Raw genomic sequence first — 64696 nt, forward strand, 5'->3', positions numbered from 1 at the left:
GTGCAGCCATGTGGGGAAAGAGCAGAGAGAAATGAAGGTCCCTGGCCAGGCAGAGGCTCCCAGGCTGTGCCTGCCTGCCCTGCTTGGTGCCAGCACTGGGGGCTGGCTCAGGGAGCACATCCCTGTCACGGGGAGCTGCAGGTGTGTTGGAGGGAAAGCTGCATTTGGGGTCAGGGAAATGCATCCCTGGGGACCTGTGCAGGCCTGGGGGCCATGGAGGCTGCACGGGAGAGAGGGGCAGGGTGTGATGCTGCCCATGGACCCAGCTGGGCCAGGAGTGCGACTCAGAGAATGGGTCAGGAGGAGCACTGAGCCTGAGAAAGTAGGAGAAGGAGGGCTTCCCCAGCACAGGTGTGCCCTAATGCATGCAGGTGATTTTTTTTCATATAAACATGGTCTTTTTTTAATGTTCTTCCAACACCCTGCTATATTCTTGTAGCGGCTCTGACATTTCTGAACGGTGCTTTTTGATTCAGAGCACAGCTTTTAAAATTAATTGTATTGAAATCAAAGCTTTGTCATAATGAAAAAGTTACTCTTAACAACAGATCTGAAGAGGGCCAGCATGACTAATTACTTTATTTGATTGTCTCCAGAATTGCCATTTCTTTTTTTGTGCTACTGCAAAGAAAGTAGGAAGACCACAAAGAGTTGATTTATTTATCCTAAATTTCCACTCAAGTACTAAGGTTTGGGGCTGTTATGGCAATGGAATATGTGGTATAGATAAGCAACTTAAAAACAAGTATTTTCATTCCTTGCATTAGTGTCTAGCTTGGCATTAATTAGTATCATCTGCTTACCATTCTGAACTGCTTCATTTAAGGGTCTTGTCTCTTAAATAGGAAATGAATGTGCAGCATTATAACAATGTTTTGTGAACCTGTAGAGCCCAGATGTATTTTTCAGATATATGTTTGGCTGCTTTCTACAGATTGTGGTCATTTTTTGGAGGCCCTTGATTTTAAGAGTCCATGCATTTCTGAGCATTTTTCATGCAGGATCACGTTTGTTATTGGCTCTTTGGCAATCCAGAACTGAGTATCAGAAAATTTTGTGGTTTTCAGTGACTGGGTATGTACAGAAAAAAAACACACTGGCATGGTTGCAGCTACAGTGGGGGACCTGAAATCAGAATCACAGAAAATCTGGCTGAAAGGGTCCTCTGGAGGTCATCTAGCCAAACTTCTCAGTCAGAGTGGGACTATCTCCACTGCTCCATCATCCATACCTTCATCTACCTGATCTCTGAGCACTTCTAAAGGTGGAGATCCCACAGCCCCTCCCAGAGTACAGAACAGGCAGCCTGATCCAGTGCTGCTCTATCCTCCACGTGAATGGATTTTGTTCTTCGGGTGCAACCAGAATTTCCCAAGCCTCAATCTACTGCCCCTTGTGTGTAACAGCACAATTTTATTTGTTGTAGGCAGTATTTGTAATGTAGCATTTGTAATAGAGGAGGCAATGGGCAAGGTATAGGGAAAAATAACCAAAACCACCTTGATCATTTAGTATTAAGGAAGTTTCTATTTTTAATGTCAACATAAAAGAGATTTTTTTTTTGAGGGAGCATGGGCTATTTCGTCTCTACAATACTTATCAAGGAAATAGTTAGAAAAATAACTTATGTTATAATTTTCTAATAAACTTCCAGTGCTTGTTAGTCTTCATCCAGTATCCATTTTACATTGATACAGATTTCTTGAAGGTGCAAAAATTGCAGTTATATCAAATTGAGTTCTTTATCACTAAGGTTCTTCTGATAGTCAAGGGTTTTTTCATCACTGTCTTTAGAAACACTTTTGACGTCTCCATCTGGAAAGATCAAGATGTTCTTCAGGAGTATATGAGTTATTGTTTTGTGTGCCTTGGTCTGTATACAACTGTACACTTCCAAGCTTTTGTATGTCATTACACAGGAAACAGAAGTTGAATGCAGCACACACATGAAAAGCAGCACAAATGGTGTGTAACATTATGCACATAATCCATAGAAAAGCCATGCATGTTTTCTAGTTACCACATAAACAGCAGATTTAGTTGCTATTGGCCATGAACCAGTAGATTAATGGTCAACCAGAAGACATTGTTTGATGACATCCATAGGGTTTTGCTCCTTTGCAAGGCACTATTGTTAAAAGTGAAATTTAAAAAAGAACCAGAAGCCCTTAGCGTACCCACACATTTTAAAATGATGTTTGTGTCTCTTCAGCTGGCTCAAAGCCCAGGTTTCTTTTTCCCTCTTCAGCATAAGGGTTCACCTCTTCATGATTTGATCCTGCTTCCCCTCTGCTTTCTCTTGCTCTCCTGTAACGAAAATTCATTTATATTAGAAGGTCCCTGTTCTGTTCCAAGTCCTTCTGGATCCCCAGAATCCCTGACTGCAAATAATACTGTGATTAACTGGAGATATGTATATAAAAGAAATCGAGCTAGGTTTAAGAAGAACTGTAGTAAATCTGCTATGTTCTTAGTAACCTTGTTAGTGGAGGGACATAGAAAACCAGCCAAGCTATACTTGTTTATGCAGTAATATTTAAGGAAAATGTCATTACTGAACAGCCTACAATCAGATTAAAGAAAACTACAGGTGCTGGTGAATGTGGGCGACTCTGCTGTTGCAGAAGGCACCATGATCCCATCAGGACATCCCCTCCTCCCTGGCAGCAGCCACTCTGCAGCTCCCTGTGGCCAAAGCAATGGTTACACTGATGGTGATGGGGAAATTGCCTTAAGCTGCCAAAGCTGTCCTGTACTCAGAGACAGGGAGATGAACCTTTAGCTACCACTGTTGATGGGAAAGGGATAACAGGCTTTCATTCCTTAACTTGCTTTAGGCTAACTGAAGCCTAAACTGTAAAAAAATCCTGATTATTCAATTATAGGGACATCTCCCAGTAGTCATGACCACAGTATCCAAAACTATTACTCACTTTTTACGATCTCTCAGCCCAGTGACGATCAAGGCAATAGCTCCAACGACAACCAGACCAATGACCACCCCAAATACAATTAACCAGATGGTTACTGGTGGTTCATAAGGGGCAGCCAGGGTTGGAAGGATTCCCACAAACTCCAGGGTACTGTCATCGAGTCTGAAAGCCTCGTTCATTCGTCCTCGAGACATCCTGCCAGCAAATGCAAGTTCGAAGGGTTTCACACATTTATTGAAAGGAACAGTTTTCAGTTTTTTATAAATCTTCAGCATGGCAAGCTTCCCCTGAACACCTCAGTTAAAAGGCAACAGAGGAGGTACTGCTAAACCCATTTTCCTTCTGGCATGTGAGTAACAACCATAGAAACTTAAACCCTTAACCTATTGTAGCTTAACTGATGTGTTCAGACACTGTATGGACTCTTAAACTCAGTCTTAACATTTATTAAAGGAACCTTCTGATCTCCTTCTCTCTTTGTATTTTGCCCTTCATTCTCTTTACCATTTCTTGTCTATTTAAAAGTTTCTTATTTATGCCACATAAAACCACAGCTTTGACATCTTACCTGTTTCCCTCCTACAATCTTAAACAATTTAGATGAGTGTGTTTCTCCCCGCCCTAAAACCCCTTTCCCTGGTGTATCATCTGTGCCTTGTTTTTCCTTAAACTTTCACATCTGCTACTGAGTGCTAACCCAAGAGTCACTTTCACAGCCATATTCATTGTCCCTTAGTTCACCAATGTATCTCACTGCTCCTTCAACCCCATCTCAGGCTGATGCTGCTTTTAGACTTGTGCCCTCTTCATTTCCCATTGCACTTTACCCATGATCTTCTGCAGAGTTGCAGTTTTACTTATCATTTTTATAGCAATGACTTAAAAATGATAAGTAAGCATGGTGCCACACCATGCTATAAAAGAGCTGTTTATTGACCTGTAAGTGGGAACTAGCTCCTGCCCTGACCTCTTCTATATAATCAAATGCATCTGGCTGTCTTTCTAGTACACCATTATTCTGGACTCCTTGTTAACAATAATTCTTGCACTGACTTTTCAAAAATGAGAGGAAGAACACACGTGTGCATGCACACATCATTACTGTATTCTGTATTTCATGATATAAAATAGTTCCTGTCAAAGTTTGAGCAATTAGGTTGGCTGGCAAGGTCTGATGCAAATGAGATGTGTTTTGGCAACACCCTGGAGCATTTTACTTTGGCTGTTATCCAAGACACCATCTGATAGATGGACTATTTTCTTTCTGCCATAACGGTTTTCATCCTAGTATCTCTCATCCCACTATTTTCATTTTAACTGCAGAATTTACTTTTTTGTCACTGCTTCTGCCTCAGCTAATTTAAGCACTGCTTTCCCTTCCAGCCTTCCATCTGGCTGGTTGGTTGGTTGGTCAGGTTTTTTTTTTCCCAGAAAGCAAAATCTCACCTGATGGCATCTTCCACATCAGCTTTGGGCACAATATCACTGATATTACCTGGCATGCTGACAGTAATGTAGAAGGAGATCCTTTTTGTCAATTCCCCAACATGAATGTCTGTAACGCTGAAGGAGAAAGAGAAGAAAAAGGTTATTTTCATTGTTGAGATGACATTAAGCTTTAAATTCAAGCCAGTGAACAGTTGTTTGATTGACAATGCCAGAGGTTTAGCTTACACTGGGGGCATAGTGAAATGAGCTGGGAAGTGAAATCTGTTTTCCTGCCAGAATCCCTTTTTCTATGTGCTAATTTGTAACTTGAGCTGAGAGAGTCTCCCTCAGACCTAAGACAAGTCTTGGTGTAATTTTCCATAGCACATAATCACTTGCAGAACAGGATGTGTCTGGGGTTATCTCATGAATGAGGTGATGTATGAAGTACAAAGTGGAAAAAAATAGTTTTCTTCCTTATTTTTCTAGAGTAGATTCTAGATATTACATGACTTTAGTTCTATAAAGTAATATCTAATAGCTTTAGTAGATAGCTTCAGGACATTATTGAAGATACTTAATCAAAAGAGTTGTTTTTCTTACCAAAATCACTTTCAGGTGAAAGATTTTATGCTTGTAACTGAACCTAGATAAGATTAGTAAGCCTGTATCAAATTCTAGTGCTTTATAGTCAACATGTTTATCTTTCCTTAGGCCAAAACCTCTTGGATATTCAGTATGATATACTGAATACATTGCTAGAAATGTTTATTCCTAATCAGTCTACTTTCCCTGATATTTCTATATGTGTGTTTGGCACAAACTGTAAAAGTTCATCTCCATCACTGATAAGCTGCAGGAGACAAAGCCTTCTTACCTCTCCTTAGCACATTATGCCTAAACTTCAGGCTCTTGAGGGAAAAGATCTCACATACCCAAGCTGTCATCTTGCCTTTTTGCAAACAGTGTTTGACATTATTTCTGTCACCTCACATTTGACAGGAAGCACAATTAATCCCACCAGTTCCTGCCATTAGCTGAGCAGGAGCAAGGCAGGCAGAGCTGGCACAATGAGGCAAGCCACTCACTCGAAGGCAACTTTCTGCTTCTTCTCCTCTGCAAAGTATTTCCTCATGGCATAGGCAACAGACGACTTGAACAAGAAGAGCTCGCTTTCATCCCATTCATACTGCAAAACAGCACAAGAGAAATTCCTCAGAGATGCCAAGAAATCAGGGACATTAAGAAATCCTTCTAAAAAGAAAGAGCAACTGTGATGCTTGGCATGCACTTCAGTATTATTTATTTGTGCCATGATAGCACATCAGAAACCAACCCAAACTCTTTAGGTCTGTTAATCTGGGCACTGTGCAGGAGAATAACCAAGGAGGCATCCCTGCTGCCAGACATCATGCTGTCCCTCTGCAATCTCTGGCACCTTTATATGGGGCTGCTGAAGATGCTGCAGTCCCAGCACACCTCCCTGCCTTACAGGGAGAAGAGGCATCAGCAAGGCTATTCCTACTAAACATTGTACATCCTCTTTGAGTTTTAAAGATTTCATGATTTAGGTCTTGTTTAATCATATAATTTTATTTGCAGAGCTGTTCTGTTAAGGAGGAGAACCTTTTTGGTAGAGCTTTTGTGTGAAAGTGACTAATATATTTGCTTGAGCTCAGGTTTTTGTTCGTGGTCTGTTTTGCATCAATACATCAAAAAACTCTTTGCATCAATACTTCTGCAGCAGCACACATTTGGGGTTTTTCCCCCTGGAGAATAGATAGGTGATATTAAAAAAAATGTATTGCCTGTGTGCAGGCTTCTCCTGGCCTGCCTTATGAGTCCAAAGTTATTTGCAGTGGAAGACAAAAACAGCTTCTCAAAAACAGGACCAAGAGCTGTACAGAGGGCAAAAACCACCACAGGAGGTGATAAAGCAGCCTGGTCTGTTGTGAGATAGCATGTGTGCACAAAGGGAAAATCCCCAGCTGAACTCTGTGGCAATATCTTTTTATTCCGCTCAGGCATAGATTTGATTGTGTTTATGGTACCTGGGCAGGAAGGTCCATAAATGCTGTCAGTGACAGAAAGTCAGCTCCTGACTTTCTTGAGCATTATTCAGGAAGGTGTGGTAGAAGGCAGCTCTGTTTTAACAGGCTTTATAAAACCTAGCTACATTTTCCAGATGTGTCCATCTCTTGACACTGATGTAAAATGAGAGAGATGTATAAATATCTATGAGGAAGACAGGGATAGACAGGGATAGACTGTTTAGCTGGGTCTCTTGCAATAGCACAAGGAGTAATAGTTTTAGACTAAAAGAGAGTTGATTTAGATTAGTTACTAGGAAGAAATTCTTTACTGTGGTGAGGCATTGGAGCAGGTTGCCCAGAGAGGTGGTGGATACTCAGTGGATACTTCTAGAAACATTCAAGGTTAGGCTGGGTGAGGCTTACAGCAACTTGTCCTAGCGGAAGATGTCCTTTCTCATTGCAGCTGGGTTGGGCTAGCTCATCTCTAAAGGTCCCTCACAACCTAAAGAGTTCTGATTCTATTAATAAAGGGCAGGAGGGGCAGAAAGAACGCACTGCTGCCAGCCCATTCAGGACCAGGTCCCAGGAAAGGCACAGCTACCCAAAGCCACGGCAATCAGAGCAGTGCCCAGGGCACTTGGAGGGCAGGGGCTGTGCCAGCCCTGGCTGTTCCCACCAGGAAAGGCTGAGGCTGAGTTCCCTGTGAAAGGCAGATGTTCCCAGCTTTCTCCTGCTGGCACAGCCCTGCACTGAAGCTCCTCTTGTTACTGCTGCTGCCTCCAGCAGCTGGCACTGTTCACTACCACAGCTCACAGGCTATGGTTGGGGTTTCTCAATTTTCTATTTATGCCCAACATCTTTAGGCTTGCAGTGCTGCTCTTTTATTATTATCATTTTTACCAGGATCTAATTGAGCCTGATTCCTCTACTGATGCTCTCTGTACTTAGCACGTTAACTTTTTAATCGTTTATTCATTTTTCCAACTTATGTCTTTTTCAGTCTAATGTATTCTAATTGCCACTGTGCCTCTCAATTGCCTTTATAAATACTATTACTGGCTGTGTGGAGGGGAAGTACCTGGCTGGTTTCTGATCTGTGTTTGAGTTGTTATTACCCACATGGCTTCCCCAGGCATCCCAGGCAGCCACCCCACACTGTGCCTTACAGAAGCTGCTTTGCTTTCAGGGAGAAATGAACTCTGCCAGGCACCTCTGCTCTGTTACAGTGTGTTCACTCTGAGATCCCGTATGTGATTTGAAAGACAGTGTAAGTGTGGCCTCTGATTCAAAAAGGATTTTTCATTGTCAAATACATCTAAATGCCTGCAGGCTGACAGCTCTCCATTCTCTAACACTGTCTCGTGTGACAGTCCTTTACGATGTGATCACACATATGGCATTGACCTGGTAGAGAATTTTGAATTAATCTTTGGAGAGGGGTCTGGTTTTCAAGTGGCAGTCAGGGGCTGGCACTCCTGGAACCATTTACTTTAAATGTGACACACCCCAAGGCATTCAGTGGGGATCTTGTGGCAGTTTCCCTTGTGCAGGCACTTCCATATAGCCCCAGCTGAAGGAAAGCTCTGGATGTTTCAGCCCCATCAGCTGCTCCGGTGATCCAGCAATGCTGCGGCTGCAGCTCTAATCTCATCAGCCTGAGAACAATTAGCAGGGTAATTGCGGCAGTGCACGCTCTGCTACAGCTGGCACTGAGCCCATCCAGAGTCTGGATGTTTAATTTGCCAGAACTGGGGGCTATTGAACCATCCCTGCTGGGGCTGAGACACAGCCTGTGTGAGCTGCAGCTCCCTGGCCCCCAGCACAGCTGCACCTGAGCCCAGACCAGGAATATTTCCCTGTCTGAGCCCAGAGCAGCAATCCTTCCCTACCTGAGCCCCAGAGCAGCAATCCTTCCCTGCCTGAACCCCAGAGCAGCAACCCTTCCCTGCCTGAGCCCCAGAGCAGGAGCCTTTCCCTGCCTGAGCCCCAGAGCAGCAATCTTTCCCTGCCTGCTCTCTCCAGAGCAGCAATCCTTCCCTACCTGAACCCCAGAGCAGCAATCCTTCCCTGCCTGAGCCCCAGAGCAGCAATCCTTCCCTGCCTGAACCCCAGAGCAGCAATCCTTCCCTGCCTGAGCCCCAGAGCAGCAATCCTTCCCTGCCTGAACCCCAGAGCAGCAACCCTTCCCTGCCTGAGCCCAGAGCAGCAATCCTTCCCTGCCTGCTCTCTCCAGAGCCAGCGAGCACAAATGCAAATCTGTTTGCTGATATATTGAGTGCTTCGTGCTGTTAGGTCAGGGCAAAGCAACTCAAAATACACCTTAAACAAACAATTGCCCAGAGCTTCTGTGCACTGTGAGCCGTGCAAAGCACCCAAAACACATCACTGTGTGTAGCTGGGCTGAGATTGTGCCTGAGATTCCCCCTGCCTTTTCTCTATGCCAACTCACACATGTACCACTGCCTGCTGCTGCCATACCAGCATTCAGCTCCGCAAAAGGCACATTTGTGGGGAGGCAGAAAGCAACCAAACAGAAAAGGTTTCTTGCAAATCAGTGAACTGGTGATGTGAACTGGTTTTGAGAGGAAAATGTATGGCTTGCTCTTCAGAGCTTAGGAACCTACTGTCCATGCAATAATTCAAATTAAGTAATCTGTATGAGATTGTTTTACAGCTGCTCAATTGCACAACAAAAGACTATGATGGCTAAAGGCAGGCATAAAAATGATATTAAGCTAAACATTAACCATAATGACTAATAAACGTGTTGTAATATGGAACCTTTTTATGCTGTTGGTATCAGTTTTGAATTGTATCTAACTCGACTAGGCAGTCTAGGAAGCAATAAAACTCCAGTGGGGCTTGCGTGTGAGAGAGTGATAGAAGCAAGAGCATCAATTCATGAAAAATGGGCCCGTGCTTTGTGTCCTTGCTAGTGCAATAGGCTCCAACACGCAGCTCTAAATGGCCTGCCTGATGACACACTCATTCTTGCAAAATTACTAATGTCCTGCAAGGTGAAAATGGCTATTACCAGGAATGAAGTGTCTGCACTTAAACCTTCTACACTGCCTCCATGAGATTAGCATAAAGAGGAAGAGTTAGAATAAGGAGTGAATTTGCAGCCTGGGTTAAGCAGATGGGCTAAGCCAACGCTCTGTTTAAAATCATAAAAGCCATCTTCAGCTTTGATGAGATTTTTTTCATTGCTGTAATACATTTTATTGGACCAGCTGGTATAATTGGGCAGAGCAGACAAGCTCTTGGGAATGAAAGCCCTTCGCCTCATCTGAAACAGAAGCAGCTGCACTGCACTGTCCCCTGCAATCTCAATAACAAAGCTGTCTCTGCATCAGGGTTGGAGGGCAGGGAGGCAGCTGAACACATCAGGGCCTAGAAATATTACTGTACACATCCGAACAAAAATCTATGGAGAAATGCTAACAGATGTGTTTTAGTTTGAAATCAAGAGCATTTAAGGACAGAGAGTGGGATCCACCACCCTGCTTTTAAATGTGAAGTCAGCTGCTCTTATAGCTTCTGAAGGCAGCTACCATAGCCACGATAATGGCAATTAGAAGAAATTAGGTAGAAGCTTTAAGTGGAGACATCGGCAAATCTGGGGAAAATATTCATGTACACAGGTTCCTCAATGTTAGCCCTGCAGGTCTATTCTGCAGGAGGAGGAAAATCATGATTGGTATCTCTACAGAATAACTCACCTAGCTGAGATGCCTTTTCTGAAATGGGTGGGCTCGCTCAGAAATTCCTCCACTAATTTTAGAGGCAGCCTTGACCACAAACTTAGACAAGACACCTTATATGTGATGACCATCCAGCTGAGCTGATGCCACCCTTCAGACACAAAGATCAGCCATGGCCTGACTCATTTTCTGAACCATCACACAACACCTCTGTTGCCCAAGCAGTAAGGAGGGTGCCACAGCACAGACACACTCACCGCCTCGTCCCCCAGAGCTGACTTCAGGCTGATGCGCACTTTGATGGCATTGCTGGAATCTGGTTTAGAAAGAAACAAGGGCCATGTTAGAGCTGCTGCAACAGAAAGTCTGCTCCTGGGAAATGCTGAGGTGGCTAAAGCTTCCTTACAGGTTCCTCTGCTCCCCTTGGAGAGCGTGGTGGGACTGATTTTGTTTCCCTTCCGTCACCTCTACAGCAAACACACTGATCTGAGCTGTCAGTTCCCAAGTCTGGTTTTGTTTCAGATTGAAGGAAAATTCCTCTCTCCCATCACTGGGAATGAGCAGCTTAGATGCAGATGCTGGTGCCTGGTTAGGTGAATCCCACTATCAGACTGGCACAGGGCTGTAAGAGTTACAATGCTCTCTAGTGCCAGCAATGATTACACAAATATAACCTGTCTGGTTCATCACTCACTGTCACAATCAGCTGAAAAATGCATTTTTCTACAGTCTCCTCCTTTTCCTCCCCTTGAGCTCCCCTCTTTGACTAACATGTCAGCAAACCCATAGCAGTAATATTTTTGTACTGGTTTGCCCCTACACCTAGCCCCCTGGACAGCTCTGGAATACAGGCACACTGCTCTCAGGAAAGTGCCACACAAGACCAAGCTTCTGAATCTTTCTCCTTCTGTAGAGCCATCCCACACTCTGGGGGCTGTCATCATGAAAAAAAAAGACACCTCAATTTCTGAGGACTGGGTGAGGCTCTGACAAACACACATGCTGACTTCTTCAGCTCTGGCCATGAGGAAGCCAGTCGGTTTTCCTGTCAGTAAAACTTACAGCTCAGTGTTTATTTCCCATAACCCTGCTTTTTTAGGGAGAATAGCCTCCAACAGCTACAAGAGAGAGGCACTTTGCTAACCCAGGGTTGTAAAGAATAACTCATGTCCTTGAATCACTCTCAAGCCATACATACATGGTGTCCAGTCTGTTTTCCAGCCAATGAATCTTCCAGAATTGTTTTTTTTCAGCCACTCATATAAAGGTTCAAAGTAGTGGAGCAAGGGGGCTGCATTCATGTATTTCTCTCCTGTTATACTTTCCAGTGCTTGAGTCCAGGGCTTGGATCTCCCTAATTCCAGCAATTCTCTGTATATGTGGAACAAGAAGTAATATGTTATTGCCATGCTCCATCTAGATGAGAAAAACACTCTGTGATCAGTACAAAGGTGTTCTTCTTTGCTTCTGAATTCACTCCTTGCTCCCACTACTCCTATTAATAAAATATTTTATTCCCCCAAACAAATAATTAAACCTTTGATGTTTAGAACCTTAATGTACATAAATTTAGTCAACTTGTCAAAATGAATTGAGCAGGTATGGGCTAAATTTCCAAGCTAGGCTTATTCTTGATACAAAATCATTTACTCCAGAAGCTTTGTTACACTCTGATTTATTACATGTGAGAAATTTGCTTTGTTACCTGAGCTTCTGCCCAGCTGCAGTGGAGTTGGTAATGTCACATTTGTGAAGAGGGCCAACATGGTTGGCTGCCTTGCAAAGTGCCTCCTGAAACTGGAACTGATAGATGGTGCGGGTGTAATACCTAAAGGAAGGGCAAGGAAAAGGGAGGCACAGGTTTCATTAGCTGTCTGTCAAGGAAACCTGCAAGCTTTTGGCCTTTGTAAAGCTCTGCTGCATCAGCTGTCACTCCTGCCTGGGAGACTGCACTGCAGGGACAGAGGCCAGCTGATACTTACAGGCTAGGCTAACGCAAATCTAGCAAAATGCCAAGATCAAGTGGACTAGAAGAGCCCCAAATCTGTTTATTGCCACATAAATCAGAAGAGAGTAAGGTTTTTAAGGTCCAGCTCTCTGCTCTGAGCCCTCTAAAATGAGGTGGCTGGGACACAGGGGACATCCAGGGCTGCATGACATGGCCCAAATGACATGGGGAACACTGATCCCTCAGGAGGCAAACACCTCATACGGAAGTGCTCCTGCAGGTTTGATGGCAGCATGAAACTTTCCTGTTCAGTAAAAAGGTCAGCAACCTTCTCACTGCTCAGAGATTATTGTGGAACAACCCCTGACGTGCAGAGAAACTCCCAGTGAAATCAGCAACCTTCAGTCTGGGCTTTAAACAAAATAAGATTGGATCCTATGACTATCCAGCAGATGTTTTAGGTAGCTGGGGCTTGTTCTGTAGACAAAACTTGAGTCATGATTAAACACTGCGTTACCTTATGAAGGAGTAGTCATTGGCCACGTGAAACAGCGCGGCAGGGTCGCAGTAGGTTTCATCGTGAGGGACTGGCTCCACAACACCAACTATGGCTCTCCTGGAGAAGAAGGAATAACACAGGGTTTCTGTTTATAGACAATAAGCAGAGGTAATCTGGCTCAGCTTTTCTTCTGTTTTGTCCGATACATATGGACACCCCTCCCTTGCAAACAGAAGAATTCCATACAGTTCCCAGTAACCCCAAGAGTTCTGCTCCACAGCTGGAGACCACAGAGAGGAAGCTGTTTGGAAACTCATAATGCAAGGAAGGGACTTGTATGACGGCAAGATGTGCAGGGATCAATTAATGGTGTGAAATAATCTCCAAGACATGAGATTCACATGCCACAACCACCTCATGCCCTGGGCCATCCCAAGTTTAGAGACCTGTATTTCATTCCTGGCAAGGGCATGCAGAGACTAGGCAACCCAAAAAGGTAGATGGTCTCCTGTGCCACTGTGCTGGAGATAAGATTTCTCTTTATTTTCCTCTCCTGATACTGTTTCCTGAGAAACAAACCCATGCCTTGAGTTCTGAAAATGGTAATAAGCTTCCACGGAAATATTTTTCATAAACCTGTATTTAAAGCAGAGAGTTTTGCAGTGCCACTGCAACAGATGTGATAAGCTTCCCTAAACAATTTGTCATTCTCTATTTCTCTGACATCTCTGCTACTTTTGAATACATTGAAGCTGATTGATTTTTACAGTGGGTCAGGAGGCTTGCATATATCAACTTTTATTATAGATTCTGTTTGCTGATGGAGGCTTGCTGTTCATGTTGGTGTTAGAGTTCAGGCTCCATTTTCAGCGTGGGGCTTGTTTGGTTTCTTTGCATTTTTTTTTTTCCCTCATATTAAAACCAACCTGGGAAATTACAAACTCCAGTCTGAATCACATTTATTTTTAATCTTGTGCTCCAAGGTGCTGAAAATAGACTGATTGATGGGCACAATCTGAAAAAGCACCTCTGGCTGTTACTTGCCAAGGGAACTGTATTTTCTGTACCAAGAAAGGTGATATCTTGGTACACAAGGAAGGAAAGATTCAGTCTGAAATCTTTCAGACAATTTGCCTCCAAAAGCACCACACAGTCTGAAGGAAAGTGGGCTCAGATACTTGGTGAATTGAGATCTGCACGTTTCTCTGGCAAGTACAATGTACCTCACTTTCCACTTGTCTTTGTGGGGAGCAAAGCAGAGCACAATGAGACCAGTGAGACTTAGAGAAGGGCTGTACTTTGGCTGTGAAGGTTTCTTGGGGAATGTGCCAGGCAGACAGCAATGTTGATCTGGAACAGGCCATGCAAAGGCCACGGGCTGTCTTTATCAGGAAGCTGACATGAGGCATTATGAGACATTGTCTGCACCACAGTTGGGTATTTCTATCTAGCACTCTGTTGGTATTTACAGAAAAACCCAGAGACACAGATCCCTATGGGGGAACAAACACCTCAGTATGTTAACTAGGGTTGAGTTTGCAGGTTCATATGAAAAAAAAAATCCCCTTTGTTTCTCAAACTTACTTCATCTCCCACCACCGTTTCGTCCATTCCTGCTTTGTAATCTCACCCCTAAACACCATCCACCTCCACTTCTCCAGCATGTAAGTAAAAGGCATTGTTCCAACAATGGTTAGTGCTTGTTTGAGCAGAAAGTTGATTTCAGTTTCTGAAGAGAGAAGCAGTTAAGGTAATGGTTATGGTAGCAATTAGTATCTGTTTGGATGGTTGTTTCCTTTAACAGCTCATGCTTACATCTTGTTTGAATTACAGATTTTCACTAAGGAAAAAGTGGAAGGAAGAATACTACTGAAAAAAACACAAGATCATTTAGGAATTGCAAATTTTTTGTTTCTTTCCCACAAATTCTTAAATAACCTAGTCCTTTGACATTTACATTTAGTTACTGAGAACCTCTCCAGTCTCTGAGGAATTCTGAGCTGAAGACATCTCAAAATGTATTAAAAGTGCATCTTCATCCATCTAAGGCAGTGCTCAGAAGCCAGGTGAACTGCATTATAATGAGAGCCTACCTATGTTGTCACTGAATATACGCTTAAGTGGGAGATGCAAATCTCAAGGTTTCAGTTTCATTTGAAGTACTAAATACATCTATTGATAGAGATATGTATGGATTCATGCAATAGAGATTGAAAAGAGTTTTGGAGACTCATCTAAATGAACTATGAAGATTTAAGGATGAGTTGTACAGTACTGAAGGTAGTGAAGTCCTAGCTACTTCTTTTTAAATTATATAACAGCACTGTAAAGCAGTGATCCTTGCTTCACAATGCAATTTGGGAAAAAATAGTATTTCTGGTAAATGAGAGGAGTAAGAAGCCTGTCAGTTGATTGCTGAGTTTGCAGGCACGATCTTGTGCTACAAAATAAGGCCAGAAAGTGCTTTCACATAAATGCATAATATTACTGCATTTATTTACCTTCATCATCTTGGAAAGTTGGCTCTAGCAGATCAAGGGATTTCAGGTGCTGGGGCGTGGCTGCAGAGAGTGACATAATTTCCCCCACAGCTTCGTGGAAGCCCTCGTTGGCCCCGCTCCTCAGCAGGTAGGGCTGGGCCGCGTAGGACATGTCGTACTCGATGTGCCCCATCTCGTGGTGTGCTGTCAGGAAGTCATCCATGGTCACTTTGGCGCACATCTTGATCCTACACAGCAGAATAAAGTGTCTGTGCTTAGACAGAGAGTGGCCCAGAGAAAGGCTGGCTGAGCCCTGTGTGCCACAGCCATGGGGCAAAGCCCCTCCACAGTTTGCAAATGCCCTTTGCAAAACCCGGGCAGCTACACCCTGGTATGGAGTGCAGATCCTCCTGCTACAGCAATACTTCTGGGGAACTCAGCAAAACACCTTCAGCCACCTTGAAATTGTCCAGGGAGTAAGAGAAAACTACTGTTTTGTGAGAACAGCTGTTCCCTAAAACCTGGCAATAAACTCACTGTATGTGTGGGAGTGAGTAACCACCAGTCTTAGTAACACAATAATGTATGAAACCCTGTGTGTTGGTGACTCCTGCTACTTCATCCTCGTGTAGGGTTTACTAAAGGAATGTCTTCCAAAGAGGGTTTCCTTTCATCTTCCTTAGACTGCTGAGGTAGAACACTGATGTGTTTCACTAAGGCTCTGCTGTGCACCAGCTTCTTTCCCTGGGTAACTGTGGGGGCTGCAAGAGGGGTCAGAATTTCTGTGAGAAGCATTCATTGTGTGGGAACTTGCTGTCCCACTTCTTTCCCAAGTATGGAAGAGACTGATGGATTTCCATGAAACTGGATAACTCTGCTGAAGACAGATATTGGACTGTCAGGAGATTTTTCCTTGCTACCCAGGGACCCGCTGCCATTGCTGCAAAATGCGCAATTGTCCATAAATATCACTGGTATCCATCTGCATTTCTGCCTATCCCTTAAGCCCCAGAACACAGCCATTATTTCTCCAATTCATAAAAATATTAGTCACTTTTCAGCTAAAATTTGAGAGTAGATCTATGAGTAAGTTTGAGTAGATCTTCACGGGAAAAGTTATACAGAAAGGTTTACAGTCCCACAGGATCCCTGCTCTCTTCTTTCCCCCTCTTTTCAGCCAGAAAAAAAAATAAAGGAGAAATTATAACTTAAGACAGCATGATGCACCTGTAGTGAAGATATGTTCGTTCTAGGAGGCAGTACAAGAAGGGGTCATGGCAATTCCAGTACCTGTAATCGTTTTTGCCCAGGTCCCATGCTGTAGGATGGCAAACAACCTTCCTGCCATCGGTCGGCTCTGTGAGCATGGAGTTATTCCAGAAGCCCTCAGTCATGCTATGAAGGCCAATGGAAACAAAGAAGGCCTCAGCAGATTTGAATATTTTAATTGCATCCCATTTCTGAAAGAGACAATGCCACCATTAACCTCTGCTTCTGCATGGAGCCTATTTCCCAATGCTCTGCTTGATGCAGGGCAGCTGACTTAAAATATTTCCCAGGAGCTTCCCACCTGCACCTGGCCTATCGAGAGCAAGTCAGTAGTGTCTGCCTTTGGCACTTCTGTGAATTCTGCTGGGAAGTGGAATTGTGTTTTCCCTGCAAACAAAATAGGTTTCTGCACCCAGAGGTTCAGCAGATAGCACCTGACCCAGGCTAGAGAAGTTCTCAATAAAACATAAAGTAAGATAAAAAATGCATTCCTGTACATCAGATCTGTGATCTGACCCTTCAGTCACTTCATTCAACCTGGGGGCAACACATTTGAGGAAGTGGAGCTACATTCCCAGCAGATGAGCATAAGAGACTTCAGCCAGAACCATAAAACCTGGCAAATGTATCTATGGGAGCTGCTTATCAGATTAGGAGTGCATGGTTGTGTTCAGGATAATTTTGCCATTCAGCAGTTTTATTGTTCTACCCAGCAGGAGCTCTGCATTTACTGAAATGAGCTCTCACAGAGACCTGGGTGGCAAACAGCTCATTTGGATGAAAATCCCAAATGGGACACACCCACCAACAAGAATGAGCCCTCCCACTGCTCAAAGGTTTTGTAAATAATGCTTCCCTTCTTGCAGTGGTACTTCAACAGACACAAATTTATCACTACAAGTGGGTCAGTAGTGTAAAACAGAGGTGAGACTAATGCAGACTTGCGCAAACTGCTAAGGAATCAAATCCAACTACTCCTTCTCTTACCAGCATAACATTTTCATGGAGTGCTGCCTATGAGAGGAGAGTAGATTTCAGTTGAATAATTGCATTTCAGAAATCAAATTCCATCTAGTTCCAACAAATTCCCTTTAGTTTAAAAAACGATAAGGCTTTTCCAAGACTACAGGGAATTATCTTCACCCATGTTCTTGGTCTGGTAACGGTGGTGTCACAGCTGTTATCTCTACAGATCCCAAACACAGACCTTATGCTGCTATGCAGTTATCAAAAGATAACAGCCAGCATTTCAGTTTCTCCAGCTGTATCCAAATAAACAAGGCTGACAAAAATAAAACAAACTGTGATATACAAACTATTTGATTATGGTAATGACTAGCAAAGGTCATATTTGATACCAGCCCACTCCAGGAGTCCTGAAATATTTATAAGTACAAAATATAACTCTTAATGGATAAGAGTCTCTGAGGAAAATAGACTTGGAGACAAGATTAAGGGGGTCAAAGAGCGTGGAGGAAAACAGAGAACAGCCAAGGGTACAGTGAGAAATGCATAAATGCTTAAAAATGAACAGCAAAAAAACGATGCAAAAAGAAACACTTTGTTGGCAGTGCATCTGCCTGAGGGCAGCCATGGATTTCTAGAGAGCAGCTGATATGTGGTACATAATTTTTATGTATGTATGTAATTTTTATACCTTCTAGATTTCTTACATAACGCATATTGCATAAAGGCATGTCTTACCTTTTCAACCATTGCAGAAGTTACATCGATGTTTGGTTTGGCTGGATAGGGAACGGTCAAGGCATACAGATTTGTCCAGAATCTACCCCACATATCACCTTCAGAAAAAGAGAGAAACAAAGAAATACTTTAAATTATTTATTATGTATTGCTCAAAGGTGCCAGACAGGTCTATAAATTGTGCAGTGTCAAAAACAGGGACTCCTATTCATCTAACCAGGCCTGATCCAGATGTGTAGGGGAACAGTTCTAGAAGGTCATGCATAGGAAAAACCCAGATCAAGGATCCTTTTATTACCCAATATCAGCAATTCTTGGATAATATGGTTTCAGGACTGATGACATTCCTAAAGGTGTATGAAAACTGAATATCCTTTTCTTAGTCCTCGTGATTGTTGTGCCATGTTCAGGTACACAACACTTATGGCAGCTTAAGGCTGCATGATTTGAAAGCCAAGTTATGAAATGTGGGATCTTAGAGTAAAATCTGAAAGGAAAAACAAGTCTCTCTGAAACTCTCATTTCTAAGGAAGACAAGTGCTGCAGAGGGGAGGGAAATGTCCCAGCCAAGTGCCAGAGTTTTCTGCCATGTGAGGTTTGATGAGGATGAGAATACCTGTCCTCCCTTCCTGCTACTACTGCTAAGCACTTGGGTCACCTCTGCTAGGAATTTATCCATTTCTCCTCTACCCTTCTTTTATCTGCAACCTTTTTGTTAATATCTTGATTAAAAAGTCAGGTTGTTCTCCACCCATGTGCCTTGTAGGTGACAGTCCTGTGTATAAAGCCAGGCTTGCACGCCATGGATGCATTGACATACCCAGCAAGTGAGCAGGCAGGCCTCCAGTGGAGCTGATGTGCTCAGGGCCATACACTTGCCCCAGCTTGTGTCTCACATAGGCATGCAGCTGCTCATACAGAGGTTTTATCTGGAGGCAGAGGAGGAAAAGGAAACCATTTTTATTTTTCACTTAGCTCTATTCCGCTCATTACTCTTAAACAGAGAGCCTTGAAGCTCTCTCTGACAAAAAGCTCCTGGCAGGTAACTGCACCCCAAACCTGCAGCTTAGCTTTGCCCCCTGCCTCAGGGCTCAGGCACTGAATCCAGATTCCAGCCACAGAAGTCCTGCTCAGGTATGAGGGAGGGAGCATTGCTGACTTTCGAGCTGGAGTATCAAGGATGCCATCTACCCCATGGAGCTGCAGAGCTCCCTCTTTCCCAGCCTTTGGGGACAAGCTGGTCCTTGAACAGATGCAGAGGTAGAAAAGTCATGTGTGTCTCCTCACATCTGTTTCTGTTAAACCCACAAAGACTGAGATCAGCCAGTTTAAAGCAGGTTTCATCTTCATTCATAACATCAGCACATGAGCCCATTTCAAAATACAACCCTGCAACTCAGATGAGAGCTCTTCCTGCCTCTACCTGCTCAAATGTCTTCTCCACATCTTCAATCAGCTGGTCACGGCTGTATTTGTAATTTTCTGGAGACGTTGCTTCATAATTTGCTCTCCAGTAGTCTCCGTAGTCAGAATAACCTGTAAAGCACGGATGCATCACATGAGGACCCCACAAGTGGCACTGCTTGGGTCTGCAAAAGTGCAGCTCCCTGCAGATCCCATGCACATCTGCAGCCTTTCCCCAAAGCAAAGCAGCAAAATTCTAGATAGTTTGGGTTTAGCAGAGAGGAAAAAGCTTCCCTGAGGGTGTCCCTCATGAACATGCAGGTATGGGAGATTTCCAAGAAATTCAGAAATTGATGTCATGGTTATCTGCTAGTTAGGGTCATTCAGTCCAGAGATGGAGGTCAAAGGAAATCAGGAATCCTGACTGGAGCTCCTGGGCTATGAGGGACAGCAGCCTCTGCTCAGGCTGGATGCTAGCAGGCTCTCACAGAATGAATAAACTGGTGCACATTGAATATGGGCCCCCCTCTTCCACCAGGACAGATGCAGACACCAGCAGGGAAATTCAGCTCCCACTTCCAGGACATCTTCCAGTCCACCCAGCTCCATCAAGCCTGGAGTAAAAATGGCTCCTAGCTGAATCTCTTCCTTAGTGCTACAGAGGAAGGCCATAATGACCATTTCTTAATGTTTGGCTTCTTTCCCTGTCTTACTATTTGGGCCATATTTTCTTATCCAGCTTCAGCCTGACAGTTTTTGCAAAACAAGGAGGATGGGAAAGCAGGTGATAGAGCTGCAGTCTGGCCAAGAGACAGATGATGTAGCTACTTCAGAAGTTACCTTAGAAGACACCAAAAGAAAATAAGAAGGCAGCTGCCAATATTCCTTGAAAAGAGTTCCATATGATTTGCATGGAGATCTCAGACTGGAAGCACAGTTCCCTCAGTACAAAATCCTTTTTGAACACCCAGCTGCACCTGCTGTCCCAGGCCTACCAAATCTGATCATTCCAGCTAGGGAATAATGCTTATAAATGTACTTTGGCTGCTGCAAGAAGGTCAATGCCCATAGGAAAGAGATGTTGCCAAAACTCAGCAACACTCAGAAGCTGTTTAGATGGAGTGTGTTTGTCCATAAATCACAAATGGTGCAGTTCTGGGTGCTATGTAATGAGGGGCACTGATGCATTATGGCTTTTGGGAAAAGTGCCAACCAAGAAGGGTACCAACTTGGCCAAAAAGGTGCCTCTTGTTCCAGGCTGGGAAGAACTGGTCAATGGCAGCTGTCTGCATTGCCTCTTACTTTGAGACATGCACACCAAGAGCAAATTATGTGCAAATTATGTATGTGTTTTGAATTCCTGGGAAAATTTGGTATACTGCAGTATATTTACTAGTTTCTGGAAGCCAGAAGGGAAAAAAAAAAAAAAAGAAACAAAAAGAAAACAAAAATTGACTTACCATTAAGCCTTGCAACCTCATTTTCAAGTTCAACATACTCTTCATATAATGGTCTCATCATTTTGCCAACATCAGCTCTCCAGCCTTCCCAGGCCCACAGTCTCTCATTATAATCAGTGCTGTCAGCCATAATAGCATCCAGACCTGTCAGAACAAAAAACTAGGTGCTAGCCTTTGAAAAAGCAGAATTTTTCTTTCATAACAGGCAAACAAACCAAAGTGAAAGAAATTCATGGACAGAGAAGAAAACACTTTGTACTTGATATACTGAAAGTATATAAAGATCCCATTATTTCAGTGCATCCTTTCCTAATTTAAGGTTTCCCCCTTGTCTTTAAGAAGCATGGAGCACATCCATAGCCTCATAGACTCATAGTCTCTCAAATGCCCTCTCCACATTAGCTTCCCTTAACTTGGTAGAATTCTCAGGACTGGCCTCAATGCAACATTAAGTCCAACATCACTGAAGGCAGGGAATAAAAAATAGATTTTCTGTGATGTTGGCAAACTCCAGGTGACAGGCAGGCTGCCAAACAAGCTGAGCAGCCCTCCACAATTTTTTTTTTGTTTTGTTTTGCTGCAAACAGGAGACAGTATGTCTCGTGGGCAGAAGGTCCAATGGAAGTACCTGAACTGCAAGGTGCAATTAAATTATGACTAAGCTTTAGATAGCAGGAAGTATCTGTTGAAATTACAGCCTGTTCTTTTGCAGTCAGGGCCCACCCTTTGGCTTTCTCTTTCACCCTCAGGGTAAAGAACACGGTAGGGCAGTGGTTGGTGTCATACCTGGCTCCAGCACCAAGCACTCCGATGGATTGTTGATTTTACAGACGGTCCCAGTGCTGTAGATGGTACTCATTGTATTGAGCACAGTGCCCAGCTGCAAGTTAGATGCAAGACAGCCTGTTAGAAACCCACTCTGTGCAAAATAACAGCCAATTATGCTAATTCCTTAAAAGCTAGAATCAACACTTCACCCACCAGCTTAATATTTAAGCATATGTTTGAGCTCAGGAGAGATTAATGAAAGAATTTGCCTAAATGCATTACTGAACCAGATCTAGCTGGAAAAGACAGATAATCTCCCAAATATATGATTATACATACAGGTTCATAATATCCAGTGAGACAGAGCTCTGGATTCAGTGAGCACTGACTGCCATGAGAGAGCTGTCGCTACACAGCAGCAATAAAAACATAAAGTTTATCAATGTGCTTCCATAAGCATGGACCCACACAAACTTTGCAGGGAGGCTGTGGCTTTGAGTGGCAGCACAAAGGGCCCCTCTGGCAGTGCTGCCAGGCTGACTGCTGCCTGTGGGTGTTCATATCACACTGATGGCATGGATCTGCTTGGACTCCACTACAGAGAAGCCATGGCTCATGCCTTGGGCCAGCTGAAAGGCAAAATGCACCTGAAATAATTCAGCTGCATCTCAGAACCTATGCTACATGGCTTTGTTTTAAATATTTTTTAATATTTCCACATCTTCATGCCTCAAGGATAACATGTACCACTTTTATCTGTCCCTTCAGGACTATGCAAGTTCTCACTTAGAGGTTTAAATCAGAACTCTGAAGAGCTGTAAGTGGGAGGGGTAATTAGTGAGTACCTCTAACTTTACCTCTGTCAGCATTAAAATCAATCAGTGCCCAGGCAAATTTTTGTGCCAGTGAAGAAGACTTGGATATTCCTATGGAACCCCATCAGGCTGTATAAAAAAATCACTTTTCAAACATGAATCAACAACTTCAGCCCCAAAGACCATTATCTAGGAAATTATAAATGCCTAAACAAGGAGGATACTGAAGAACATATCTCCTCAACAGAGACAACATTTCCATTAGTGCACTGTTGTGATCCAAAATAAATATTTGTTTGTATGAACTGCCAGCATTCCCACCAACACAATCTGGTTTTCAGAAATGCATCTGATTTGGATCAGACAAGAGATCCAGCCAATCTGCTGCTTCCCTTGCATGGTGATTAGCACTGCTGACCTTAGCAGAGAAATCTCAGGATTCTTCTGTAATTAGGACTGTAGGATCCTGGACTGTAGGTACCCATGACTCAGTGCTATGTTTCAATTTGATCTTCAGCCAAAGGAAAGTAATTTAACTCTCAGGTCTTTGGATATAAATCCCTTTTGAGTCTGCATAGCTGTTCACTCCAATTTCACATATAGTCATTATTCATATATCTGCCTCTTAGGTGAGCTTGTCAGTGCAAATGTCAAATCTCATTATGGTTCTTGTCAAATCTTGCTGGCCTTCAGCAGGTTTCTGTGGAACCCTCCCCATTTTCACCTCCCCAGGGTGCCCAGTGCAATGAAACATTCCTTCTTTTTCCCAGTGTGATAAAGTACCATGTTCAGAGAAAGAAAGACTTCCTCCATCTCCACCTTTTTGACTCATTGAATGGCCTTGTACCCATCTCTTTCTGCTCATTGCCCTAGGTCTGGACTTCACCAAGCACTTACCACATGTCCTTTCTTGGTTTTATGGGTAATCCAGCTATAAGTGCAAGGACTGCTCTGAGGCGTGTTTGAAATTTATTCCATGGCAAAACTGCTGACAGAAGTGGCAACAGCTTCCTAGGCCAGACTACCCCCAGTCCTGTACTGCTGTGAACACCTAGAACAGGTACACTCCCATACCATCCACTGCATCATCCCAAAACAAGCAGGGTGGTGACAGCACCATGCCCTGGCTCGGGGGTGTTGTGAGAGGCAGCTGAACTCACCCCCAAAATGATGAGCTACGTTCAACAACTTACTCTGTTATACTTTTCTGGTGACAGCACAGATGATCCTTTTTCCTGGAGAATCTGGATCTGGAGCTTGGTGAGTTCATCCGTGATGCTGTCCACTGGGAATTTGCTGGCATTCCTGGAGGCCTCATCGTAAAACGCGGCCCACCTGGCGCCCGCCTCGCTCTGCAAGGGGTCACAAAACCCTCAGTTAGTCCCTCCAGGGCACTGGAGTGGCCTGATGCACTCAGTGAACAAAAACATCACTTCTGGGAAGAACTTCATTTGTGAAGAACACCCCTGGACTGAGGGCTGAGCACTTAAAGCACCTGGTGAAATGGCTAGAGAGCTTTTTGGCTTTGTTTTATTCACACATCCAGATAGCCACTTTTCTTTGGGAACAGCAAAAAGCATGACTGTCTACTCACACCTTGGTTGTTATAATTGATCCAGCATCACTTTGCTGTGTCTCCTGCTATTCTAAATCACGTTTTCTTCCCTTAGTGCTTTTCTTCACCCACCTGTGAAGAAATAAGCCAGGGCACAAAGAGATCTGTGACCCAGATGTCAGTCCCCATTTCTGCTGCAGTAGCAGGAACACTCAGCTGCCAAGATAGTGATACTGAGTCTTTTTTTAAGGCAAATATCACTTTCTTCTGAAATGCTGGCAAATAAAAAATTATACTTGGGCAAATGAGGGTCTAAACTGGTGCCCAAATTGGGTGTGCAAAATCTCAACATTTTGCATGAGATTGCTTTTAACACTTCTGCAATTACAGACCATGATATGTGAAACCCCCTAATTTCAGTTCACAAAGTAGCAGCATTAGAACACAGTTCAGAGCTGGGACTGTCTTATTCACCTTTTTCTAATGTGTTTGTACAAAGTTTAACACATCAGCAGCAACTCCAAATGGCAACAAGAACAGTACTAATTAACCTGGGTCCTTGCGAGAGTTTATTTAATTGTGCTTACAGCAGAGCTTCCCAGGTTGTGGACAGGGCACCTGTAACACCCATCTCTGGTGCTGAGGCATCAGGGAACTCCAATGCCATATTGTGCCTGGGGAGCTCTCTCAGGCACCCTCCACCCCTGGCAGACACACAGCAGGACCAACACTCTCTGCAGGGCTGTGCCCAAGTTGTTCAGCCCCATGTGTGACAGGGGCACAGCACCCACTGCTCCAGGCTCCAGCACAGAGGGGTGCTGGCAGGTGTAAACCCATGGTAATCCCAGCCCCACATCTCCTCCATCCTAGCTGCAGGAGGGCAGCCCTCACTGGGAGGCTTTCTGTGACGGTGTTCACAGGGGTCTTCGGATGAGGGAAGAGACGAGGATCTGACTCCATGTTTCAGAAGGCTTGATTTATTATTCTAGGATATATATTACATTAAAACTATACTAAAAGAATAGAGGAAAGGATTTCATCTGAAGGCTAGCTAAGAATAGAAAAAGAAAGAATGATAACAAAGGCTTGCGTCTCTGACAGAGAGTTCGAGCCAGCTGACTGTGATTGGCCATTAATTAGAAATAACCAACATGGGCCAATCACAGATGCACCTGTTGCATTCCACAGCAGAAGATAACCATTGTTTACATTTTGTTCCTGAGGCCTCTGAACTTCTCAGGAGCAAAAAATCCGAAGGAAAGGATTTCTCATAAAAGATGTCTGTGACAGCTTTCGAAACTCTCCCCTTCATGGTACACTCCTGACTCTACTCAGCAGCTTGTAGAGCCCAGTGGGAAAGAGCCTGATAAGCACCCAGAGAAGAGCATTGCTGTGCCAGCGTGCTCCTGAGCTCCCTGTCCTGAGCAGGAACAGAGAGGGGCCTCAGGAGGGGCAGGGCAGAAGAGGGGGCTCGCTGGCCACAAAAGCCAGGGGAAAGCAGTTATCTTGCTGTCTGATATTTCCACAATTAGAGAAATTGGTTGGTAAGTCAGAGGAATAATTGTAGGGTTTGTGACACAATTTAGAAGGCAAATGGATGTGAAGGAGCCAGAAGGGACAGTATTCATTAACTCTCCTCCAGCAGAATGGGAGGAGGGGAATCAGTGGGTTTATTGCCAGCACTGCTGAAGAGATCAAGAGAGAGAAAAAGTTCTCTCTGAAAACTAGACTGATTGGTTTTATTACTGGTATCTCCTCATGTATTTTATTATCATCTCATTAATGCTGAAAATACTATTTAGGGCTTTCATTTTACGTATTTGGAAGCATTACAGTTTAAGTGTCTGGTGCCTCAGAAAAAATTCCAGATTGACAATGATTAGTCATTAGGATTTCTTCCAGCAACCAGTCTTCTTGCTTTAATTAAGAAATATGATAATTAAAACATGTTTTAATTAAGTTATATGACCACAAAGTGAAAGACCAGCCATTAGGCAAAATAGATGTAGGATGTCCAGCTTCATTTTTATGCTTGAATTGTTTTCTCTAAGGCTTGAGTTAACTTTAAAAATTGTGATGCTTCAAAACAAAACAAAACTCAAGGTGGTTTTGTTCATTTTGAAAGGCTTTGAGCTTACAAGATACTGAGCAGAGGCTTGGCAGTATCAGTAACCAGCCAGACCATGGCAGGCTGCTCTTGATAAGCTCCTGCTTGAGAACCCCCAGGGCTGGGGCAGACAGAGGCTGGTGTTGAGAAGCAAGAACTGTGTTGGAAGACAGCATAAATAAAAGTGCTCTGAGATGGAAATGGACTTTCAAACCAACACACAAGACCACTGTAATAGAAACTCCACTGCTGGCATTTGCTAGTCTGTGATCTCACTTCATTTTTCCTGGTCTAATACCTCCAGGCAATCCACCAACAGCCCTGACCATGAGAAGAGTGATGGGGGCAGGGGGAAATGTCCACCACTGAGTAACTGGCGTGGGCCTATAAATCCATCAGCAAACTTTTAACAGAATGCCTGCATCCAGGAAATATTTGCATACTCACTGAGAAGTGAAACAACTGCCTGTGTCAGTAAAAAGCCCAGTGCTTGTCTGCTTTTAGGGAAAGTGGGAGACCTGAGCTCATGCGAGTGCAAGGTTCAGATCCTGTTTCCTTGCACCACAGACAGCTTCTACCCCAGGCCCTTGGAGAGGATCTTCACCCTCAGGATATGCCCTCTCCCAGAGGAAAGGGAAATGCTTTGCTCTTGGAAAGGGAAACCCCACAGGGAAACACTACACCAGGAGGCACTGGTGGTGTTGCACTCAGCAGAAGGAAGCATCTCTCTCCATCCAACACAGATTCTCAGGATGAACATGCAGTGCTCCCCTGCCTTTTCCCTCCACTCACTGGAGTGACCTGAAGGGATGGCTAGGGACAGTCCAGCTTCTGGACATCCCTCTGCAGTGCAGGCACTCCAGGTGCTACCCCAAGGCTGTAGAGCTGGAAGGGGCCCAGGCACATCCAGTGAGCATTGCTACACTAAAGCAAGCTCCTCTACCGTCCCCAAAATGAAGCACAGCTACCAGAGAAGTAACACTCCAATTTCAGACAAGCTTGGTGGAACCAAAACAAACCAGAAATTGTCAGATTCTAAGAGAACAGTGAGGATGCAGGATGGAGCACTCACCATTTTATTGGCATTCTCCTCAGTGATGTTGGTGTTGTAGTTCCATGAGGCAATGGAGTTCTCATAGCTGATATCTTCTGCCCTCCTGTTAAACTCTACTAAAAACATTTGGGCTTGTTGAGTGACATCCTGAGGGGTCACAACAGCACTCAGGCTGCAAAGAAGCCAGAAGTGAACCAACATATTCATGTTCAGGATGAGAACCTCTCAGTGAAGTAGGTTTCCTCAGGCAAGCTTCTCTGTTGGCCTCTGCCTCATCAGCCTTCAAGCATGGCCACCGTGAAGAAGAAAGGCTGAATCCAATTTGCTGGACCTTTTATAGGTTTTATTCATTATAGGAGAGAAAGGAAAAAGGTTTTTATAAAAAACCAAATAAACAAAAGTCAATGATTAACTTTGGAAAAACATAATTACTCCTGCCATTTTATGGCCTTCTTATAAAAGGCTTTTACTTTTGGTTAATGTTTCCCAAATGTGCTGTCAATGATACAGCTGGTCCCTTTATCTATAGCCTACCCGTGTCTCTGGTAGCTCAGAATCTGTCAATCCTTTAACAGGTTGGCGATAAGCTGTAAAAATATTTAGAAACTTCACTGAAACACCAAGCCAAGAACCTTAACTCCCAGGCAGGAAGAAACCCCAGTGAGTCTGAGATAGGGTACCTGGTTGGGTGTTCAGGGACATGTTTGTAAAGGCTTTGAAAGCCCAGGTGATTTGGGGAAAAGACCTCATTTTCAAAGTAATGGGGGTATATAAAACCTGAATTTTAAATGTGTTCACTGAGCCATCAAAGAGCAGCAAGAGACTGTGGGATCACAGCATCTTGTGTAGAGACCTAATCTGAGCTATAAATCAACTGGATTTAAGTAGTAAGGTGACTAAGGCTACTGAAATAACTCCATCTTAATATTTAAATACCTCTGCTAATCTAGCTAGGAACGCAGCAGTTACTGCAAATCAATGGGAAAATCAATGCATGAATTAGCTCTGGAAATGCAGCTTGGGTTGAGTGTTATCGATCAGACAATGCCTTAGTATTTTTTAAATTAGCCTATTTCTGCTCAGGATCACTTGGATGGTTTTGTTTTGGGTCTTGTCAGGGCTTGTTTTGAGATGGAACTCTGAAGCCACATCCACAGGCTTCATTTCCCATTCCCAGCAGAGTTCTCTGAAACCACCACGAGTCTGCCTCCATGGGAGCAGCAGGAATTGGCCCTTCATAGCCCAACCATGGGGAGGAGGTGCAGCCCTCAGGAGCCCTTGGGAGCCCAGCACAGCCTCAGCAGCAACACCAGCAACAAGCACCTGGCAAGCACAGCCCAAAACCAGGGAGCTTGAGGGAACAGCCAGCTTCAATATGCTGTGGTAGCCACATCCTGTGGGCCAGGGGTGACTGATCTCTCTCGTCCATGTGAAATCCTCTAACAATTGGGTTTTTTGGGTGAAAGTTAACAACATTCACTCAACCCTTTCCCAGAGGTCATGTTCCCTGAATTTCATGTTGCCCTTCTTGGTGTCATCCAGACTTGCCAAGCCTTGTGCTTCCTTAGTGATGGTGTCCATATCTGCAAACAACTGAAACTGTGTCAGTGACCAGGAATCCAATCACTGGGACACTTTACACACAGAGCCTCTCTGATACACACCTTCCTTCTCGTGACATCAGCCAACATCAGTTCATATTCCAGCTGAGACCTTCCTGGTAGTGCTACTTGCTTAGCCATTCCCTTTTTTGTCTCTGTACATCTGGCACCAGGGTGGCACCAATTACTGCATTGTCAATTTGTCTGGGCTGGAGTGCATCACAGTGATTTCAGTCCATTTTTCAAAATTTTATGATAATTTGGAATTGTAATCCTTTGAAGGACTCCCTTGGCAGTGCTTGGCAATGCCCAAAAACCTGTTAATAGATGGATTTTCTCTTCCCACATCCAGATGATATGGCATGCAGTAAGGCCCAGGAGAGGTATTAAAATGCCCCTATTCTTGACTGAGAACCACAAAGCCTGTTTTCTAAGTAATTATGTGCCTTTTGTGATTCTTGTCTTGCTCATCGCTTCTCAATTTGCCAGTGAGACTGTCACATGGTGAAATGATGAAAGGTTTATGTGCTGTTGTTTCAGCTGCTGCCTGTCAGAGCAGAGAATTATGCCTATTATTACCTTGATTTCTTCTTCTTCAGCAGAGAACAGGAACTATGTTGACCCTTCACTTCAACTCTCCTATTTTCTCTTCTGTGCTGGCAAGTTAATTGCACAATCACTGAACTGGGTATTTTTAGGGTCCTGAAACAGGGCTGGCTGATTCAAAACTCCATTTTTACATGCAGGTGTCGTTTTCCCCCCTTTACAGTGCCCTGCCTGTCCAGAGGCAGCCCTGGTAGCTGTGGTGCAGGAGTCACCTCTGCTCCTCACTCCCACCTGCTGCAGCCACCTGTCCGTGCACAGCCTGGAGCCCCAAGGGATACCTGCACAGCCCAGGAGCCCCCAGATAGCAGGAATAATTCTGGGGGATACCCCAGGGCACAGCTGTATAGGGTTTGCCTCTGCACCTGCATTTAAATGTGTGTGCAAGCACTGTAGTGAGCTGGAAATGGAGCAGGCAGTCACACTGAGTTATGCTGCAAGTTCTCAGCCCTATTTCTAAGTTCTTTTCTATTGCATACCTAAATGCAAACCTTGATATCATATATGAGGAATAATAAAATAATTACACTCCACCTTTCTTGCCATTGCCTTTGCACAAGAGAAAAAATAAACTGTGGGATGAATTAGCACAAAGCTACATTTTGAAAAACTGTGTTGGAACAGTGAGGAGTCACTGAGCCTCAAGCGCATCAAACCTTCATGGATGGATTTTCTCGCCTTGAGAAGACATATGGGAGACACTAGATTTGTAGAATCTATGAATCCTAGAATATCCTGAGTTGGAAGGGATCCACAAGGATCATCAAAGTCCAACTGCTGGCCCTGCACAGGACAGCTCCAAGGCTCACATCATGTGCCTGAGAGTGTTATCTGAGTCCCCTGTGAACTCTGACAGGGTTGGTACTGTGATCATTTCCCTGGAGAGCCTGTTCCAGTGCCCAGCCACCCCTGGGGTGATGGAGACAATTGTGTCAGCCTTACTAGCACAGCAGGCTTTCTTCAGAGTGGCCAGGGAGTATATATATCACTCTCAGCTGGGAGTGATTTATATAGCCAGAGATGGGGATGGACATCCACACTTGGATGAGGGGCATTTCTTGTGGTAGACCTTCATGCTGGTCTGGAAGCCTGCTGAGAGCAGGAAAACAGTTGTTCCACAGCAAAAAGGACACAGTAAACAGCTGAGGAAGGGAAGTACCTGGAGCCTTTTCAGGAAATTCAAACCTTCCAAGGCAGCAGCCATGGGTTTGGGTGAGAGAGGAGCAGCTGGAGGTTTAAACCATATCTCAGTGGAATCCTGCTGTGTGTGATGGCAGCCAGCCTGCTTGGCAGGAGCAAAGGGCTGAGTGAGTTTGCCACTGCCACAGCACAAAGGCTGCTGTAGCCTGGCATGCTGGCACAGGCTCCTTCTCCTCCCAGTGCCATTCTCCCCTCCAGCCCTCCCGTCTGCAGCAGAGCTGTGGCTCCCAGCTCCTACCTGGTGCTCCCAGTCCTGTCCCCAGGGTTCGAGCTGGCTGACATCTGCTGAGAGAGCTGCCCACCGATGTTCATCTGTGCTCTGGCTCTGTTAGAGCAGTTTTCTGCCTCACCACTCATGTTGTTGGCTGAGCTGTGCTATGAAACTAGGACTGCAATAACAGAGAACTGCAGTTAGGACATGCCTCAATAAAAACCCCTGTGTTGTGTACTGGGCACCACACACCCTCAAAATGGCTTTAAATACCATTATCAGGGCAATTTTTCCACACAGGAGCACTGTTTAGGCTCTCTGTTACACTTTGTCATTCTGCCTAGTGCATAAAAGACGGACAGAAGCGTTACTCAGCGGCCACTTTGTGCAGAAGGGCTCTGAAAGGCTGTGGCTGCACAGGGATTGCCTGTCCTGGAGCATCCCCAGGGAGACCGAGCCACCGTGGCAGGGCCCCCTCACCACCTGCACAAGGCTGTGGCTGCTCCTCCTCTGCCAAAGAGCAGCTCGCTTCAGTGGAATACTGGCAGATCCTTGCTCTGAGGTCTCCCATAAAGTGGCTTTGGGGAGGCAGTGAACGGCCCAGGGGTGGCTTCAGCCCCTCCGCACAGGTCCCTGCAGCAGCGCCTGGCGAGGAGCCGTGCTGCCCCAGCTGCACCTGGGCATCAATCCCCCATCCTCTCCTCCTCCTCGTGCTTTGAACAGGGGGCTGGGCAAATTGTCCTTTTAATCCCCTGGGCAGCCTTCTTCCCACATGACTAACCCTTCTGCATGTGTGCCATCCGCCTCCTCTCAGATGAAAGTGCTGGCACTGGGATGCTGGCTCCCTGACTCCTTAACTCCCTGACTCCCTGGCTCCCTGCTCCCTGACTTCCCAGCTCCCTGCTCCCTGGCTCCCTTGTTCCCAGGCTCCCTGTTCCCTGCTCTCTGACTCCCTAATTCCCTGGCTCCCTGCTCCCTGGCTCCCTGGTTCCCTGGCTCCCTGACTCCCTTGTTCCCTGACTCCCCAGCTCCCTGACTCCCTAACTCCCCTGCTCCCAGCTCCCTGACTCCCTGGCTCACCAGCTGCGAGCTTCAGCCCATGCCACAGTGGCTTTGCCCATACAGGGATGTGTCCCCACACAGGGACACATCCCTGTCTGCAAGAGGAGGCTTTCATGAGATCCCCATGTCTACTCTCTCAGGGGACCGGAGCTGTGTTACAGGGATGGGGACATCTCTCCCCCTCTGCAGGCACACACCCCCTGTCCAGCTCCATCCCAGCCACCACGGGCCCGTCCCAGCACCAAACCTCAGCCCGAGCATCAGCAGTTTGGGCTTAGCTGGCTCGTCCTCTGCAGGAACAAGGAAGGGCAGATGAGTGGGAGGCTGGATTAATTCCCTGTTGCCCAGCAGCAACGGAGGTAAAGGCAGCCAGAGACTCCCCACCTGCTGCACCACAGTCAGAATCTCTGTCTGTGAGGAGAGGAAGCCAGGGGAGGCTGCTACCTGGAGAGCACCCACCTGGTTCGACTGCCAGCCACGGCCCAGTGACCTCCTGGGGCACAGGGGGCTTTGCACCCCACTGCTCCGAGCCTGGGACCGATGCCTTGGACAACTAATGCATACCTCTCCATAACCTCCTCTCCCATTTGCTCCCTGCTTCTCTTTCTCAGACCTAAAAAAGCTGCCACCTCCACTCAGCTCCACTGCACTCCCAGGTTGCCACAGGCTGATGGCTGTTTCCCAAGTCAGAGTGCTCAGCATTGCCAAAGGACAGTGCCCTGTGCACAGGGGCCAGCCTGAGATCTGGGCACATCAGGAGCTGTGTAAAGATGCTGTCAGTTTCCTGAAGCATCAGGAAACCAAAGTGTGTTTGCAAAGTTTAGGAGAAAGCTTAGAAGATGAATGATTTTTAGGAAGATGAGTGTACAAACTGTCAGGATAAATCGGGGTTTCATAACGTTACTTTGAAGGCTACAGTAAAAATCAAAACCATACACTATAAAGGCAGAGGAGAGGCAACCACTCAGGTGCACAATACTCTACATCCCTTACACACATTGCCCTTTACGAAAAAAACCCTCGCCCCAACAATGAAGGGAAAGGTATTGATCCTCTGAAGCATGGCTTTGCATCCAGGTAACGTGTGTTTCTCACTTCAGTTTTACTAAGCAAGTGGTCCCAGTTCATTTTACAGTGAGCATGTGCTCACACATCAGCACCTGCAAAGTTGTTTAGATACAATGTCATCAAGAACGTCAAGAATGTTAGTCCAAAGTCTAAAATTCCTGTTGGTCTACAACTGATAAAAGTTACATACTGTCATTTGTAGTAAGTCTAATTCAAATTATATGAGAAAAGCAAAGGTGATGGAGAAATAAGGTAAGAACACTCTTGCAGTTTTTCCAAAATTAAATGCTTTCCATTTAGTCATTGCTGTAGCTAGCAAGATGCTTTGACAGCTTCAAATTGCCACCTCTAAGGGAAAGGGAAACGTGGTAGGAAGGAAGAGGACAGACTAACAAAATCAGATTTTACTTTTTCATCTTAGATCAAATTCAGTTCCTACTGAACCTGCTTACTTTACTCAGAACAAAGCTGGATCTGGGCTATAAGTGCAGAATTACTCTGGACTGATGCAAACATCAATGCAGACACAAAACATCCAGTTAAAACACAAGGCTTTCATGTGAAGTGCATCCACAGTGCTTAACGTATTCACAAAACTGAACATAGCGATGTGTTTGTGCTGGCAAGAGTGACCCACTCATCACTGTCGATGTACTTTAGTTTAATGTGGTTTGAAAAATAGCAAGTTCAGTCCATCAAATTAGGCATATCTATCTGTGCAAATTTTTCATTAGCAATTGTCTGTTTGTAGGAAGCTGTGGTGTCACTCCACTGCACACCTCCCTTCTTGCATGACACATTAAAAGGAAACAAAAACCATGAGAGGCCAAAAGGAGCCGCTCATAGAAAGCCAAGCACAGATTGTTCATTGCTAATGGATTGTGGACATTTGGTCATGCATTTCTATAAAAACCCAGCATATTTAAAGAAGCTTATTTAATGAGTCACAGGTTACTGCACTGATGAACCGACCAAATTTCTGAGAGCATCTGAGCCATGTTTTAAGAGTATCTAGAATCATAAACTTTCACTTTTCACTGAGTTGTTTCATGTCTTTGTTGCACTTCTTCCCTGACCTCAAAAGTAAATTTTTTTGTTTTCCCAAATGTGGGAGTTTACTCATGAAAAACTCTTTCTGTCAAGGTGTGGTAACTCTCCTTGGTTGGTCAATAACTGGAATCCAGTTATTGAAAGAAATTAACAAACCAAAAGCTCTTGTGCTAATACTGTGATTTGTATTAATTTGGGAATTATTTCATACTCACAGTGATGAAGGAACCGTGAGTTCCTTCACAGCTTGAGACTGCCCTGAGATTTCTTGAGCCCATTTCACACATCCTTTTAGTGAATAATAGCAGCAACAATGGACTGACTTCCCTCAAAATGTACAATAAAGGTGCTACTTTATGAAGGCTCAGCTAGGAAAGAGTTGTCCAAGAAGATCAGTATGACAGAAGCAAATGTTGCACCTGGACAAACAGGAGCAGACAGTGTGCACGGGGCCCCTGAGCTCATCCCTGCAGGCTCCTCAGCACTGGCTGAGCCCCAGGGGAATACCAGGTCCAGTGGGGACTATCAGGCTGCAAGGTGAGCTGATAGAGATGTTCAGGGCTGAGTACCACAGACAGACTCTTTACACCAATGTTCTTCAGCACTCCAAATGTCTGGCTAATGACTGCCAGTGTAAACAACTTACTCGTGCATGATTTGTGCTCATTCTGGTGTAGGCATCAATGCTCTCTCTCAAGTAAGCTGAACAGAATTGTGAAAGTCCTTTCTGAAATGTCAACTTGCCAGGGATGTGGAGCTAGTGATAAACACTGCAGATTTACTTCAAACAGAACTACTCTGGGTTTATTGCTTCATTGAATTGAATTTTCCTTTTTCCTCTCTTTTCTTAAATACAGCTCTTGAAAATGAAACAATTCAGTCTTGGGCATACCATGTACCTTTTTTCAAGATTCATTGGCACAGTACAAACGTAACTGAAATCAGAACCAACTCATTGTTTTGGGAAGCAGTTCACTATGCAGTCTATATCACTTGTTACTCGCTTTCCTGTTTATTATCATGGGTTGGATGCAGGTGGTTTAGAGAAAAAAAAAAGTGGAAGTTACATAAAACATGTGGGCCAGATACTCAAGGGATATAAACTGTTGTACCATTTACAGGCTCTGGAGGACAGGCTGTACCAAATCAGTGTCCTTTGTTTTCTAATAAGATCCTACTGCACAGACTAGAAAAAAGATTTATTTCTTCTGTAGCACTGTGAACTTGATTAGCCTTATTTGTAGTGTCTATTTAAGTGAAAGAGCTAATACCTACACTGACTTCAAAATGTTGCTAAATGTAGTATACGGCTGCTCATGTATCATATGCTTCTCTTAAGCCATTTTCTGTCAGCAGAGAAGCAAGCTAGGTGTACGCCCTGGGTGATTCCCATATCATCATCAGCAGAAAATTAAGCCAAACTGCTGTAAAAGGTGAGCTGTCAGGAAGACACTGATTAAATACCACCACAGTCAGCCCACATTGCATAATTTCTCGTCTAGAGGATTTCAATCTGTTTTCAAACTGGCGGCCAGTTCCATAGGCTAAACTGAACCTTCACTCAGGCCTTGAGAAGTACGCTCAGATAAGCTTGGCCCTTTTTCATCTCAAGAGAATTTTATTTCAGTATCATATAGTACAATACAGGAAAACAGCAATTCTTAACCTGTAACTTGAGGTTGCTCTTGCACTACTAAGCTGTTCTCACCAAAATCTTTCACAGGTCCTTGCAGAGGTGCTGCAGACACAGCAAACCTTTGTGGTCACACTGAGGTGTAGATATCTGTCATGCAAAATATGGAAAAGTGTGAATGTTTAGAAATGATGGGATCTGAATTACTTCAATAAAACTTTGCGTGAGAGACCTTGGAGCAACAACTGAGGCAGTAATAACACTGTACTCTATATTTCCCCTCCAACCCTGACAAACTTCATCTTCAACATTCCTGTGAGAAACACATCCACATGTTGTGGATGGTAATTTTGAAGCACTGAGATATTATCACTAATAACCAACTTTATTAATCCTTTCCAGAATGGAGCAGCCCACACTGGGACACAGAGATGATGCAGTCCTTGTCCAGAGGGACACACCAGCAGGACATCAAAGACAACTGTGACAAATGAGACCACATTATGCAAATGATTAGTGGGTTCCATGGCTTTATTTTGTATTTTGCCTTCCTCTCTCCTGCCTCCCCTAGCTTTGGGCTTCCCTTGCTCAGCTTTCCCCTTTCACCCTGCTGCTTCCCCTTCTCCTTCCCATTCCTCCCTTTCTGCTGACACTGGTCCTAAGAGCCAGTACTGAGACAAGTCAAAGGTGCTCAATACAGACAAAGGGCTGAAGGATTTCCACTCTGGGAAACAAGAAACCTTTGTACCCTTCAGAACACTGGATGGTCCTTTACAAGCACCTTATACTCTGTTTAAGCCTGTTCCTGTTGGTGAGGAGTCTGATGAAACAATCCTAATAAGCAAAGATGTTTTCTAATATGCTTCTAGACATGACACTGGAAACAGGATGGTTAATGGTCAAATCCTGCCTCCAGTGATGTGGGCAGATACTTAGTGACTGCAGATATCATATTTTGCTTCAACACATTTCCTTTATCTTTTTACAGTTACCCACACACAAAACTCTCCTTTTCTGTTGACCAATGCTTCTGAAGACAGCCAGAATTTTATCACTTATCCAGATAAGGTGCACCAAACTCAGCAACTGGTGTTTCAAAATCTTTTGAATCCTTTCAAAAGTTGTCTACCTATGACGTGATCATGAAGGTTCATCTGACCCCAGGCTGGCTATGCTGGAAATCTACTCTAGTTTTATTATTAAAAATTGTAAGCAAGGCATTTCCAGAGAGCTGTGAAAGACTATTTACAAGGGCACGTAGATATTTGGAAAAAATCCTTTACTGTGAGGTTATTGAGGCATTGGAACAGGTTGCCCAGAGAAGCTGTGGATACCCCACCCCTGAAAGTGCTCAAGGCTGGACTGGATGGGGCTCTGAGTAACTTGGTCTAGTGGAAGGTGTCCCTGCCCATGACAGGGGAATTAGAACAAGATGGTCTTCAAATCCATTCCAACCAGGCTGGCCTGTGATTCTATGGTTTAATGAGAGCTGAGCCACAAAATACTGACTGCACCTGTGGAAAATCTGTCCTTTGTTGCAACTTTTAATTTCAACAAATTTCAGATTTTTGCAAATTTCCAGCTCACATAATCTGTAACCTTGACAGTTAAGTGAAAAACACTTCTAGTAGCAGATTTCTGCTAGCCCCAGAGCTATACAAGATCCAGGTATTTTGACCTGGTCTTACAGAGGCTGTGAAAGCTTTTATGTGTCTCAGTAACTGGAAACTTTCATGCACTGATGACTGTTCCATCTAAAGGCATACTACATAGCAGCAAACAGAAGTAATTTTACAGAGAAACTTTTTCCATATGGCTTGAGAAAAAACCCATCAAGAATTGACAATGACAGATGATCTCCCCAGTGACATTCAGGAATAAAGCAGTTCCACATTTATGTCAGGAAAAACAAACAATGGACATATTTAAATAATCATTAAAAATGAGATGCCTGGCACAAGGCAGGCTCCAACCCTGTTCTGCCACACATCTCCTGGAAATCTTTTCTGGATATTATCTGAGGCCTTCTTATTTGCGTTGCTCACGAAAAAGAACTGTAATGGAGGACGACCCAAGCAAAAGGTTCTCTCAAGGAAAATCACGTGAAAGGACATTTTTCTTGTCTTCATGTTTGACATTCAGGAGTAGTGATGAGAAAAGGCAGGCACAGGAGTCTTTCAGAAAACCACCAGAGAGCAGTGGCAGCATTTCATAGGGATGTGAACCGGTCATCATCTGCTGCAAAGACTCCATTAATGTGGCCTGCTTTTAAATCCAGTGCTTCACAAGGAATCCCATTTTCTAGTGTCACTTCAACTTTCTCTTCTAAATTTTCTCTCTCTGTTGACTCTTTATTCTTTCTAAAAACAAGAAAGAAAAGATCATCTTATTCTGTTGACCTGCAGCACTTCACAATGATTCCATAGAAAGAAAACTGCATATTTAGTTAGAAGCTTGTGCTCCTAAAGGCACAGTCTGGTGTATTTCCTTGCTGTAGTAAATACACCAAATGAGTGTATCTAAATAGCTGGGGAACCCACAGATTGGAAGCCCTAGTTTAGCAGTTTGAGCTCAGAATTGGAGACCAGAAAACCTTAAGTAGGCATGTTCTAAGTATGTTTTAAATACTATTTCACCTTCTTATTCTGCAACATGACTAGAAGGTACAAAAGAAAAGCTGGAGCAAAACAAAATTTGAAAAAATCTCTGAATCTGTGTGGGTTTTTTTACATCAGAAAGGTCTACACTAAGCATGTAATCTGACCCTGCAATGTATGTTATAGATCACACCCCATGATCTGTACAAAATAAAACATATTTTTTAGAAACAGATCAGTCTTAGATTAACTATAGCCTCCAAATGTGGAGACATTAATGACATCCATTATTACTTTCCTCAGAATATTCATGATTACTTCTTTAGGTAATCTCAGTGCTGCAAATCTGCATTTTTTTTCCTTCAAACTTCATTAGCAGCCACCTTCCTACCCAGTATTTTATACTTTTGTTTTCTAGATCAAACAATTGCATGGCTTTCACTTTTCCAGACTCCAGCTCCCCCAAAAATATAACAGTGGTTGAATAAAATTCTTTACATTAAAAAAACCCTAAAAATATTATCTGAAATACAATCATTAAAAGATGTAATAAACAAATATGAGGTCACGATGTTCCTTTAATTCCAGATTTATTCTGACCTTGGGAACAATTAGTTCATAGTTGAAAAACCTGCTGTACTTTATGGCCTGCAGCATCAGCGGTTTCAGAGGACAAGCAACTCAAAGGTCAGGTGCACTGCTTCTTCCTATCTCACAACGTGCACTGTAACAATCTGACTCAGGACAACAGTAAAAGTCTGATTCAGAGTAACTGCTAATGACAGAGATATTAACAATAATAAAATTTTATAGGCCTTTGGGAGATTCTTCACATTACAGACTTGTTAAAATAAACTTGGGGTGTAGTAGCGGAAACCTCTGACCTCTGGCTACTCTCACACGGATAAAAAGGAATGTTCTTTAACATAAAACTGTGGGGGCAGAACATAAAAGTTACTAAGGAGGTTCAAAAGAAATGAGAGGAGTAGAAGATATGTGAAACTCATTATCAGAGGAATTCAGAGAAGCTAAAAATTTCCATGAATCCAAGGGGTGACTCAACACCTTAAGTTAAAGGAAGTTAAGGGAAGAGAAAGTTAAGGGAAGAGAAACTTAAGGGAAAAGAAAACATACAAGAAGACCAAATCCAGCTCAGGATGGCCCACAGCTGCAAATTAATTCCTGAGGGAACTAATAAAGGAAAAGACCTTGTGCTGGCTCTGTTTTCACTCTTCCCAAGGCAATTTTTATGGCCCCTGCTGCAGGGGGATAAGGGGAGATTTTGGGCGAGTTCAGGGTAGACTGAAGAGGATGATTCTGCCCTGGGCAGGTGGCAAATTTATTGCTGTAGGGGGAGATGTCCTATTCCTGCAAGGGTAGAAGAGCAAACACAAGGCTGGGAGACAGTGTGTCTGAGCCAGCTCACTGCAGGCACTGAATTCAGCACATCTCTCACTTCAATAAATGATGCATGAGTCTAACTCAGTACTCAATCTCCTCTGTAAGCCAACTCCCCTTCCCTGACACCCTGAGCATGGACAGCTGGAGCACGTGCTTTTGGTTTTATCTGAACTGAGGTATTTACATGGCATTTTAAAGGCCTTTAAAGACAAAATGCCAGATTTATGAGAAGATGACACCATCCTAGGGGTCAGATTTCCAACACAGCTTACTAGGCAACAGGGTTCCCATTATGTAAGCTCTGGACAGACTTCTAAGAAAACAAATTATTGAACATGCTAAAGCCTTTGAAAACCTGGTCACTTACTCCACTGTCTGACAAAGAGATCAGTGCTTTTGAAATCCTTTTCTCTGTTTTTTTTTTTCCAAGAAGCCAAATAAGCCAGACCATCCCTTTTACCTTTCCAGTCCTTGCAACCATAGATAGAAAAAATATATGCTTGGTTTACCCTCTCTCTTACTTCCCCACCCCTGCCTGCAGGTGTTATTGATGTGAAAGGAGGGTTACAGTTCAGCCACAGATGAGCCTGCTCTGAGGAAAGATTTTATGTAATGGTAGAGTAGGGAAACAGAGGGAGAAGTGGAAAAAGCATAGCAACTAAAAGGACAAGAGCATGAGACAGAGAGGGTGCACAGGCAGGCAGCAACAAGCCATACTAATGGCAGTGTGATGATAAGAGCCTGCAGCTTGCACCATATTGAGGGGAACTGCTCAAGCTCAGCTGAATTATTTTGAAAATACAGGGGGAAATCCTATCTTTCAGCATGATATGAAGCACAATTGATTATTTTAGCTAGAAAAATCCCAGCTATTTATCCTAGTTTATTTTATTACACTTACATGAAATGTTCAAAGACTCCCTTAAATTTAGCCACTATTAAGAAACACAGAGCCAAACTGCATGCTCTTATCACAGAGAGCAGGTATGGGCTTCAGGTAGCAACATCACTCAGTTTTACAGAAGAGGTTGCCTATGTTTAGGGCATGAAATAATTCAGTCCATACAACATGGCTGTGATAGGGCTTTAACAATCTACAGATTCCAAATACCTTCCCAGACTCTTTCCCCAACAGTATCTTTCATCTATTGTTTGCTGAGTTTTGTGGGATTTTTTTAGAAAACAGAAAGGGGTTTTGGAAATTCATGTAACTCCTCTGATTGAAAAATATAACTGAAGGGATTCTGACTGCACTACTAAGGTTCTCTATGAGAAGCACTTAACCTTCCCAAGTGTTGTTCTTCTGAGGTCTTTTAACATTCTTCAAGGTAATAAAAGGCAGGAAGGAGAAGTGGTATGTCTCTGCAACATACCACTTTTTATGTGTTAATTTCTTTTTCTGATATATTTGGGGATACAATCCATTATACAGTCAATAATTTTGATATTATCTGGTTATCAGCAGGAATGTACCCTTTTTCAGTTCTTCTGCTGTTCCTCTATGAATCTATTGCTGAAGTCATAACTTTGTGTAAATCCAAACTCTGTGACAGCCAAAATCATGGTAGAGGCTGAACTTCTATGGCAGAATCTCAACTCAGCTGAGAAATTTCTATTCCTTATGCTCAACTCAGAGCCAGCAGAGGTGTCAGGATCAAAACTCCACCTGCTCTCTGTGTTGCTCCCACATGCTCACACTAGGGAAGCATGAATACCCTTCTCTTTTTCACCAGTGCCACCAGGGCAGAAATAGAGAGGAAAAGAGAGTATCTCTCTCCTACCCTATCACCAGAAAAATTCCTAAGATCGTGGGTAGATCTGCCCAGGAACCTGTGAAGGGCTGCGTATTTTAAGCTCATCAAATCATGGATGTTAAGTGAAACCCTGCTCTGTTCCAGTGAGCAGGCCCCCTTCAGCCATACATTAATCATTACTGTGTGCTCTCCTGAGTCTTCTCAAGCTGCAGCAGCACAGTTTCTTTAGCCCTACCAGCTTTTGACACAACTGCCCTGTAAGGCACACAGTCAATGCCAACCTTCCCCCTCCTATATGAGTGGTCTGTGAAAGGAGACTCATCCCAGGCACAATAAACCTTCCCAAGAATGACATCAATTGTCTTTTCAAAGCTCATCTCTAGTTAGGTGGCCTCCAGGATCATATTCTTACACTCTCCCATTTCCTTGTTACATCATAAAATTACTAAGGTATCTATACCTTACAGTTAAAAATTTTAAGTCTTTTCCTCAGAAAAGGAGAGATGGGTTACCTTTGCCTAGCTAGGGAATGATGCACAGCATTAATCTGTCTGAGGCTGCTCTGAAACACAAAACCAGCTCAGCTGACCTAACTAATCAGTATTCCATTAAACAGAAGAAAGGCTAGGCTGCTTACTTCTTGTGTTTCTGAATCCCTGAAACAATGAGGAAAACAATCCCAGCCACAATGAGACAAAGAACAACACCAAATACAATAAGCCAGACAGGTGTAGAGGGTTCCACAGGAGGTGATAAGGTTGAGGTTATCTTCAGGAACTGCAGCGTTTTGTCACTCAGTAGGAAGGCATTGTTGATTCTGTTCCGGTTCATCCTTCAGGGAAAAAAGAAAAAACAAAAAAAAAAAATCACAACTCTTTATAAAGGTATTTTACAAGTTAAAAAGATAGTAGAAAATAAAAGGATTTTTCATGAATGTGCTGTAAGTTAGGCAGGGCTGAATGTCATCCAGCATGATGAATAAAAGGAAGTTGTCCACCTTTAGGGGATCAGCCTCTTCTCTCAGCAACAGGACAAGAGGACATAGTCTCAAACTGTACCAGGGGATGATCAGGTTGGACAACAGAAGAATTTTCTTCACTGCAAGGGTGGTTAAGCATTGGAAAAGGCTGCCCAGGGAGTTGTGGAGTCATCATCCCTGGAGGTGTTCAAGACACAACTGCTCATGGCACTTAGTGCCATGGTCTGCTTGACACACTGGTGGTTTGGTCAAAGGTTGAACTTGATGACCTTGAAGGTCTTTTCCAAGCTAAATGATTCTGTGAGTCTATGATTCTGTGATTCTATGATGTTGGCAAGGTTACACAGACCTTGACTATAACAGAGACCTCAGTAATCCACAGACACCCACACACTTACAACATTTTGAACACCAGACTTTTGTATACATTTATCTGAAAAACTGGGAAATATAGATGAGACCTGAAGTACGATATTATTATTTATTTCTGGTTTGAACCATGTCCTGAAGACATAGCAGGTTGTAAGCTGTAAGGCTGGCACTGTTGCCTTGCTCATGCAGCATTCAAGTTTAGCACAGGAGTGGCAGATCTACCCTTGAATGCTTGCAGGATTTACCCACAGCTGCCCCCTAGTTCCTCAAACTGAACCATCCTCCATGTTATGGGCTGGTACATCTGCCCCTGCTGCTGCAGATTTTCTTAGATCCATGAGGCACAGGACACAATCTGGTCTGGAAGAATCCACACCTATTGCCAACATGTCCTTCTTCCCTGCAGGATGCAGCTAAAGGGGTTTGTACTTTCTACGTGTCTTGACATTTGCATATGAGAACCTGTAAGTCTGAGAAATTTGCTTTTTCACAGAAGTGGTACAACTGCTATCCTTTAGTGGATATCTTAACCCATTTTCACTGCCTGTAAGATACTTCTGGATCTAAATCTATGCAGATTTATGAATCTTTAGAAGTATCTTTCATTAGCTTTTTCAAAATGTTAACAATTTTTAAGCAAATGGATTACACATATAGGTCTTAAGAGATTCTTTTTGATAGCAGTTGTATGAATTAATGCAGCTCTTTCTTGTATATAATTAAATTCCTTTACCACAAAGCAATTATTTCCTAAGAAAAGATGTATGGGAAATACGGGTAAGATTTAACAAATTTCTCTTCTTGGAAATGATAATGTTTGGCTGTCCCTTCAACAGGAAGTTCTTAGCCTCAATGGAAAGTCAGCATTCCTGGACAGGACTGAAAGCCATGGCATGTTTTAAGACTCATAATTCCGTAAGCTGTCTGCCATTTGGAAAAGAATTCCTTACTGATATGAAAGGATCATTGTGAACAGCTGAAATAAGCATTGTTTACCCTCATCTAGTGGCTTGAGTTTCAGAATTATGTGCTGAAACACATGCAGGCAACTACAAGTGCATTTCATGATTGTATATGCATAACTATATCTTGTGTATATTTATGCAAAATCTCAAATATCATACAGAGCTCTGACATGGTTTACCTTCCTCTTTATTCTTACTTTGTAGGAATCTCATACAACAATATTGTAGTCCATGACTAGTGCTATGTGCTACCCTAGCATGAAGAATTATAATAAAGGTTTTGTATGGAAGCCTGCAACCAGAAGCAATTGAACAAAAAAAAAATTTAGTTTTATAGACCATTTTATTTCTTGTTTTTAAATTAGGTAGGAATTAAAACTTTTCATAAATAGCATATTCTTTATCAGGTGACAGACAACAGTTAAAAACCAAACAATAACACCATCCAATTTCTGTGCCAAACAGGGCACATAAAAGACTTTAAAAAATCAGCTTATGCTACTGAATGTATCAAAGAATAACAGAAATGCAAAACCCCCGCATTCCAGCACTCTTACAGAGAGCTTCAGTGAATAAATAATCTGCTTCCTCCACTAATGCTATGAAGCTATTGTTTGGTGTCTCTGTAGGAAATAGTTTAATCTGCTCATAAGCTTAAATTAATCTTTCCAAAAGAATGCATACTCATTCATCAGGAATTAGGCATTACACCTCCATTGCGATAACACGAATTTTCAAGACAGACTAGAATGCCTGAAAACAAAGAGATCCATTTTCCACTCCATGCTTGAGAAATATATTTGTGTTATGCTGCTTGAGGGACTCATCCCTGTAAACCCCTGGTGCAGGTTTTTTTGGACCATTGAAGTCAGATTATCCCATTTTTTCTTTTTCCCTTGTCAGCTCCAAATTCTTCCTTTTACTTGCTCCAGAATGTGACAGTAGAAGGCAAAGTGATTTGTAGTGCACTGTACTTTGTACAAGCAATGCTCAACTGGGATATTGACTGGCATTCTAGAAGGAGCTGGTATGAAAAGAATGTGAGCACAAGATTGCTTAAGCCAAGCTGGGACACAGCCAGCTCTGCTCATGAGGAGTTCACACGAGCTCTTCTCATGTGAAAGCTGACTTCCAAATTAATTCAGATGAATTGTTAGTGAGAAGCACTGAAGGGGAACCTACAGTCATTGGCCCAGGTGTAGATGTGCACGTACCATGCAGTAAAAGCTAAATTGTATTAATCCCACCCAGAAAGTGTTCCCTTCCATCCCCTGTCTCACTGGGAAATGTGATGAGAGCTGGATGAGAGCAGTGTGCCACACGCTGGACAGCACATCACAGGTGGGGCTCTGGAAAGGGATTAGATTTCTTCAGAGTATCCAGCATCAACAGAGACTCTTTCCAAAGTTATAATCCCCAGGCTCAAATTCTTTGCATTCTGTGGGACTGTTAAACATCCTCTAATCTCACATTCATTAAAGAGTACTGTGCCCTCAGTGTTTTAGCAACTTGGATTAGTTCAACCCTAAAGAGGCAGAGTGCTCATTCATAAAAGGCAAAGAGAGAGAAAACATCCTCAGTAGACAGGGAAGAAAACATTGCAAGAGCAGTGACTGTACCTGATGGCTGCCTCTACCTCACTTCCAGGAACAGTTGTCACATTTTTGGAAGAGTCTGTGACCACAAACCAAAAGGACACCCGGTCTGTCACATTGCAGAGCAGCACATTGGAAATTCTGCAGACAGTTAAAACAAAAATCATCACTAAAGAAGCATGGAAGGAATTATTGAAATATTTTAGATTTTCCTAAAATATTGCTCTCAACTAAGGGGGAATTTTTTTTTATTTTTAAAAAAGCTAACAGTTAATATTCAAGATAGAAACACCACTCACCCATTTCCCATTTCCCATATGATTTTAAAGAAATCAAGCTTATGAAGACCAAATGAGTTTTCAAACAAATTTCTAAATCTATTACAGACTTTCATGGTCTTGGACATACATTTAGTGTAATCAAATGGAAAAATACATATTTGAATAACAATCATCATTGGCTATGACAAAGGCCATATAATGGAGGAAGTGCATTGGTGAACTAAGAATTCTGGTTTTGACAGCAAATACCACAGGAACCAGTCATTGAGAATTGCCCACATGGTTGTTAAGTAAGTGCAGTTCTTCTACAAGATACATTTGTTGGAGGGATCAGTGGAATTGATGTTATAGCTTTTGACATCTTTGTTCACAGAGCCAGGCACAGAGTGCATGGAACAAGCTAAATTTAGTCATTCTAGTGGCACTGGCCTCTTCCTTTTAGCTTATGCTATATCAAATATTTATATTATCTATTTTAAAGGAAGATTGTTCAGTTTTATGTGAAGTTAAATGTGGAGGGGCACAGGCAGGCAGCTACTCATGGCATACTAAGAAATAGTCCGCGAAATGCCTTTTATACGCGATTTTCTTTTTAGATTTCTACCGGTAAATGGTGGAAACATCAGAAAACCCTTCTGGAATGACACAATCGCGAATATTTAAGCAGAGGAAGTGAAAACCGACCCGTTCCAGGCCGTGACAGGGCCCCGCGCTCTGCTCGGCAGCGCCGCCTGCCGGCCGCGGGCAGCACGGCCCCGGCCCCGCGGGAACCGGGACTGGGACTGGGGGGAATTGGGGAGACGGGGGGGACTGGGGGCACTGGCGGGGGACTGGGAGGACTGGGGAGATTGGGGGCATTGGGGGGACTGGGGGAACTGGGGGGACTGGGGGACTGGGGGTGAGAGGAACAGGAGGGACAGAGAATCTCCATGCCTGGGCATTCCCCATTCAGCCAAGGACCTGCTTGTAAAGCAGATCGCAGTGCCTCACTATTAATATTTTGTAGAAATGTTTTATTTCCTGATGAAAACTTTTTTTGAGTGCCCCAGGTAGTGCAATAGATCATTTTACAGAGGTCTATCTATCTATCTATCTATCTAATCTATCTCTCTCATGAATCATACAAGAGCTTTGGCTGAAAAGGACCTTAGAGATTTATTCCAACTCTCATGCCATGGGCAGTGAGCCTTCCACTAGACCAAGCTGCTCAGAGCCCCATCTAGTCCAGCTTTGCATAATGCCATGGATGCCATCCACAGCTTCTCTGGGCAACCTGCGTCTGTGAGTCACCACCAGTAAAGAATTTCTCACTAATATCTAATCTAAACCTAATCTATCATTTTGAAGACATTCCCATTTGTCCTGTCATGCCCTTGTCAAAAGTCTCTTTCCATCCTTCTTGTAGGCCCTTATCAAAAGTCTTTTTCCACCCTTCTCATAGGCTCCCTTCAGGTACTGGAAGGTGCTATAAAGTCATGCCAGAAGTCTCTCTTTTCCAGGCTAACGAAACTAAATTGTCTCATTTTTCCTGGAAGTGAAAGGTGCTCCAGTCCTCTAATCTGAGAATCACAGAATATTCTGAGCTGAAAGGGACCTACTAGGATCATGAAGTTCAACTCTTATGGGAGTGATCCACACAGGAGTCAAAGTCACAACCTTGGCATTATTAGCACCATGCTCCAGCCAACTGAGCTGATTTCATTCTGGCTCTTTGGAGCTTGCTCCAACAGTTCCATATCCTTCCTGTGCTGGGGACCCCAGAGCTGGATGCAGCATTCCATGTGGGGTCTCACCAGAGCAGAGCAGAGCAGAGCAGAGCAGAGCAGAGGGGCAGAATCCCCTCTCTTGCCCTGATGGCCACACTGCTTTGGCTGCAGCCCAGGATGCAGTTGGCTTTCTGGTCTATAAGCACCCATTCCAGAGAGATATGCAATAAAATGGAAAGCAGTGATTTTGCAGAGCCAAAATGACCACTTTTACCTCTCTGGAACAGTATCAATTTTACAGAGAATTTTCATGGATAAAAGAGGAAAGTCATCCTCTGGAATTTGAAAAGACATTCACATCAGTTGCTGGCAACAGTCAGAAGATGAAAGCAGATTTATTCTTTGCAAAAGAAAAGAAAGCACAAAATTTACAGGAGAGGGGAAAAATGCCTACTTTTGGCTGGTGGCTGACAAACTCTTGCTGACTTCACAGAATATTTAAAATTGTAACTGCAGAGAAAGTTTTCTATCTCGGTGTTTACAACAGTAGGACCCAAAACTTCATGTTGCCAAAGTTCCTAAAGCTGCAGCTTCTGTGGTGCAATCAAAAAACAGGCCAGGTAGAAAATCTGAGGTGGTGTTGCCCTACAGATGTTCTTGAAATGGGATAAGAAAGATTGATCCCCAAAGAGACAGATAAAGGCAGACAAGGACTGGCAGAACACCCAGACTCTTCAAGCCAGGGTCTCCCCTAAAGTGCCACAGTTTTTAGCATGAGACAAGGCATTCATCACCACAGGGATAGCATCCCTCTGTAGAACAATCAGCACTGAAACAAGGGGCAGCAAGGATTGCACTAGGATATGTAAATTTGGCTTCTTTTCTTTTCCCTGTTCTTTCTAAAATCCTTCTCAATTACAAGCATCCAAACTCTGGTTTCACCACCACCTCTTTTTCATCAGCGGAAATCAAATGCCATAAACCCTTCCAGACCCCAAAGAGAATAATCCCACTCATGAGAAGTTCAAAGGGAATGAGTAAACACCAAAACAGACTGGTTCAACAAGCACCAATGTGGCAATTTCTGTGCAGTGGTGCACTCTTTTTCTTCCCATGGGAGGAAAACCAGAGAACCTAGAAAAAACAGAGAACCATTGCAACTATGCCATCACACTGCATAGATCTGAGAAACCTGACTTCTCCAGGCACTAATCAGATGTATTTGTGAATATATATATGGACATTTTTCCTTTCCTTAGCAGTTGATAGACTTTTGACATGGGATTATAGTAGACTGTTATCATCAAAATGACAAAATCCTGGTTTGGCCTTATGGCACCATGGCAAAAATCCAAAATTGCATTTCCTTTGATACACAGTGAGTAGAATGCAGGAAACCCTGGCAATTCCTTGACCTGAAACACCATCATTGCTCCTTGTGGAGATTTAAATGATTGCTTAGGGGTAAGAAAGAGCTGTCAGAGAGCCAAAGGAGCTGAGTGCCCAGAATGGCTGTTAGCTCATGGAAGAACCACAGTCCCCAAGTCCCAAGTGCCTATCTCCAGCTCTCCCAAAAGCATCACACCTCTTCCAACACAGGCCTCTTCAGCTGCTTCTGCAAAGGAACATTATTTTCCTCTCAGCAGCCATGGGATTACTTTGATTTAACAGCTTTACTCCAGACTCTTTATTTTGTTGTTCTAAATGGTCACAATATTTTTATTATCAAAAAATAGCCTGTCTTAGGAAGATGGATAATGTAGATGAATTTTTTTCCTGATCACTTCATAAGGAAAATTGCAGGGTTTTTTATCTATAAATGGGAGAATGATGTACCAAAAGTAGATTCTGTTATTTGAATGAAAACAAATGTGTTGACATTCTTTCTGCTCTAAAGATTAACTAGTCTCAGGCCCAAAAGAGATGCATATTATTTCAAATGAGTCACAGATTAGAGAAACCAGGGTTGCTAACACAGACTACAACAATAATTTTTTAACACTGAGAGATCAAAGGTTGCCTTATGTAGTTCATGACCATATGAATTGAGAATCAATTGAAAGGCCATCTATAAAGCAGGAAATAATGGGGTATTAATTCTCCACGGAAAAAGAAGTATTTATTTGTAACTCTATTAATAGTTATTGAGTAATGTAATTGATTGTACCTTTCTTCTGTTTTGTGCAAACTTGAAAATTTGACAGGCCTTTCAAACATAAAACACTGCTCCATGCTTTATTAAATTTCAGTTTGGAAATTAACTTTAGAGAGCTTGAGATGTAACATGCAATCCTCCCCATTCTGTGCTGGGTCATTCAGTGGTTACACAAGGGCAGCAACAGCATCAGCTGCTCTTTGCAGCCTCACATTGAAATGCTTGTCACCACAGCCTGGCTTTTATCCACCTTCAGAAACCAAACAAGAGGTGACTTCAAATATCAGAAATTATGGGGCAGACTACAACAATGGTTATCCTGATCCACCAGACAAATTATTTTGGGGCTTGATACAGTTTGCTGAAATTAATGGCATTTGTGTCACATGTGGAAGTTAGTTGTGGCTGTGAGTTACTTCAAGGCTGTGGGTGTGTTAGAAATTAATGGGATTTTAAAGCAGAGGTCTGTCACATCCTGGCTATGGCCACATGCATAATTTACACCCTGGCAGAACCAGTATTTAGTTACATAAAATAATAGTGATCTTTTTCATAGGTTTTATTTTGAAAAAAACTTCAATTAACCAGATGCAAAATTTCCTTAAGTTTAGATGCTACCAGAATGCAATCACAGGCAATTTGTTTGTCCTTATATGACAGAATAATTGGTCATTGGTCTTTTATTACTGCGCCTGAGTGGGTCGCAGCTGGTGAGAGAGAGACGGTGAATCTTGTATCTTGATCAGAAGGCTGATTTATTAAGATATTATATATATTACATTATGACTATGCTAAATAGAGTAAAGAGAGAGGTTTGCAGAGCAGCTAGGCTAGGCTAGGAATCGATAGAAAAGAATCTATAACAAAGTTGTGTCCAAGGACTGAGTCCCTGGCTTACACTTTGTGATTGGCCCTTAATTATAAACAAGAAGCATGAGCCAATCAAGGTGCATCCCATTACATCCCACAGCAGCTGATAATAATTGTTTACCTTCTCTTCGGAGGCCTCTGGCCTCCAGAAGACACAGAAATCCGAAAGAAAGGATTTCTGTGAAGAAATGTCTGTGACAGTCTTTTACATCTCCTGAAGAAAATCTGTTGACATTTTCCTGCAAAAGCTCCTGTAGTGAAATGCAATTTATTTGCCAGCAGTGCAATGTAATTTATTTGCTACAAGCTCCTGCTTGTGGCCTCCCTCTTCACCACAGTGAAGTGTCCTCACCAGCTCTGCCAGGGTGCTGTTCCTGTGCACAGCATCTGCTGTTCTCTCTGGCTGCTCCCATACCTCCATGCCCACTGCAGAGGGGATGGAGCAGGACTGCACTCCCTCCTTCCAGCTGCCAGCCCCAAGGGTGGGGAAAGGAATCTGTATTTCCATCTAACAGGATGGAGGCTTTCACAGCCTTCCTGCTCCCATGTAACAGGCAGATTATTTGAGGTGTACTGGGAGGTTCATCCAGCCTCTCCATCACTAAACAGGGACTCTGAGGTCCCTTGGGATTTGAGAGAGATCTGTGCATAGGAGACTCTTCAGCCTGTTGCCTAGGAAGTTGTGAGATCTCAGAGCTCTCCTGCAGGTGACATGCTGTCTATAATGACCCCAAATGTGTCTCTAAGTCCTACATGAGTTTTCAGTTATAACTCCAATATACACCCCAGGAGGGGTGCACCCAAGTTTATATCCCATGAGAAAGTCAGATACCATCCTAAAAAGAGGTAAAGATCCCCACAGCTGGCTGATTCCAAATACTATACTGACTTCTCTGACCAAATTAGTAGCAGGGAATTATTGACGTATGCAACACCACCTCCAAACTGGAATAACACTGGCATCATCATATTTGTCCCTAGGAAAAACTCTCTAGATAGGAACTGAATTAATGAGTATAAATTCTATGATTGCCCAGAGTGGGTACAGATAACTGCCATTAAAACTTCTACTCCTTCCATACTGGCGTGATTTTTTCCCATTCCTGCAGCAACCTTACTTTAATCTGCAGAAAACCACAGTGCTTGAAGAGAAAAAAGATCACTTGCTTCTGACACAGGTTTTTGCTGTGTGAAAGCAGCATGACTTTGAAGGAAGACAATAATTTTAAAAAAGGACCCAGGACTAAAATAAGTATACAAAAGAGAATCTTTATGGAGCAGATGCCGAATGAAAACTCTGCTGCCTTGAAAACCTGAGAAAAGTCCTACATAATCATCTGCAATTAGCTTGTGTCTTGAACTAATTTTTTTAAGTGCCATTTTAATTAGGTTGAGTAGCACACTTGGCTGTTTTTGTTAAGCTTGATGTAACAGCTCTTTTGCTCAAAGGAGACCACCTCTGAGGAATAAAAATGAAACAGCAGGAATCAAACACTTCTGTCACATGGAGGGGGAAATCCCCTTTTATTTAAGAGAAAGCAGCAGCCCCAATAATCATCATGAAACTAAAGTTAACTAATCTCTTTTCAAATGTGGAATATGCTTCACCTGATGCAATGACAGCCTGAAGCAGTTTTATTTTTAAGTAAATTGAAAACCTTATCCTTGTTAGCCTACCAGAACTGTCAATCTTTCATTTCAGATTGAAAAACAGTAAAAAAATAATAGGCCTATGGAAATGCACTTACAAGGTTTTTCTTTTAAGAAAGATAAGAACATCCTGAAAATACAGCTTGCTAAGTGCTCTGTCTAATCTGGTATCTAATTTCATAGAGTAGCAAGGATCAGAAACCAGCAAAGAACACTCAATACCTCAGGGTAGATTTAATCCCAAAACCAATTAAAGGCTGATTTCTATCTGCACTACAACATCTGAGACTTGGTGATGGTAGGAAACTCCGCTGCTGTGATACCAGGGATAGGAATGCAGAGCACAGCACTGGCACGGCTATCCACCTCCCAGGGCTCTGAGTCAGCTCATCTCCAGCACACTGCTGAAGCGGAGCTCTAAGGAAGGATGCACCAGAGCTGCTCCCTCAGAGATCTGTGCTGCCTTTCCTGACCTCCCAGGGCGTCCCTTCACCTCCTCCCAGCATGGTCTCCAGAAGGTGCCAAATCTTCCTGCTGCATTCTGCTGAAAGTGAACTGGCACCATCCCACTGAGATCCACAGGGACACTGCTTCAAAGACTGAACATTGTTGAAATGGAGGCAGTGTGATGTTGAATATGTAACTGGGTGTCAGAAGCACAGTGGAACAGCCTGCTTTTAGAATCTCTATATAATGATTTCTACAGCTCAGTACAGCAGAGGACAGGTCACTACATGCACCATTGTTAATATGTATAAGGCAAATCCAAGCAGATGCTTACTGAGTTGTGCTCTTGCTGGAATATCTTCTCATTGCAAAAGCCACCATTGCTTTGAAGAGGTACTCTTCATTAGCATCCCAGGCATACTGTAAAGGGAGATGAAAAATAATTAGTTTCAGCACCAGTGCTGGCAGTACACAGAGGGAAAAGAGTCGCTGAACTTGAAATGCTGTATTGATCAAGAAAATGAATAAATTCTCTGGTTGTGCTAAGAAAATGAATGCCCATTATTTAGTGAGGACAAAGGACTTTTTCTAATGGAAAAAAAAAGTGTAATAGAGCCTGTAATATAAATAATATAAATTGCAAATAATGTTTCCAAAAATTGAATTAACTGAATATTTCTGAAAGCTGACCAAACTGGAGATGTAAAGTTTATTCTACCAAAGACTAGACATATTATTAGAATTCTCCCCACACAACTGCACTCGTAGCCTTGTCTCTTTTGCTGGAGAAACTGAGTTAAAGTAAAAGGTTTAAATCCACCCTCTAAGACTATTTGGCTCTGGCTGAAAATAATAATAAAAAACCATTGTTTAAGGTGGTCTCTGAGAGTTGGACATTAGGACACCAGGAAATAAGCTGAGATTGCAGCCTTATTGCTGCACACTGTCCTGATTATAAGAAGACTCAAATATATAAAAGATTATTATACTGCATGTGAGATAAAAGAGAGAAAATAGCATCCTTACTACCTCAATAGGAAGAAGAATATAGGCTCCAAAAACTGTTCTCTGTTGTCTTGATGAAAAATCATGCTTTCATAATTTAAGTTTTCTGGGACAGCTTCACTGGGTTCCCCTGGGCTTTCACTCACATATGCAATTCTAATGACCTGTAAGAACTGCATCTATTACATTCTTATAACAGGAGCCATGACTGAGGCATACTGATTAAATTTCTTCCCCTTTCAGCAGATTACAAAGATTATTAGTTTCTTGGAATTATATTAAGGAAGGTTAGAAACAGCTTTCTTCAGTCAGTCAGAACACAAATCTAATCTTTAACTTTCAGCATTAAAAAAATCTGCTCTGTAATCACCCAAACTAGAAACCCAGTGGTGTGGACACTTAGCTCTGTTCTCAACTTGGACCTACTTTTTATGGTCCTTTATAACACATTCAAAAAAACAGCAATGTACACCAAAAAGCAGTAGATAGCATTGAAAATTCCAAATCTTAATTCTGGTTTTTAAATTCTGATTTTAGGTGCGTGGAGATGCAACCTCTCCATAAAAAAAAAAAAAAAAAAAAGAGAATCCAACTTTCAGGTACCTGCAGCCCTCATCTTGTACTGGCATGCTGGGAAACTGAAGAGGGATGGAGGGAGTAATTTAAATGGCAGAAAGTGATCTTATTTCTCATCCCTAGATGAATGTTGAGTGAAATGGGCTCTCTGAGGTGAGATAGGACAGGGACACCAAAGCTGAGGCAGCAGACAGCTTGAGCAGCACCAAAGTGAAGCTGCACTGCTGAGAACCTGGGCTCTGACTCACCACTCCTGCCTTGTGAATGAAGGGGGTTGTGAGCACACTGTGACAATGCTCGCCAACCTGGGAACTAAAATTGAAAAAAAAAAAAAAAAAACAGAGAGAAACTCCTTGGAAAAAAGTTATAAAAGTATGTGTTTTGATCCCACTGCACTGATGAAAATGTGACAGTAATGAGAGCAACTAGTACTGAAAGAGATTGTGTAGTAAAGGAATTAATACAGATTGGAGCTATAGAACTATTTATCATCATTTAAAAGATATCTGTATTTAAACCATGAAGCACAATTTGCATTACTAAAAGGGAAGATCTGGTTTTTCTCTGTGTGGCATTATTGACTAAATCCCCACATGCCATCTGCAGTCTTTGAGAACAGGTCCAAAAGGACAGAAAAGACGTCATTTGTTAGCCAGTGAATTAAACCAGCTGTAGAGATAATTTAATCAGTTGTCTTGAAAATAGATAATGATGAAGCACACTCCATTTCATGCTCATGTGGACACAAATACAATGCAGCACTACCAAGTGCATGGACTCAGTATGTTTATGTTTAGTGCAATGCATATATACATGCACAATTTGTCACAGCTCTCATAAATAATGCAGCAGCCTAGCACTTCTTTAAGTCAGAGTAACAAAAAGGGTATCTCAAATCAGGGAAGATAATTTCTAGTGAGGAATTCCAGGCCCAGTTGAAAGAGTAGGCACTCTTAGAGTAGGAAAAGAGACAGAATAAACAGAAAACTGTGAGAAAGAGGGGGAGGAGACTGGCAGAGAAAGATCAGCAGAAATCAAGGGTCTGCCTGAGCCAGGAGAAGATATTGCAGACAGCCTCTTGGGCAGAAGGGCAAGAAGGCCTAAGAAAATGGAGACTAAACAGGAAGTAGGGGAGATGGACATGGCTGTGGGCTCCAAGTGAACAAGAACCCCTGTACATGACTGCATACAGGAATATACAAGGGAGAGGCAACATAATGAGGAGGAAAAGTAAGGCAAGAACAACTTAAAGCTAACAAACTGTATGAACTCAGGACAGGTGGGCATGAATTTCCAGAAAACTGTTTCTAAACAGCAGCTTTCTCTAATCAGAGGTGCAAAGAAACCTTGAATGATTTGGATTGGAAGGGACTCTGAAGATCATCTAGTTCCACCCCCCCCTGCCATGGGCAGGGACACCCTCCACTAGAACTGATTCATTCTACTATGGGGCTTTCTCAGCTTCATCTTTATCCTCCAAATGCAAAGGCCTGGAGCACAGCTGATGACTGAGGATGTCCCTGTGCACTGCAGATATTGATGCACACTTTCTGCTACTCTGGAGGAAACATTAAATATCATTTGCAACCATATTTAAATATAATTTGGAACCACATGCTGTAAACATAACTGTTATCAATGAAACAATATATGATGGTATCAGAACTGTTAAATTTACCATCTTTGTTGTGCTGCAAAGGAACCAACACAAAGATGTTGGCTCAGTTGCACTTGCCATCCTTTATAAGTTAAGGAGGAGCAGAATCGGACACAGCTAACTGTGAAAGGCAGTCTTAAATGCCTCTTACTGAATGAAGATGATGAGATAATGCATGAAAGATGATGAGTGTAGGTTGCTGATGGGGTGAAATGCTGTAATAGTGCTGTAAAAGACCAAATTTAAGATATGAGAATATAATATTACAAGATTGCACTGAGCAACCTGGACTGATTTCAGTGTTGACCCAGCTTTGAGCAGGTGAGGACTAGCGACCATCCAAGATCTCTTCCCTCCTGAATGGTTCTGTGCTTAACTTTTCAGCCATTCAAACTGCAGAGTTGCTACAGACACACACTTCTGGATCCCATCTGGTGGCAAAACACAAGGTGTATGCCAGCCTTCCTCTTTTTCATCCACTACCCTGGAAGCAGCCTGAACACATGAGCCTGAAGGGAAGTGCACAGTCTAGTTCAGCTGGATGCAGCCCCTGAAGTGCAAACTCTTTGACTCTTATGGTGAAAATGAGTGATGACACCAAGTTACACAGACTTGTCAGTGCCCATCACTTCCTCTCACTCTCTAGTTGCCTCTGTCCCTTTTGAATTAACTCTCTACCCCTCTGCTGGCTCCATGAACAGAAAGCAACTACTGAATAGTAGCTATTCCAGAAGCCACTCATAAAGTCAAAACCATCCTCAGAGAGACTCATAAATCACCTTCCATTTAGGCCTACAGGCCCTGTGTTTCCTCCCACAGATCAGCAAACAACACCTCTGTCAAGTACACCCATTATTGGCAAATAAAATGATAACAGGTGAATACCTACTGCATCAGAGCTGGTCTTTCCAGCTCCATTGTGATAAGAACTAAATAAATACACCAAATGGAACTCCCTGCCTCAGAGTACAGCTTACCTGGTGAACAAATCAAAAAATGGTGTCCTGTTTTCATCAGGCTCACACACAGGGGATGGCATGCACTACACCATGAGAAAAGCTGCACCAACCTATTTCCTATGCCCCTAAATGTACACTGGAGTTATCCTGACACTTCTAGAGAAAAATTGCCACAGCATCTTGGCTTTCCATTATCATGGAGCTTGAAGTGACCTAGAAATGAACCAAGCTGACCATGTCCTGCTGTGACACAATGCTCTTTGCTAAACACAAAGAAGTAAAGTGCCCCAAATTCTTTAATGAAATGAATTTCAGTTTCATAGTAGTTTCATTTTTCAATTTCAGTCATTCACAGAGAAGACTTCAATGGCTATGAAAAGGAACTACTACCTCCTGTGTACTTAATAAATTGTTTATTGTTTGTGGATGATTTTCTATAGCATTATTATTGTTCTATATATATATATAGAACAACAGCAAGCTGTTGTTCTAAAATGCTGTTCTTGACTGTCCCATTCTTTGAGCTTTCACACACTTTGTTCTATGACATAAACAACTACAAAAAAACAATAGACTCCTCAGTTATGGCTTTTTTTCCCAGCAATACAAACTGCCTTCAAGGCTAATGATTTGTCTCATACCGTTTTTCAGTGAAAACAAAAAAAAATTATAAATTATCAAAGAACCTCCCCTTATTTTACTACAGCTGGAAAAGAAAAAGGCACTAAAAAAGGATATTACCAGGAACAGCAATTTTTGTTCTTTGTTACTATGTTGAACCAAGATTAAATCAAAATATTAGCACTTATCATCAAGAGGAGCTTTAATAATTATTTTGACATATTTTCAGCCATAGTATTACTCTATTTTTAATAATTAAAAAAAAAAAAAACTAGGCTCACACTACTGTTTAATTAAAGTCTCCCACTCAAGAGACTTGACCTCACTATGAATTTCAAGACATTTACTTTAGCAGGTATCTTGAATATTTGTTTGTACTTTGTCTGTGTTATAAAATTACCAGTGAAATTTTGGTCCCTGCTAATGTTAGTTTAAATTACCTGATCTTTCAGGGTAATTTTAGAACAGCTTTTCCAGTCACAGGGAGTTTCTCATATCACCAGTCTTTTAAAACACGTAACCTACTGCTTTCTGTTTCCTGTGGCTCATAACATGATCAGACACCAGACTTACAGAGGACGTGACTGTCCAGGATGTTTCATACCTAATTTCCTGCTGAGCCCTGTTAACATGCTGCAGATTTGCTCTAAGTATTCAAAACTACTAACAAAATACTAGGCTCTGACATATTAAATAGTGCTTTAGATCAGGAAGGACCACTCAGTCATCTAATGTCCCAATCTCTTACACAGCTCTCATTGCTCACACCAGTATTTCTACATTAAGCCCAAAGATCTGAATTAAGCCACAGCATTTCATGAGACAAGCCTGTGCACAACAGGCAGAGAAGAAAGGCCACTATCTGAAGCCCTCCATTAGCAGAGAATTGATAAGACAGACTTGAATGATCTCTACAGTTAATGCTTGTCTGAGAGCCTGATATAAAGTCCCATTTCATAAAGACCTAAAAATCTTTTCCTGCTTCTCTTCAGACACATGCTTGACTTTACAATTAGCACTCCCGAGCAGTACTTTTCCAAAAATACAGACTTACATTTATGCAGCACTTCTCATGTATAAAGTGTAACATCCCTACTGCTTTTCCACAGGAAAAAAAATCTTTGACCAGAAAATTATCTTTATGAACAAACAAGCTTTATATTTCTCCTAAAGGATGACATTTTAAGGAGTGGGCTAGTCAAATGTCAAGAAATGGAGGCCTGGATCATGACTTGAACAAACTATTACAATTAACATTGCAGAATAAATTGCTTGCATTGCATTCACAAATTTTATAGTATACAGTACTTCTGTTTTGGCAGATATTGAGTTAGGAAGAATATGTGAAAATATTTTACTTACTGCATTATCTCCCAAAGCTGTTTTGATACTAATCCGTACTTTGAAAGCATTCTGTGCATCTGACAAAAGAGAAAAAAGCAAACATATATTGGTAGTCACTCAAAATAGGATTTTAAATCATTTACTTCCCTGATTATTTCACAAATGTCAGTTTCTAAATGCATCTTAAGAAATCACAGGTTTAGGAGAAATTACTTGCATGAAAAAAGTCCAAGAGACTCTTAATGAAGTTTACAATGACCTCTTGAAGTGCAACCAACTTCCATACTTAATTTGCAAACTCATAAAATAAGTGAATGCTCATAGTTTCCATCTTCAAACTGAAGACAACCAGTTAAAATAAAAATCTTAGAGCTGGCAGCTTCATAGTCTAAACTGATAGCTACTTTACCTAAAGAAAGATGGGAATCAGCTCCAAATCTTACCTGGTTTGCAGATCTCAGCATGAGCAATGGCAACTACAGAAAGTATAAGCAGCAAAGCCCGTAACATCCCGTCAGCATGGAAAGGTTGAGGCAAAAAGAAGTGAGTCTCCCCTGTAAAGCACTCTTAAACTTTGTGTGACCCAGGATTAAAGCATCAGGAGCCCAAGTGAGCAACCAAGTAAAAGGTTTAATAATTAACCCCCGTTATTTTAGCTAAAAACAGGCACTAGAAACAACTGACGTCTGTTAGTTATTTACTACCTTTCTCTGTAGTAAAAAAAATCAAAAACAACCAAACAAAAAAACTGCAACAAGTATTTAATTTTCCTTATTCCTTTTTAGAAAAATATAACATTTTACAGAGTGTTCCAGGCCAATCTTTTTTTCTCACAGGCGTAGTGTCAGACACACAAAGTGTCTGTGGCACATCACACCCGAGCATCTGGCAACTGCTACCCACAGCAGGCGAATCTGAAGCTTGGCTGCCACTAGATCCCAAAGGAAGCTGCCACCTGTCTTCCAGGGAAACTGTCTGGCCTCATTGAGGGTCCTTGAGGATAAAGGAAGACTGGGCACCCTTTTCACCTCACCAAATGAAATGTGTGATGAATACAGAATACCTGGACCCAAAAAACAGGGCTCAGGCATTGCCCCTCACTTGCCCTGGAACTCACAGCCCTTGGGAAGAGCCAGCCTGATGGGCACAGTGCCGTGTCCCCCTATCCCCACCCCAGCCCCACTACTGTGTCCTTGCTCAAGCCCAGCAGAGTTAATGCCTTGTTCTACACAAAAACACCTTACATCTCAGGCATTGCTTTGCATGAAAAGAACTGTTATATGCAGGGAGAAATCGTTTTTTCCTGTCAGAGGCTTGTTATGGTAGCAACTAGAAAAAGCAGAGGTGCAATAAAGGACTTAGTAGGAAGCATGTTGAAAAGGAATGTATTTTTGTTTTATAGACATGAGCCACTGTGTATATGTGTACACACGCATGTGGAAATATTTTAATGCATTCTGCACTATTAATCAAATGTTTACCAAGACAAATAAATAAATGTGGAGGAAAAAGAATTCAGAAACTTAAATGTATTTGCAGGTATTTGTACAGTGTCTGCAATCTAGGCAGTAAGACAGGATTTCTTTATTTCATTATGTTGCTCTATTCCCCCTGTAGCCACTCTGATTAATGGTTTGGTCCTACCTTGAAGATCATTTCAGAATTACTTTCGGTTGATCCTTTAGCACCAAGAAGTGTCTTGAGACTGCAAACCCAAAGAGCTTCACATGAATGACAAACAGTACAAAAATCTGACTGAACTGTGGGCTGAATTTATGAAAAACAATAACCAGTATTTACTGCATTAGATACTCAGACTTTTGGGTAGCAGAGAACTTACTGCTTCACTAATTTAAACTGGTTTTAGAGGCCACTGTTAAAGGACATGATAGCCCATCTTTAAAAGTCATTCGCCAAGCTGATTCCCAGGCACCTCTTTGCTCTCACTAGGCAACCCAGTCTGGATACAAAAGTATTGGATACATTATCTGCTCAGATGTTCGGTCTATGCCTATGAAAACAAAAAAGTGATGCATTCATTTCTAATGACAGCTTAAATTAACATGCTGTGTAAATGCACATCAAAAGGAGCACACTGAAAAATGTACAGATATATGAAGGACTATCAGGTTCCTGTAGCATTTGTAACTTAGAAAAATCTTTAAAGAATGTGAATGCAGTCAGTTTCATGGTGAATTCATGTGCATTGCTTCAATAGCAAACACATGAACTTTTTTCTGTCTTTAGGGGAAACACTGAAGAACTCGGGAAGAGCAAAAAAAAGTCGAGCACTCTTTCCCTGCTGCCAGAAGTCAAATGGAACTGAGTGTGATACACAGCATCACCACTTCCCCCTGCTGTAAAACATCACAAATCAGTTCTTCCCCTCAGAATTGCATGGGGCCAGTGTCAAAGTACAGCAAAGGGACATGACACCCAGCAGGAACAAACTCAGAGAACATGACTGGATTCCCTGATCAAAGCTGCTGAATTCCAGCCAGGATGGCTGATTTTCCCCAATTTGTCTTGCTGGCAAGAAGCAAGAAAAATTATTTTTTCCAGCAGAGAGGGGAGGAGGCCAGGAGAAGAAGCCGTGTGATAAACACCCCAGCTCAGAGCTCACAGGGAGAGCATCATGCAGTTGATATATACGTGCACAGCAACGTGGATGTGTGCCAAATGCATCCAGCTGAAGGCCCACGTGCATATCCAATTGTAGATGCACAGAGTGCTGCACATAATCTACCAATTGCTACACATCTATAAATCTTTTCCCAAAGCCAGCACAGTTTGTAAATAAGCCAGGTGGACGTGCAAGAATACACCAGGTGTTAGCAGGAAGATAACTTTGCTTCAAATTAATGGTATTTTTAAATAGTGTCTTAAAAAGCACTGCAACTTTTCAGTTTATAAATGGAGTATATCTGTATAATCTAAAAGGACAGACAGACATTCTGCCACTTTGTATCTTTGTAATAAATCTACATGCATGGATAACTTTCTGCCCAGATTCTGCTTCCATTTTGGCCAGATACACAGCACTGTTTAAGCATGTCTGCATTTGTTTGCCACTGATTAATCAGTCAGGCATCAGTTTGCTTGAATAAATTACAATCTTCAGGCACAAATGCAAGGCATGTTTTTAACTGACTACTTTGTGAGGTGTTAGATTTCTAAGCCGTTCCTCTTTTATATTATTTTTGCTTTTCCTAACTATTGTGGAGCTACAGGTCATAGCCATGAAGAATTTCGTGCACATTTCTGCATTCCAGAAATATCACTGTACTAGTGCAAAGAATTATTTCTCTTATTATACCAAATTAATTTGTCTGCCTGGTTGAAAATAAGAGTATCTCTGTAATTTTTTTTCAGTGCTTTTTATCTATAGAAGTTCATGTATATCTGTATGAATTCATTTAAAAATACATCAAAATTTGGACTACTGAACAAATCAGGAGAAATTTGTTGAAAAGTCAAGAAATCATATGACTTGGTAAAACAAACAAACAAATCCCCTCAATCTTCTCCATGTGATTAGCAATGTACTTTTTCTGCTCCTTTCAATGTCTTTGAAATGGAAAATCCCAGGGAAGTAAAATATTGATAGCTATTGTATAAGTTAATTAACAACTATGGCTAAACTTAACCTCAGTTTTCAAATTTGACAAATTAACAGTTTTAAACTCTGAGGAAGTTAATCTTTAGTCTCAAAGAGTTGTGTCCAATTCTTAGGAGGAAAGAGCCCATGTGTGACTGTCAGCTTTAGTCACTCATGGAAATGTACCTGGAGAACTGCAGACCCGAACTGCAGTGGCGCACAGTGCTGTGCAGTTCCCTGGGTGCAGTGGAAATGACAAACACTGCATTGTCACCTGCAGAAGTCATGGGGGAACAGGGTGTGGAATGAGGACTGCCACAGCCATCACTGTAACAGGGCAGAAGTGACCTGGCTGTCACCAAGTTTTTATCAGCGTTCACAGAAGCAGACAGTGGGTGAGGAACATTTAGCTCTCCCAACAGTAGTGCAGGTGGGGGAAGGATGCACTTGCCAGCACTCCCATCTATCACCTTGGAAAGGGCACTTTGCAGTGGAAAGCACCAAGGACAGCCCACAGTGGGGCTGGCATTGAGACTTTCAGCATGGAAGGGGTGGGAGGATGGTGCTGCTGCCACCACTTCATCTTCACATTTATTACACAAACACACCAAGAAGTGTCAATGAAAACTGACCCACCCCAACCCCACACTTCCTGGATGTCTCCCACACAGCACATATCCTCTGGGTCAGACAAATCCAAGCTAGTGATTTGACTGACATTTGACTGCCCCTTGTATTCTCTTATTTCCATTTGCATCACCCAGGAGAAAAAAAAACAAAAAAAAAAAAAACAAAAAACAAAACAAAAAAAAAAAAAAAAAAACAAAAAAAAAAAAAAAAAAAAAAAAAACAAACCCAAAAACCAGATGTACAATTCCATGAGGAAAGGTGCCACTCTTCTCCTGGAGCATATGGCAAATATTACAGTGAGGACAATTTTACATAATTTGTATGCTTATCAAATGTATCTTTCTTTTTTCCACAGAGGGCTGGGGCATACAACAAAGAGAGTGAACCCTTCTTATCTGCTTATGTTACTCTACAATGGCAGAAAAGACATGAAATGGAATCCAGAAGAGCCACAGGGAAAGGAAGTTCAAATGTGTGCCAAAGAGAGTCACTGCACTTCAACAGAGGGCTGCTCTACTGTGCATGCACAGCCCTGTGCATACAGCTGGAAAGACACACAGACATTTACAGTGCAAGGTGGGACATGCATGGTAGTTACTATATGCATGTAGTAACTACAATACATAACTACAAGTTGTAAGATAAAAGTTTCTTTTTTCCCACACAGTACAATCTGCATCCAGTACTGACCTTCTCATGAGAGGGTTCATGTGGTACTGGACCATGAAGGAGTATTTCTCTTTAGAAAATATGGAAGAGTGAGTCCCAAAACCTGAAGGTTGCCACAAAAATAAACTATGCTTGTGAAGGCCTGGGGTCTATAATTCCAGTGTAAGGAATAACAGCTACTGACTGGAATGCAGTATCACTTTGGATATGTGAATGACTCTTGCCTGGAATTGCCATATCTTTTTCTTTCTGACACTCTATCAATTAAATTGTATGGAAGTCTACACCTGGACTTGAAAACCAAGCTGCTATATGTGTATAAACTAATCAAAATAAACAAAACAGTGAATAATGCAACTGTGTATCCTTGTTTTGAAAAGAATGACAGCTTTTTCCAGAATCATTCTGGATGTTGGTAATAGCTGTTATGTTTTGTGTTTTCTTAAAATGAGATCTACTTTTAATTGCTGAAATGTAAAAGCTTAAGATGGTGCCTTCCCCAAGAACATTGGGAAAATGCCATGATGAAATGGAGCATACCAAAAGAAATTATAGAATTTCTCAATTTTGACTCATAAATAGCTTAAAGGAAGGTTAATATTATGGCATTTCCGGTTGATGAGAGGATGAAAGCTATAGTTATAATTTCTTAATGAAATAAGATTATGAAACACATTTGGTTGTTTTTTTTCCAATACTTTCATGGGTGCCAATGGTTCATCAGTTGTTAAATGCCCAATACTGCCATCTTCTGTATCCAAGAAACAGCAAATTATGTGTTACTTTACATGTATGTTCTGCACAAGGAGCAGTGCAAGTACTACTGGTGACAACTCCTTAATTTTAAGACAGTCTAGGTTCTGGCACATGGTTCAGTAACAGCAGAGAGGTCACGGTCTGAATATTCATTGGTCAAGTGGCAAATGTAACTGCTGACTGCAGCAGTCACATGCTTGCTTTGAATAACTTCACTGAGCTTCAGAGTAAGAAAGAGGATACTCATTATGCTGTTAATGAACAGCACAGTCAATTAGTCAGGTTTTGACAGAGCCTGCTGTGGTGTGCTTCACCATCAGCAGCTCTGGCTGTTTCTGCAGTGCACTACCCCAGGATGTAGGAAATAAGCTCCTACGTTGTGGTTTAGAAGAATAATTTAGACCTTAATCAACAATGTACTTTATTAATGCCATGCAAAATTTGCCCAAATGAAAGCTACAAGCACACTGCCTCTGAAGGGTGTAATCTATCACTCCTGTCACAGAGGAATTGATTACTG

The 64696-nt window shown here is 42.6% G+C and overlaps 2 protein-coding genes across 2 annotated transcripts; both read right to left on the minus strand.

Moving 5' to 3' along the window:
- Nucleotides 1–1733: 1733 nt before the first annotated feature.
- On the minus strand, nt 1734–27362 carry ACE2 (angiotensin converting enzyme 2). The gene is made up of 18 exons (XM_058800031.1): nt 27180–27362; nt 23639–23797; nt 21649–21742; nt 20863–21006; nt 19422–19534; nt 18819–18927; nt 17999–18096; nt 16316–16485; nt 15047–15273; nt 14130–14274; nt 12564–12662; nt 11804–11926; nt 11297–11469; nt 10356–10414; nt 5450–5550; nt 4380–4496; nt 2934–3128; nt 1734–2307 (listed from the first exon to the last, which is right to left on the minus strand). The coding sequence occupies exons 1-18, from the start codon at nt 27360–27362 to the stop codon at nt 2187–2189; spliced, it is 2430 nt and encodes an 809-aa protein (XP_058656014.1). The 3' UTR covers nt 1734–2186.
- An 8278-nt stretch (nt 27363–35640) lies between these two features.
- Nucleotides 35641–59033, minus strand: CLTRN (collectrin, amino acid transport regulator). Its single transcript, XM_058800063.1, has 6 exons — nt 58967–59033; nt 58542–58600; nt 52696–52781; nt 45277–45393; nt 41979–42173; nt 35641–37949 (listed from the first exon to the last, which is right to left on the minus strand). Exons 1-6 carry the CDS (start codon nt 59031–59033, stop codon nt 37799–37801), a joined length of 675 nt encoding a protein of 224 aa, XP_058656046.1. The 3' UTR covers nt 35641–37798.
- Between the last annotated feature and the right edge of the window lie 5663 nt (nt 59034–64696).

This window comes from Ammospiza caudacuta, chromosome 2 (genome assembly GCF_027887145.1).
Source record: "Ammospiza caudacuta isolate bAmmCau1 chromosome 2, bAmmCau1.pri, whole genome shotgun sequence".
NCBI lineage: Eukaryota > Metazoa > Chordata > Aves > Passeriformes > Passerellidae > Ammospiza > Ammospiza caudacuta.

Coding starts and splice junctions, on each gene's coding strand:
- ACE2 (XM_058800031.1), bottom strand. CDS start 27,362: ATGTTGGTTCACTTCTGGCTTCTTTGCAGCCTGAGTGCTGTTGTGACC. Junction 16,486..17,998: donor CTTCTGCAATGGTTGAAAAG/GTAAGACATGCC, acceptor TGTCTCTTTCAG/AAATGGGATGCAATTAAAAT. Junction 10,415..11,296: donor GAAAACAGACTGGACACCAT/GTATGTATGGCT, acceptor TTTCTAAACCAG/ATTCCAGCAATGCCATCAAA.
- CLTRN (XM_058800063.1), bottom strand. CDS start 59,033: ATGTTACGGGCTTTGCTGCTTATACTTTCTGTAGTTGCCATTGCTCAT. Junction 42,174..45,276: donor GAGGTAGAGGCAGCCATCAG/GTACAGTCACTG, acceptor TTTTCCCTGAAG/GATGAACCGGAACAGAATCA. Junction 37,950..41,978: donor GGGATTCAGAAACACAAGAA/GTAAGCAGCCTA, acceptor TCTTGTTTTTAG/AAAGAATAAAGAGTCAACAG.